This window comes from Rhopalosiphum padi, chromosome 2 (assembly GCF_020882245.1).
Source record: "Rhopalosiphum padi isolate XX-2018 chromosome 2, ASM2088224v1, whole genome shotgun sequence".
NCBI classification, from domain to species: Eukaryota; Metazoa; Arthropoda; class Insecta; order Hemiptera; family Aphididae; genus Rhopalosiphum; species Rhopalosiphum padi.
In genome coordinates this window covers 35,693,057-35,765,145 of record NC_083598.1, presented here as the reverse complement: position 1 = coordinate 35,765,145, position 72,089 = coordinate 35,693,057, and the positions used below count along the sequence as shown (strand labels likewise).

The following is a 72,089-nucleotide window of genomic DNA, read 5'->3' as shown; positions in this document are numbered from 1 at the left end:
CGCTCGAAGCACCCGAAATATCATTACGAGTTAAATTAGTTATACGACATGCGATGAAGCTCATACGAGTATATATATATATATATATAGTATAAGAATTCATAAAATTATTAACGCGGATAAAAGTATGTTGGAAAATTTTTAGAAAAATGTATGATTAAAGCGTCCATGATAAATATTTAATAATATTTTAATGCATTATGATCGTATATTGTTTAGTTATCTCAAATTCTCCCAATGTAGAGTTTATTTTTGATCCCTCTAGCAATATTATAATTTCTAGTAAATTTCGTGGATCTGCAATTATCTTGGTAACATGTTTAAGACTCGAAAGGCATGGCGACCGGCGTACGCATCAGGTTCGATGGATTTTTATAATAAAAAATATCTCATTGACACTGGTGACGATAATAATGAACAATGTGATTCTGCATATACGTAAAACAACTACATGACTACCACGATTATGCCATAACTTTATGGGTAGAAATCAACAAAGTAACATGCAGTTTTGGTCTTTAAATTCGGACACAAGGACGCATATTGATATTTGGTATATTCCATTACACTAATCTTTAAAGCTTTAAACCCTTCGAGCATAAGACAGTAAAATAGTTAAAATTAGAATTTTTGTGAAATGTAGACAATTTAGTATTTCTATTTATAAATAGGGATGTGCATTTAGTGCACTAGGTTATACAATTTTTAATAATGCGTTAAATACTTTAAAATTTAATAATAATAACAGCAAATGCACTGAAATATACACTTAATATTTTAAAAATATATTTAAAAAAATCATGCGTTCGTGCAATCGTGCATTTAGCAAATAAAATTATTTAATTTATTTAAGCAGGTGCTTTAGTGTTTAAATAATACAGTTATGTTTACAGTATTAAAGCTTGTGCAAAAAAAAAAACAATTCATAATTTGTGTGAAAAAAAGGTAATTGACGGAAATTATTAAAAAAATACCATAAAATGAGATGAAAAATGAATGACCCAAATATATAAATATGTAAAAAAAAATGCAAAACAAAAGTTTTAAAATTGAATTCGTTGTTACATAGTTCCAAACATTTTGCTTGGAAAGCTAAAAGCTAAAAAGTACAACATACATTTTTTGCAAATTCACAGTCCTCTGTTTAGTTATAAAAATACTTCAAACTATAATTAAAAACATATTTTTTTCGTAAATATACAAAAAATCATTTTTTTAAATTAGTGTAGTCATAGTGTAGCAACTAGCAAGTGAAAAATATTATTCCATATAAAGACAAGCATTTATTATGTACACGAACCCTTATATCTATGTGTGTGTGTGTGTGTGTGTATGTGTGTGTGTGTGCATGTCGACTATAATAACATAATTATCATAATTCAAGCCCCATCGCGTTGTTACTCTAATACATACACTCACACTGTTCGAATGATGGTCGACTTTACCGGTTAGAGCACACTGCACAGTATAGAACCCACCTAAACCACCGCCACCACACCACTTCACAGACCAGTCGAGTTGCTGAAATCGCCCTACAGAGATCCGATAATAATAAGATTTGCCCGTTTAATATTATAATAGTGCGTAAGCTGTATAGTGTCCTATTATAATAATGGGCAAACGGAAAAATATTAATACGTTAATATTTCGCCATGCTTGCACTGTTGTTTTTTTTAAGGAGCGGGAGACAAGGAGTTGGTTGTGAAACGACGAAGTGTTGCGTATATACTCTGGAAAAATACCCTCATCAATAACAACAATAATATCATATTGTCCACAAGTACGATAAAGTGTAGCTACTGTATGTATATTATACGCCTTTATATTAGTCGTAAAAAACGAGAAAATCGGTTGGCGAAACGACCGTTTGGCCGCAGTGCAAGATCCCCGATGCAGCAGCTATCAGCTGCTATGTTCGGGTTATAGTATAATAATATGATCCGGGTCCAGTGCCGGCCTGATTTTTAGACTTGTCTGTAAGTACAACACGTTGCGCAATTTTCAAAAATAGGCTTACTGTTTTAATCGATTTTAAGGATTTCGAAAGTGGTGATTTTCCAACTTTGTACGCGACATATACTATAATTTATATGACGTATTATACCATTGATAAAATATAAGTATTAAGTATATTTAATCAATGGTTATACTTAAATTTTGATTTAGCCGCCTCGAAACTTTCGCGTATTTTTTATTCGAAAAATGAAATATTCACATTTTTAATTTATCTTATAAATAATTTATTTTAGGATTGAAAGGAAAAAACAAAGGGGAATACATTGGTAATGTTAGAAATTCGATTTCGAATATAATTTAAATTGTTTTTAGAATGATTATCATCGCTCCATTAGATCCACTAGTACCTATGTTAGAAATAAAACACAGTATCTAAATTATTACTATGGATGATGTACGTGTGTTAGACAGAAAATCACTTCTCTTTCAATCATCTTGAGTGAATCGATTGTGGAACACCACGATATCTGCAAATGCTGATAAATCGTCAATAAAAAGTAACGATGACCTTATGCTATATGTTGTGCTATTTGTGATACTTTTTTGCTCTTATTATTTTCTATCGAATGAATTATACTCACAAATTTTTTGAAATGTTGTCTTCAAGCAAAGTCATCAGTTTCCAAACACTAAACACCGCTGACGTTTCGCCCGATATATCAGACACTAGCGTCGTACTAATTGGAGGGGGGTCGGTTTTTCTTCCCACTGAAATTATTCGTGCGTGGCATTTTATTGAAATATCTTTTATTCGCCTTTAATTTAAGATCACATCAAATTTTTAAATCCAAACCTCAATTGTATGTGCAAGTACGCAACTGGTGCCGGGACTCCATGTCCGACGACGATAGAGCGTTCGCTATTTAAGAACTATTGGGTATACGAATTTACTGTTGCCCACTTGCGAATAATACCTGTGTAGTACCTAAATATATATATATATTATATATTATGACTGATGACGTCTACAAGTTCTATCGAATGTACCGTCATATTATACCGCCGACCATATTATTATTATATTATATTTTTATATTATATAACTATCGAGTAATTTCAATCGATTTTATTTTCTCATTATATACACACTCGTCGTGTTTATTTACGTATACACATATATAAGATTCCGCACGACCAATCGAAATAATCTATCATAATATTTAGTATTATATTATAATATTATTCGTATATATAAATATCGGTATGTTAAACCGACGAGCCTCCGTTCATGCAGCAGTATTTATGTATATATATACATGCGTGCAGTTTATACCCGTCAATATTTATGATACGTATCATATTCGACGCGCGCAAGTGTGTGTGTGTATGTGTAAAGCCATTTCCAAGTTGCTATTTTTTTTTTCATTACACAAACGTGCGCGTGCTCACGCAGCTGACATGACGTGTACATGTGCGATTGGTATGACCTCCTATGGCCGTCGTCCGCCGATTTTCCGGTAATTTCGCATTTCAAAAACCGTTCAGCGTCTCCATAATATTAATATTATGTTACATTAGAAACGCAGTGGGCATCGTAAACGCGTATCGTCATTATTTCAATTTAACATAAAAAATACAGATGCACGTAAAAAAATAAATAAATTACTCGTGCGCTACCACAGCGGACGTTGGGTTATATAATAATATATAAGTGGTAGATTCGCAGTGTAATTATTGGCAGATCTTTTCCCAGCGCCGCACAGCAGTCTGTTCGTAAGCGATTTAAAGCCTGTTTAACCAGCCGAGGGTACAATGACTAACAACACTGAGATCGCTTCGCATCGCTGAAAGGGTGAGGGAATCTTTATATATTATTAATATTATTACTATTACTGTGTTACTATCGTCGTGTAAAGGGCGACGGATGTGAAATCATGTCGGAAAAATACAAATAGTTTTAAACCGTGAGTACCTACCTATTTATGATATAATGGACACCTATTTGGCATTCTTTTAGGGTAATACTCTGTTCCTCGAGCCTTAACGAAATTAAACTGCAAACAACAAAAGAATAAATTATTCTTATAACGATATAATTATACTTTTAACAACATATTAATGAATAAACATTAAACTGTCAAGTGAATAGTGATACAGTATAAAAGGAATGGGTAAATTGAAAAAAACAGGTTTATGATTACAATATTGTTTGAACGTAATTACTTTTAACTAGCATGATTTATTTCTAAAATCCAAATTGTATAGATAGTGTATACTATAATATTTCCTAAATAAACATCGAATACGGTTTAATCTAGCCAACTAATTTCAGAAATCTCGTATAAATATTATACCGCATAAACATTTATAATAATATACAATATGGTCTTATATCTATATCATCTATACATAATAAGCATTATAATATATAGTCCGATACACATAATATTATACATAATGCGTTTTTTGTAACGTTAAAGTTATGGAGATCCGCGAGGCCCGTCATTATATGCTATATAATAATTTGTTAACAGTTTTAAAACAAAATTATATTAATAGTAGGTATATGGTATATGGTCTGGAATGATATTGCCGATGTACAAATAAGCGTTGTATAATTTATAACGATTGTTGAATTCGTGAACTGGATTTAAAAAGATTAAAAAACATAAAATGTACGCCAGTCGGTATATACGTGCATATTTCTCCGGGCTATCGTTGTAGCGGTTATACCCATAATGTAGTGAAAAATCTTATTTAAAAAAAAATTTATTTGAATTTCCGAAGACAACGACGATTTATGTGCGACGTATAATATAAACATACATTTAATCTTGTCGTATTGAAAAATGTATGTATGTATATTTTTTCTTTTTACAACGTAAAGTCCAATGTCGAGGTCTCCAACCGAAAGCGTAGACAGCTAATAAATGTTATGCAAATTATCGCGATTTTAAATTCTAGCGACGTTAATAATTCGACCATCAGCAAACGACAACATTACGGGTTAACCACCGCGCGTACATATCATTATTATGGTTATTATGTTCACAACAAAAACCATAGCAATGAATAATATGAACCGATTATTGTAATATTATGTACTATGAGCGAACGAGACTCCCTCCGATGGAATAACACCGGTCTTGTGAGGGGTACGAGGGTGCAGTGCGAAAAAGTGTGCTCGTTCCGTCTCGTCCGGAAAAACGTCTCTCGCGTGAGAGCGCAACTCGAAGATGGATGTGCGGCGCGACACCAAACGTTCAAAGATAGGGTGTGATACACGTAAAATAATATATATTATTATATTGTTATATGAGGGGAACATAAGTATTGGTGTGACAAAAAAAAAAAAATAATAATAACAAGAAAAAAATGAAAAAAACGAGACGAAAGAAAACAACCACACAGACAACGGGCATATCATACCGCACTGTATCAAAGGCGTGCAGATGAAGTATGTAGGATATGCCAGTGTACCAGCGACTACAAGAAAGGGCCCATTTATATTATACACCGACTCCCGTGAAAGGTATTTGTTTTTCCTTAAAGAACTCACCAGTAATAATAAATTCAAGATTTCGTGTTTAAAATGTTTCGACAAAAATAAATAACTATAAAAGTTATAGATGCAAGCGTTTGAAAATCATCGTGACGGTAAAAATATGATATTTTAAAGTAATAAATAAAAAATGAGGCTTAAATACTGGGAAATTCTATGTTATATTTTAAAGAAAGGATGCCTGTTATTGAAGGGGTTTGATATAGGCAATGTTTATGACACGAATTAACATTTTAAATAAAATAACATAATAATATACAAATATAATTTAAAAGTATTTTGAAGTGATCCAATTATAAGTATCAAAAATGGTTGTTGTTGCATAATAACGAGATAAAATAACAATAATAATAAAAAATGTTTTAAGGTGGGACAAACTTGCGACATATATAGTTTAATAATCACAGTATAACTTTAGTCTTTACTAAGTGTTTATAATACGCATAATGAAGAACTTTATCTGTGTCATAGCGATTTTATTTTTTGATATCATTACTCACAACTTGTAATAAATAAATAAACAAAAATGGAACTTCACGAATGATTGATTTTGACTGTCTTAAAATCAAAACAAAACGATTCGACATAGATAAGTCAGCTATATTAACTGCGAGTGAAAATTCGGTAAAACTTCTGTAGTTACTGCCTCAGTAAGTTTGTTCCACGCAAAACTATTTTCATGGATAAACTACGGGTGTTATTGTGACTTCTTATGATGACAATATAAATTGTGATTTTAATTCTGAACTTTTTAGAAGAAAGTGCCCAACTTTTCGTACTGCATACCCTTGTCAATGACATCTACCCGTTATATTATATTTTATACACAATATTATTTTTATTATTATTATTAAAATCAAAAGTAGAACAAGTACAATGTAATAATATGTATAATATAATTTATAAATGTGTGATTTTATCTATCTTCTGAAGCATAGCTCGCGTCAGTTGTATCGAAAGTTATAGATACATTTATTAATAAACTAAGTGTAAAATAAACAAGTTGTAATAATAAGTATTCTATAAACAACAGCGAGATTGAATAATAATAATAATAACATAGCAATATCTAGATAAGAGTACAAGTACAGCCTATTGTACAGATAATGTACATATTATTGTCTTTAACTCATAAGAATCAAGTAACACATCTATATTTATGTCTTATAGTATTCATTTTGAAATGAAATTAAACTTTCCCTATATTAAAATATTACCATTACTTTTGATTCCGTATATTTACAATGGAATTGAAACTTGTAAAACCACTATACAATTCAGGAATCTTTGGTACAACATGAATGTTTGTGTATTATATTACTGTATACTGTATAGCATTGTATACCTATCTCATGTATTACTTTATAGACTCCAAGATAAATATTAAACCAATAATATTTTATTAATTAAACAACCGTACAAATAAGTACATTTTAAAATATATTATTTACCACGTTTATTGCGTTATTTGTTGTTATATGTGTCAGTACCACTATAGATTTGTACTTAGTCCAATAGTTGTATATTTCATAACATTAGTATACAGACGATCTGCGTGATTGTTGATTTGTACGAAAATGATATTTCTTTACTGTCCAAAAGCACCCGCAAAACCAATACTTTCGTTAAGTTTGCTCGATAACACTATTTTTTGTATGTTATTAAGCGTATCTATGTTATAATGCGCTAAATAATAATATATCATTTTTACCTACGTAATTCGTTCATGATCAAGTGACTTAGAAAATAACTCGATCGCTTGACCCGTAAAACTCACATTGAATCGATTATTTTTGCAAAAAAAAAAACTTAATCAGATCACATAGTTATTATTTCATGTACTTACATTGTACATAGTATATTGCGTTATTATAATATAGGGTTTATAGATAACTAGTATTTGTTGTATCGTATTATATGCACTTTATAATTAGTACATTATTATAACTTAATACCGTTCGTAGCCGTTCGTCGAGCACGACCGTAGTTATGGTAAGAAATACTATCTAATAACATTTCATACGGTGAATAGTATTATGTATTAATATACAACTCTACAGTGTGCAATATATTTATAGCTGTGCAGCGGCGGGGGGCACGCGATGATGCACTTTTGTCGTGTATTATACCTGCAGCCAGGCTGATCAACTAATTACACAAATGCGTATGCAACAACGCTACAACACTGCCGTTTAAATAATATGGTATACAAAATAACATGTCTACGGTTACGATATTACACTTGTACGCATATAACTAGGTATTGCATTCGCACAATATCTTTGCTGGATAATGTATAGTATATTATGAATCGTAATATGTATATTGTCGGCAAGGAGTTATTTCCGAAATCCGAATCGTTTTCATAATATATTTAAATTTATGAGTATATAGGTAGGTAGCTTGACTTATTATTTTACCACATACATAGTTGAAAACAGCAACAACAACAACAACGATAATTGTTTCAGTATTCAAATTATGGGCGGATATATACGTTTTCCTCCAAGTCATCTACAATGTTGTACAATGTATTAATAAGTAAATTATTTTGTTTCTTGCTATACTATTAAGTTGTAGAATTTGAGTTTAACCAATTTCATCTTGATGCTTTACTTTAGGAACTATATTTAGTGTGGATAATGAAATAATTTTAGTTTTCGATGATACCAATTTAAGTTGCCGTTAAAAAAAATTAATCTTACGAGTGGGTTTTGAAAATAGAAACTAATAATAATATTAACATTATTATTTATTTTATCAACATACATAATACTATGCATTGTTTATTCAGATGTTAAGTAAAACGTTAAATTATTCGGTACATTTCGAAGTTGAAATAAAAAATAAAGAGAAAATAAGAAAATAATAAATTTTGTAATTTTATTGTTTGACTAAGCTAAAATTGTATAAATACAACTGAAGTATATAAAAATACATTTTGTACACACACAAACTATCCGAAACAATAATATGAGTGGTGTAATGATAAAACCATTACATATAATATTATCTATTTATTTACAGAATCGTGTATAAGCAGATAAAATATAAAATACAAAATTACCTGTATATTATGAGTATCATATTATTATAATACTTTTTTTTTCAAACCCAATAATTAATATTGTGGAAACTATTTCGATAAACTTAATTCGTATAGGTTACCTAGTGAATTATAAAACTTTTTATTATTATTATTATGATAATATACCTACGCGTTATCTATTGTTCCGGTCACGACGTTCGCGTTTTATTGTTTTTATAATATTTATAAAACACAATGCAGCGAGCCATAAAAAAACATATACAATATACATATACATATAAACATTTTTTTTGTTTTCAGATCCGTCATCGATCTCACTGCGATAATGGAATCGGGTTCGCGGGTGCCCCCGTGACTAAATTTTTGAACCGAACCCGCGGTGCAATCGCGTGTCGCTCCGCCGTTGGTCTCGCGTTAAAAAGCCGTTACTAACCTAACCTAACCCACGACCGTGGAACATTTCAAAGAAGATTTCTTTAAATTCTGGATTTCTTTCCGTATGGCAGGACAGTAATACTGCGGGCGAGCAGGACACTGACAATTAATAATATTATGACCATTTTCGTGCTAAATCCGGTTTTCTCGGCACCGCGCTCGATGGACGCCGCCGATTGTAAACGGTCGGGGCCTCGAAATCGACACCGCCGCCGCCGCAAACAACACGACTGTACGACGGTGCGTATTAATTCTAATAGATTCATTAGCATATTCATGTGCCGCGTGTCCGCTACAGTGTACACTTTAATATTATTATGTATTTTGAACAGATTATTATAATATACAATATTATAATGCCTTTTATGTGCGCGGAGATAACGCGACGTCGATTAAGCTCGCGCGCGCGCTCACCAACACACACTCACACACGCTCTCGCGGGGTAGTGTACGCACGCACAGCATAATATATTTTATGAATTTATAAATTTCAACGTACAAATATAATACAGCACCACCGCCGACAACATCAACAACAACAATAATAATAATAATAATCTGTACGCACAAATCGTATGCATTATATACACGTAGTACCTACCTATATGCAGTTGAAAAAAAAAACCGATCGTGACTGCGCACACCCACGTAATATTATCATCGCCCGGGTCCACGGCGGCGGCGAATGGGGAGGGAGAGGGGTGGCAGGGCGGCAGAGGAGATATTTCATTAGCTCGTTATCGATAATTAACGTGTCTCGTGGCGTGCAACGGGCGGATTCCGCGGTGAAAGATTTTGTAATGCTCGCGAACGGAAAAAAAATACTACATATATATATATACCTAATATAATATAATAATAATATAAATATCACAATAATAATATTATATAATATTTTATTTTTATTGTTATGTGTGCGTGCGCGACGTGTGCGTTGTTGGGAACGCGTTTTTTGTTTGTTTAGAATGGTAGTATTATCATCGCAAGGGCTTGTTGGCGCTAGCGCGTCGCTGCGAGAGGGCGTTTTGCGCGTGGGACGACGTGCTCATCGTCCAGTTACTATATTATAATAATATACTCTATAGTTGCACATAATATTATATGCGATGTGCACTATTATGACGGCCGTGTTGACGTTTTAAACATTTTTTTTCGCATTCATACGAGTTGGTAAGACTATGTTTCTCATCATAATAAACGTTCCCATATATATATATATATACGTATGTAATACTACCTATACGGCTATACGTATAGTAGTCACTGTGCCTGATAGTATCATACAACTCGTATATTATGTTAACTATTTCGTTGTCGGCGACGGTACATTCCTCATATACTCCATTTTAGTAACAAATAACAATAACGCTACGGTATAATATTTTACATAGCCAATTTGGAATATCTTAATCCACTGTGACATGAAAAATAATTTTGGTAACGAGAATTAAAACATAATGTCATAAACAATAATTTAAGAAAGATTAAGTCTTCTATTATACCTCTCAGCAGGATCACGATTTTTCTTTCTCCAGAGCACTGAAATTATCATCAACAGATTCCGAAACGAACCCACTAACTTTATCAGTACCCAAGCACAATGTGATTGGAAAAAATACAGCCTCTCTGCGACGCATGCACCACTCTGTCGCGGTTGTACGATCGCTGAAAGTTGTATAAATACCAAGGAACCTGCAGAGTGAGCTCAATATCCTACTATCTGTGAATATCTTACGTCAAGTTCTGAAATCACCGTCATGTTCATAAAAATTCTCCATTTTTCGGAATATTGAATTAAAATATTTATGCTATCATTTAGATTCTACAGTTCTACGCTTGTATAACTGACGCTCTTTATTTTATACTCTTAACTTTAAGCTACCATTGATGGTATTAATTTAGCTTATTAATAACTATAATTTGACGAACAATTTAAATTAAATTATATAATTTGTGTTTATATTTTTTCAGTCGATGTATAAATATAACAAATATATAATTTCTATATAAATTTAGTATTATTAGCAAAAACAAAATTAAAATATAAATATTAAGTATTCATATCTATAAGTGTATGACTTTGACGAGGGTCAAGCCGATGAAACTCGACTGTATTACGATATTGAACAAAACATTCCAAAGAATTCTAGTTGACTTTTAAAATAACTTTGTAGTTACTATACCTAAGCTATTATTATTTAAATATTATATTGTTTGATATAGATAAGTATTGACATATTCGACCACATGGACATTATATATTTTGTTACAAAAATGATAGTTTTGAAAACTTATAAATTTTACGTCGGTAAGTTTTTTATTATTATTATTATTATTGTTATTATTAAAATGCACGTCATGTATAAAAATTGTTTAATATTTATGAGATAGTTTTTTGTCAGATACTTGAAATATAACAAACTGTTTTATATATAGGTATATTTTTGTTCGTTTTGGCGTTTTGATGTTTTTAGTATATTTTATCATGCATACATAATATTATTATTACCTATCGAGAGAAAAAACGTCAACTATTTTAAACTATTAGAAATACATAACAAAAAAAATAGAAACTAATAAACAATGATAATAATGATAATAAAAACGAAATAAAACTGCAGTTAATATTAGGAATACGATTTTAATTGGAAATAATTTTATTCATTTGAAATTTAGATTTGTCGATTACTATTAATTTTATTTAAAAATATGCGTAGGAACTGTTGCTGTCCATCACACGTAGTGTGTGACCGCTCTAAACGAATAATATTATGTTCTGACGCTATTATAAATTATAATAACACTAAATTCTTAACCAGTTCCTATTATAATATTATCCTACCAATTTTCGGTGGTTTTTGTAAAACAATTTTGTTGTTCTAACGAGACTTCTCATTCATTAACATTGGTAATTGAAAAATAACCTACCACTTAAATTGTTTGAAACAATCACAACGCCAAACAAATGTAGGTAAGTTTACATGTTAATTATTGTATTTTCCTTCCATTTCGTTTCGTTTTTTTCTTTTTACTATTGTTTCTGTTTTCCACGTCATATAATGACTATAATAACGCGACTTGCGAGTAATTTAAATAGTTACTACATTTAAATATTTTTACACACACATTTTTCTACACACACACACACACACACATAACGAGTCTGTAACCTTAGATTCCCATATTGTAATTATTATAATATTACTTAGACATGTTTTTTGACGTGTTAAATGCAATTTACAACATACATCTCAGCACTGTTTAAATAATTGAAAAATAGCATTCTGTACTAATTATAATTTAATCGTGAGTGTTGAAAACGATAGAAATAAAAGCGCGTGTATGTAAAACTCACATCCAAACTGTATTTCTGTACGGAAAACAAAATACCCCACACAAATAATTATCAGTTACGACTTCTGCATATTATTATATAATGAGTTTTATGACTATTTAGCTATATAGTGTTTACGTAGAGGTACTTTTTCGAATATTTTATTATTATAGTTGTACGAATAAGTGAAAGATTATTATCAGGTAATTAAATACAACACTTGTCAAATAAGACTGAGCACATGTTAAATCAGCTATCAAGGACTGTTCGTGTAGGTATATTAGTACTATAGTTGGCACATATTATTAGTAGCCTGCAATAGGTGACATCACGCAGGTCTTTGCATTCCGTTCGCTGGTCAACGAGATATTTTGTGTCGAGAAAAAATCCATTCTCGACGGAACACAAAAATATAATAATATAGGTAATATACAGGAAATAATACTAGTTTTGTGAAATGTAGAGATATTTTATGCTAGAAAATACCATGTTTTATAATAAAATAATTTTATAATACGAGCTCCGCGACTAAAACGCACCCAATCGTTTGTCGGCCGGTGTATAAGCAAATAACTCGTTTCGAATCAAGGATGAAAATATATTATTGCATGTAATTTAAAAAAATTAACGTCAACGTATGAATAGTATTGTTCTCAAAAAAAAAAAAAATAAATAAATAAAGAAACTGACTGTAAACTATAATATACATATTTGGTATTTTGTCGAAATTACGCCGTGAACGATGCACCTAATAACCAGTTTATTAATATTATTATTATTATTATTTTGTCTTTTGTGTTATACTATATAGGTACCTATACCTAACTGTATAATATTATGGAAATGCTCAGAAATCCTTCAAAGAATCTCTCAAGTGCGCCCTTAGAGCTTATACTCAATGGACCATCGCCGTACACATTATCATATGGACAATCTAAATAATGTTGAATCATAAAAGGAAGGGTTCACCATTCAGGTTTGTTCGAGTGTATGCGTATATGCATTATTCGTTGACTGTACAAAAAATATGTATCATTTCTTCGGACGTCTCATTAAAGTGCAAGTATACAGGTTATTATATGTTGATATAAAAAAGAACGTAAAACATATATTAAGTAATTTTCCAACTCATATGTTCACATTAGAGATAAACTGCATTATATCAATATCTAGTGTGTATCCTTTGATCCCGAAAGGTGGAAAACATATAATATAATTATAACATACTATTGTTATTAATAAATTAGTACTACTTGTTTTTAAATCATGGAAATGTAATGTATTTTTAATGTTTTGAAATAATAATGAATTTATTCTAAAAGTAGAACTTTTAAATTAAATGTTTTAATAGTTATGTAATTAAATATTATTTGTGAAAAAAAATAAACTATTAAAACATAAAAAAAATTTAAAGTAATTTATTTATGGTATAACTCTGACAATGTTAATATCTAGTATCTAATATTGTGTATATTTATATTTTTTACCGATTACTTTTAAAAAATATTTTCAATTAAACTATAATACTTTGACTTTGCACATTGTACGAATTTAATTAAATCAAAAAAATTAAGTATTTCTTACAGCTTATTATTATTTTATATATACTTCATACCATTATTTTAATTCAAATATTTTAAATATATTTTTTTCCAGTATTAAAATGCAAAATATATTTAAGGTGATTTAAAAGGGGAGTTTAGCATCATAAAGTGCACTTAAAGTTCAACCGTCATAAATCCAATTGCAATCTAAGCTTATTTTATAATGTCAAAGTACTTAAATATCAAAAAGAAAATTTAATCTATAATAACACCTAAAATAAAGGAATGGTTAAAAAATTATAATTTTTGATTTTGATAATTTTATACAATATTTTAAACTTTTACAACCTAATTAAACATCATGTTTTTCTTTACTTGTATGAAATTTTAAATATTTTAAAACATTGTTAAAAATACTTTTACATATTGTTTTGTTTGTATGATTTATTAAATTTCACGACTCAATATACTTGTATCTTTCGTACCATATAATTGTATTCATCATCAAACAAAATACAATGATTCACAGATATTTAAAATATTTTTAAATGCCAAAAGCAATAAAAATAAAGTATTTAATTGTTTGAATTCGATTCAATTAAATGCCTGAAGGGGTACTACATTATTTGGGATATACTATTTTGAGATTACGTCATTAAATGCAATATGACTTGACAACAATATGAACCACTAATAAAGTGATTGTATTGTATTGAATTAATCTAATATATTAGTATAGTCTATGAATGATAATATATTATTATATAATAATATTATGAAATAATATTATTTATACGTCACGTGAAATCGCTTGAACTGCAGTATCTACTAATAATTTGTATGTATTCCTGAAACCCCGCATACACAGTCACTCAGATATAAATGCCACAACTTGTTTTGAAAAAACATACAGATCTTTAGATGGAATTTAAGATTTAAGATTCATGGAAATTAATATACATGGGTACATGGGCACATGGCCTACTATATCTAATGGATGCTACTTGTTCGAGTTTTTAGATACATGTGTAGAGATCGTATTATTGACTATTGTATAAAAAATATCAAATACCGTTAGAATATTATATTGTATTTTCTATAGGCCTTAGGGGATCACGTGAAAAAATGCTCCGAATAGAATGCGTACACCACTGCACACTGTCAGACAGTCAAAGGTCCAGGTTAATCTCTATAATTTTTACTATACAATACGTGTAACAATACTAAAACAAGTTATAATAATACGCTTATATAGTATATTTTTATTACACCCAAAAATTGTATAATATAATAAAATATACGGATACGTCCCACAAACAAACGTTTCGGTATAATCAGAAATTCCTCGAACGTGCGGTTCCGACAGATTATAATACAGTTATCGTAAAGATTACTGCAATACCGAATTACGGGTCTTCGGCGCGTCGACAATTTATTCTCAATACATAAAAATAATAATAATTGTTCTTTGAAAAGGGAAGAGCATTTTCGTCGCCATACGACCATAGAGGTGGGTACCCGAAACAGCGTGATACGGCTGTTGCTCGACTTTCGTTTTTATTGTGTTAACGGAAGTATAATGATTTGTCAACGACACGTACCCTGACAAACGGCAATAACAATAGTGACAATAACAATAATCCAGTGCGGCCTGCAGTGTATGATTATAATTGGACCGATACGAGCCAGTGTTATTATTATAATCGGTCAATACGAATAAATAAGTTCCAGATGCGATTCAAAGAAATTTGGACGCCAGCCCGGTATGATGTACAATAATAATAATAATAACATAATAGAGGCACCCGATATTATTATTGTTATTATATTATATTACTTCGGAGAGAGAGAGAGAGACGTGTTCGACTAATCCGGAGAGATTCGGACGATGTCGCCACACCAGCGCCGCCGCCGTCGCCGCCGCCGCCGACAACAGTAATCCTGTGACCGGGCGAAGAATAAAAAAAAGCGCAGCGGGGGTGGTTGCGGAACGCGCGGGGCACTCGCAATGTATGAAATCGGGTAGGTCCACGCGCATTTGTTTCTTTGTTCGGTTGTTTCTGTTTCTGTATTTATTTTTTCCACCCGCAGTAATGCGATTTACCGCATGTGCCCTTAGATTTTTTTTTTTTCTCGAAAAACACGACCCGACCGAATCTACTTTCTACCCGTCGCGGCCGAGAGACACATTTTTGCACTTTCCACCCCGCGGGGAGGTGACGCGTTCATCCCGTTATTCGCACCGCCGGGTTTCCCGGACGTGTAAATCACGATATTTGTACCGAGACCGGGGACCCGTGGCGATCGCGGGCGGCGGGGAGGCGGAGGGCGGACGAGAGAAATGATAAAATGCATCTATACACGCGCGCACGGACGGCGGAAAGCGAAAAGAAGAAATCGTGTTTTTTTTCCCCATTGTCGCGCCTACGTGTCTATCTGAGCGTGTGTGTGCGTATAATATGTACTGCACGAGACCACCCGGTGGGACTATGATGTCTCAATATTATGTGTGTCCGTGTAACTGCGCGTGTGCGCGCAACTGCTGCTGCAGCCGGTTTCGATATAGGTATATATCGTGCCAAGAGGTCGTAACTCCTCGGCGAAAGTCTTCGCGCGCGGGGACAAGTACGAACGGTCGCGCGCGTATAAAACGTCGTTATTATTATTATTATTATTATTATTTGTATAGTGCACTGATAATAATATTGTGATAATAATACCTACCACATAAAATATTAATACGATATTATTATTATTATTATTTACAGCGTTCCGACGACGGGCGGACGGTTGTGCCACGGTCGCGGCGGGCTGCTGCGGCTACCGCGCGGCGCTGCCGATTTATTATGGCGAATACCGCGCTCGGTCCGCACAAGACTTATCGTCGTGTGATATTGTTTAATGCGACAACGGTAAAATAATTATCACAAGTCGTCGTTGACACGACCGCGAGTCGTCTGCGACGGGTTTTGGGTCGTCCGAAAACCAGTCGTGGCCGTGGCATGGCGTCTATACGCCCGGCGCACATTACGGTGTGACCGTATCAATAAAGAAAAATTAAAATTAATATAGTCATATTTTTAATGTAATAAAAAATAACGGCCGCGCCGCAACGGATAGATGATGATATGGACACGACGCAATTGCGTATCACACGATAATAATAATATTATGATTATAGTAATATTACGTTATCCCGCAGACTTACGACTTCCGTTCCCCGCGAGCTCGCGTGATTTGCGTTTTCGACGCGTGTTATTACATTCTAAAGATATTTTACCGTCTTCGACTACGCTGCGACAATATTATATTACCTACCTACTATGACCGCGGCGGGTAGCGGAATTACAATAATATTACCTGCCGTGGTTTGCATATCGGGCCCCGACAGAGATATTTAGTGGAAAAAAAAAAGGAAAATAATGATAATATCGATACGAGTCGATGAAAGTTCATATACAGTCTTATGTAGATAAATCCCGGGTCAGCGCGCATTGTTCGAATAACATTCTGAAATAACGCGAGTGCACATTGTTCACGAAATTCTTCGTTGCAACGTTGTGTGTTATACTGTTATTGCTCGGATATTAATTAAATATATATCGGCTGCGCTGCAATACTATTCCGACATAGGTTTCCAATCAACACGGTGCTGTGAGTGTTATGACAATATTGAATATAGTCTACTGCTGCTACGTAATGTAATTTGTTCGTTTATGCCCACGTGCAGTGACCACGTTCACTCGACAAACGACGAGTCACAACAAGTTTTAGGTGGATCTTATATTGTATGTAATATATACGATCTACAGTGTAACTACCGGTCAGTCTGCTTAATATCGATGCTGATAAATATTTATATTGGGTATCAAGTGGAACGTGGTTAAATAAAATTAAAGATTAACAGTCAAAACATATATTTTTAAAAGCTGGTTTATAACAATTGCTTGGACATTTTTTTTTTGCCGAATTCTCCTTATTGTTTTCAAAAATTAAAAATATACTAGTACTAATTATTTAGATTTAAAATGCCATTAAAAATCCATACCAATCACACTTAACAGATGGCCTTCTTTATCTGCACATGCTTATAGAGTTTAAGTACAATTAATTTTGATGAAAAATTTGAAAAATAATGAAAAATATCATTGTTAATAGTAATTTCAACACTTTTATATGATATAAATAAAATGTTGTTTATTTTGTTATAAACAATACTTTTAAATTTATCATTTATTACCAAACACTTTTAATTTTCGTAGATTTGAAAATGGTCGCTGACCCTGCAATGATCTCGACAAATTCGGTCAAAAATATTCTAAAAAATACTACGATTTCCAACCGTTTTTATTCATAGGGTTACTCCGAATATAGAACTACGCTTTTATACAGTCGATAAATTTTATGGAATTACCAAAGTTTTAAACACGCAACACGGTAGTTACATAAATTTAAATTTATAGACATTAGAGCTCCCTCACATTATTTAATCTAGAAATAATAGTGGTAAAGATTCCGAACGGTACATAATATTCAAACGTTAATATGTGAAAAGATAAATATATCGTCGGAACGCACTGTTATATAACACTATATATACAAATATATATATAAATATGCATCATCATTATATATAAAGCGACGGAACGCCAATGAAATTTTATTTATTGAAAGCCGTATTTTTACTTTATTATTCATGTTGTAGCTGTATGCTGTATAATAGATGTGTAGATACTTTTACAATAATATAGCGGGTATGGTAAAGATAAAATAACAACACACGAACTTAAGGTGTTCTCGGTGTATTTCTCAACGTTAGTCCAAACTAATAAACGATAACTTACACCTATATATATTACATACGTATTTGTATAGATATATAATACGTATATACGGCGTATATAGCGTATGCTGACAAAACACATAGTTAAAATATACTCAAAGCTATAAACTTAAATATGTATTAACATTAAACATATAATTATATTTAAGATTAAAATGTATAATTTATCGTTCATGTTCCTACTGTGTATATATAATAGTGCGAGTGCAACTTTTAGATTAAGAAAGTTGAAATTCTCGATTTAGACAGTCATCGTGTGTTGTAGGTGCGATTGTTTGTTTCTTTTTTTTATCGATACCGTGTGTTATATGTTATGTAGGTATAATAATATTGTTTTTAACAAAATTAATTTGTAATGTATTTTAAAATGAATACGTTACCGTAATCAGACTTTGAAAAGAAACGTTTTTAAAACAATCGTAATACATTGCACGATATTAATTATTGTAGACGAATAACGTATAACAGGGGTAACTGCGATCCACGAAGTTTTAATCTGTTTTCCGAGGTACGGCGAATGAACTAAAAAGTATGTATAATAATATCCTAAATTATTATCGCGTGCACTCGCCATCATGTGTCAAGTATTATCACTTAAATCATAATTTAATATAAATTCTGCAATTAAAATTATATGTGTTAATACAATTTTGATCCACTATACTACCATACATTTAGTTTTTTTATACTTAACTGTCGTATAAAAAGTTTAAAGGCTACTGTATATGATATCATGAACTATGTACTATGAGTATAAAGTATTTACGCGTAAGCATAAACCAACTAGGTAATGATGTACATTTACACCGCACTTCCATAAAGTTAAATCATACGATAATAATGTTAGTAGGTATATTTTTTAATAGATGAATACGTTTTGTTTTGTCTGTTAAGTAACCACCATAAATAAATAGTGTGTTAAAAACTAATTGGCCAACTACCTATATTATTATATGTGTATATTATAGTATTATGTATTTATATTATCAACAATTAAGTATAATTGAACGTATCACAAGCAGGTATCGCGTGATATTCGCAGTATTGACAATTGAACATATTAGTATTATTATATTGTAAGACGTATTTTTTGCTGCCGACGCCTGTTAGGCAATTCTGTGAATACACTTGACCTCTCGTCTGTACTGGAAGAAATACAAGCACAGCAATTTTGTTTATTCGTTTGAATAATAATAATAAAAAAAAAAAAAAAAATCGCAATAAATTAATGGCACAAGTATAAGTAAATATTTAAAACTTTAAGATAGTAAACATAAAAAAGACGATAAATCATAGTAGTCTATTCAATTGCTCATGTCGTTCCTGCTGAATGCTGAGACGTAATTTATTATTCATATTCACCATATAATAATAATAATAAGTCTCTTTTTTTGTGACGACATATGACAGCCAGCGGACCGCAAGCTTATAAATTGCATACATTATTTCTAAAGGATATACGTATTATTCAACGATTTATTTTTAATGATTAGGTAGTATAAATGTATACCAAAGTTACATCTCTGCGGTCGGATGAGTCTAAACGAAAACGGGTAATAGTGAAAAAAGCCCGTTATTTAGTTATCGATGCAAATATGCAATTATACTTATGTATAGTACTGCGTTAGTTGCAGGTTTATTTCAGGTTATATTCAATAGAAGTATACGTGCACAAATTATCGTCATTTAAATTGTATTATATCACTATAAAACAGAATACGTGTATCATATACATTATATTATATGTGTAATACTTGTATTTTTACAGTCAAGTGTCATTAATTATCCTTGTACAATACGACTCGCAGCTTTGAACTACAACTGGTCCGAGGAGCGGGACTTAAGTACAGTGTTCTATTTTCAGAAATTTTCAGAATATTATCTAATTATTCAGAATCACCTACATAAATGTCGGTACTCTTAAATAATGTAATTTTTTCCAATTCAAGCACTGTGAATATAATAATATACCTAGTATTAGATACCTACCTATTGCGAACACTGCTATATAATGACATGACTTCACGATTTCTTCTGAAATGGATAAATCGAGTTCTGTTATATTCAATTATATAATATAGGTATATACCGTACGGAAAGGATGTGATGTATATTATAAAGTCTGGAATCGGCGACGGAGGTCCTTAAATTCTCGTGCTCGACAACTACGCACACGCAGCGATAATATATTATGGTAGGTATGTACGTAGGTACGCTGTCCAACTGCTGAGAGACAATAGGACGTTCGGCACGCGCATATTTTGTTATGTCTAAAACGCGCTCGGAAACGTTAATTCGTGATGCCATTGATGCAAGTGCGCGGCGGCCGGTTGAGTAATGTTTCCTAGCCAAGGCGTGTATATTTTTAACGGCCCGTGACAAAAGTTAACCACCACCGCCGCCGCCACCACCACCGCACGCGTTAACGGTGTGGGCAGAGGTAATAATATATACGGTGGGTTCGCTATTAAAATATATGATATTATATGCACCTCTCTGCTATAATATCATGTGTGCACATAACGTACAAAAATCTGCCGTGTGTGTGTGCGTTTAATTTTTTTTTTTTTTTTAACTCGGTTTAATTGACAACGGTTGCGGTCCATAAAAATACGACGACAAGACGGAGATGATGGAGAAGAAAAAATGTCGGTTGCCTGTATGTATTTTCTTTTGTGCGAAACATCACCAGTCCCAGATTAATGGCTAATTAAAATAGCGTTGTGATCCTCCGCTGGTGTGTGCTTACCACATACATACATACACACACGTATACGTGTAAACACACACACATAAGCGTATATATTATATACGTATGAAAAAAGATGAAAGGAGGACGCACAATATAATTAGAAATCGCGTCAAAATAACACATCAAAAGGCTGGGGACCGATGCCTCTCGGTCGTATACACGCTCGCGCTTACGCACGTATGCACACACACACACACACACACACACACACACACACACACACACACACACACACACACACACACACACACACACACACATACACAAACAAACATACACACCCACACGCAAGCGCGCTCACTCGAATGCGCAGGCGCACACACACACTTAAATAATATATTATGTATTTATAAAAGGTCTGTTTTTTCTAAAAATAATCCCGGTGACGGGTCATGTGCAAATTTGGAACAATTCGTGCTCGGAGATTTCATTAAGAAGATTTGTTAATCCGTTGAAATACCTAAAAAATAAAATCCATCTCAGCCTGTCAAAAACTGTTTACACAGTGCTAACAAATGCCACAAAAACCGTTCGCCACAAGTTGATCGTTTATTTGTTTATGAGCGTGAAAAATTTCCTCCGATTTATAAAACTCAAATTAAAAGATATATGAACATAAAAAAGGGCCATGTACCTTAGTAATCTAATCATTATTTATTCTAAAAATTTAATATTAAAATAATTTTCTGAAATTTTATAAAACAGCTTTCTTTGGATAATTATAGTTTATAATTTATTCATAAATGTTTATTTTATCATTCTCTTATATACAGTTTACCTAGGTACTACGATAATTTATTTAAATATTCAATTTTTAATCCCTAATATAGTCTTATATTAGTCAAATATAATTGTTATTAATTAACTTAAAGGTAATTATAAGCATTTTTTTAACGTAGTGTTGTACCTTCAAACCATTGCGTATTAATATAATATTTGCATTTATAATACCTATATAGGCTATTGCATGGCGAGTAAAATCAATTGATTTAGATAAAACTACAATATTTAGGTAATTTTTAAATAACTAATACAAAATTATAAAGGATTTTCATCATTGTAAATTAAAAAAATATATAATTAACATACATTTCTAAAGAATTGGAACAAATAATATTTAAACATTTATATTAAACATTTTAAGTTAAAAAATTAATTGAAATATAGACTGGCTTTTAAGACAGTTTAAACATTATATTTGACACAAAATTAATTAACGATAATTATTACGAAAATAAATTCAAGGAGAATTCACTAATTTATTTATAAAATAAAAAAGATCCATTATTACTAACAGATAAATAGGTAACATTATCACGTGAGTGTAATGAAAAATATATACCTATAAGCCTGCTTAATTGTATTAGTTCGAAGGTGGACAAATTATTTACATTTATTTTTAATTACACTGTACTGCAGTAATCATTATTTGTTCATCGTATTTTGAGTGGGATTCTTGAACAGGTTAACTACATAATAATAAATCAACTTCATAAGTCATAGATTATTAAAATAATGAAATGATGAATATTTTATTTTGACAATGACAGCATACTGAGTAAGTATATATAGTTAATTATCAACATTTTAGACCCCAAAGAGAAGCGTGAAATATAGGCCTACAAATTTACAACCATCATGATTTATTTATTTGTATATTAAATTCTGTAAATATATTTTTGAACAAAAAGTGCTCAAAAAGTTTAAAGTAACTCCATCTATTGATTGGGAACCGAATCTAGTTGCTACTTTGAAGAAATAGTTTTTTTTCAATTGACTATTTAGTTTTCCAAATAGTTTCCGAGGACAACAACTTTTGAAGAAATGTAATCTAGAGATCTATGGAAGCATGGTATTAAATCGATTTCTGTTCTGTTTCTAGAACTAGGAATGTATAATTATAATACTAATAACAGTAATAACCTTTCGGCTGAAACCAATACCAAAAATTAATCGATAGTACAACTAATAATCGTTTAAATTATATTTTTTAATATTTATTATTTATTTTATCATACATTATTCATGAAGTAAAATCATTACTATTTTACATTATACCTAGGAAAAATATAATTAACTGTTACCTACCTATACGTTATTTAAATCCACAAAAATATAATATCTATTTAAAATGTAAATTTTTTTAATAATTGTTAAAATCATTTTCTTGGTCCCTATTTGGTTAATTAAAATTATTTTCTATTGAAAATGTTCTTTTACGTTGTAATATTTATTTCCACGAGAAAACAGATGGTAAGATAATATAATAATATGTAATATAATATACACGTGTATTATTCAAACATAAATTATTGTATTAACGATTTTTAATAATGGTTTATTCCCTTATTGGTACAACAATACTTTATTAGGTTTCATTATATAATGAATTACTATAGTAAAATCAACTTCCTGTTATTTTAGTGTTTTCTGGCCCATGATATTGTGCTATGCATATATTGCTCTCAATGTTTGAAAATAAAACGTTTTTAATATTATTAATTTAATATGAATTTTTGTAATGCAACACACATTTATTTTTTATGGGGTTGCATATTAATATTATTAATTAACCAAGTTAGGTTATACTTTATTTGTAATTAAAATTAGTTTGTAGCCGTTACTGATGACGTTGACAAATTCCATGAAGTGTTTTCAAATACCCATAGGTACCTACCATATATACCTACAACCTACCATTATATGATATGAATAAATTCTAGAAATGAAAAGCTCAACAATTATTACCAAGAATTCATTTTTATTTATGCAGATTAGTGATATTTAAAACTATATATAGTCAACCACGCAAATTGATTTTCAATTCATACCATGACATTATAATATCGATAGTAATTTATAACTTTTGCAATTCAGGTGTCAATTGACAGAGGGATAGCGTTCAAGTCAGATATACAGTTTAAATTATTTTAATGACGAAACTTTGGAATTTTAACTAAAATTCGAAACTTTTTTGAAAACCAAAGAAGAACGATCGAATATTATATGTACAGGATAAAAAATGATGACGACGACAACAACAACAACAACCACGACAAAAACAGTAATAATAATACATAATAGTACTGCATCGAAACGCGGACATTTGCGGAATTCGGGGAAAAAGCGGCCGCAATAATAATGTATACGGAGTACAGACGCGTTGGTATTCGACGCACAAAAATAACAATAATAATAACGAATACGGAATAATATGTTATATTCTTTACCACCCACGAACGAATGCATAAATTATTAATATATTATATTGCATTCTGCTGAAATACGTCCTACAAAACAATAATGCCTAATTTCGACAACCGTAATACGCTGTTGCATCCGGACGGTATGTCGGTATATATATATAATAATAATATAATGTAATATTTTATACAGAGCGTGTACGCACAGCTTCGCGTAGGCGCTAATTTCTGTTTATATTCGATATGTATAACACGGCCGTTATTATTGCATTTACTGTTATACGAATACTATATCGGCGTGATTACAACAATAATGATAATTATTATTTATTTATATTTTTATGCTATTAATGTTTTTACCTACGAAATACCATAATAATATATATAGGTAGATGACGAATAAAAGTTTTTTGTTGACTTAATATTATTATTGTTTCAACAGCAACCGTCGTGTGAGCTGCTAAACGACCGTGTGTGGGTGCCGAAGAAAGTCGGTCGCGTAAATAATAAATATTCAGTCGTGGATTTTACGGACGGACCTTTGGCGTGTGTAACTCGATCTTTACCGACCTCCCGTTGTATTACATATTATTATTTATATGCACATATGCGCGCACACATATAGGTATGCATACCCGACCTATTGCGCGTTTTGCGGGTCGACTACGGGATATCATTGCCACCGTGTGCATGTCTGCGTGCAATAAATTTTAAGAAGAGTGTGAAATTCATCGGGTACTTTTAATTTTCTTATTTGTCTTCGGGTCAGCCCCGAGGTGGAACTATAATATGGACGGATTACTATAAGACGAAGTTAGAGTATGCTGCACACGTGACTACGTGAGACACGTTTAAAAAAAAAAAAAAAAAAACAAGAATACGGTAATATAATATATTATTATGTCATTGCATACTAGACATATAATGATATTATCGTTACGGAGAAAAGGAGACGGCGTTTATTGACAATTAATAAATAATCAATGATATAATATTATTGGAATACAAACGACAAACGAATAGCTGAAAACTATGTTATTAATTGCTTACATTTTTTTTTTTTTTTTTTTTTTTTTTTTTAGTGGTCACGATCGGTTACTAAGATCTACGGCAGAATTGCTTGATTGTACGGACAACTGCACACATTCACAAATCGAGTTCATAACTCGTACAAAATTGCACTTGAAATTACAATATCATGCATATGAATTTCATAGTCTGCACGTCTTCAAAATAACGGTTACTATTACCAAACATCTACAGAGCGTTTCGTTTTGTTAATCCATCATCTATTTTGTAATAAAATACACGTTGTTCATAAATCGTCGCAGTTAAACGGTATACGATCCCTCGTGTCAAAATAATGCCATATTATTGTACAGGTATTGGATTTCAGGGCCACGTATTCGTCGAGTCGGCACGTTTGAATGTCGCGCGTTTTTTTCTTCAAAAATGATTATATAAGTATAACTATTAGAAAATTGCAAATGTGTCACAGCGGTAATGCAAGTTAACGTATCGTCTACTTCCTGTACCGGTGATGCAGTCGCAGACTGGCAGACGACTACGTGCTCGTGCCATTGAAATCTAATATGTCTTTACGAGAACCGCGAATACACGTGTTTTAAGTATTTAATCATCATAACGTTTCCGAGTAAAATATTTTACTCTCTTGGGTCGAAAACGACGAAAGTATGACTTCATTGAAAATGTTTCGCCGAGTGGTGGTAACACGAGAGAATGCTTTTATGAATTCAAACGAGACAGGAACACGTGGTGTGTAATGCATTACAAAGCCACACACACATATGCATGTCTAAGAGGAATACATCATCATAATATTCGAATTGCATGTTTATACATTTTGATGTTTAAGTATACCTATTGGTGTTTGAACGAGCAAGATTTTTGAAAATATATTATAATCTCTTCGCGTCTTATAAAAAATGAAAAAAGAAAAATGCAATATTCAAATATAATAACTATTGTGACTCAGCAGAGCGTTGGTGTATTTATTTGTTTATTTTATTATTTCGATTATAATACTCGTGAATATATTTTGTGCTTATAATATTAGTTTATTGTTCGAGTTGTGTTAAATTTAAGCTAGTATATTATGTATAAGAATAACAGAAAAAGAGTATTACAAATTAGAACCACGTGAATCGTTCGTGAATATTAATAAATTATTTATATAAAAAAAAGTTTAAAATATCCGTTTAAAACCTATCAAATTCGGTCTTTCATTAATATATTTTGTATAATAATAAAGACCAAAATAAATTTGTTTTATGTTTGGGTTGACACACGACATCACTATATTTATGTGTATACTTATAAAACTGATACAATGGAAACAATATTTTATCGGCTTACACGGTTTTTTCAACGTTTTTTTTATTTATTATCTGAATATATAATATATATTTTGTTGTCACATAATAATATTGTACACACATGTATAATAAAATATTCGTCTACATATTATTTTTGAGTACACTAAAATACAATGCATTTCAGTTTAAGAAAATATTATTTTTTCCTTCGGTTGTTCGCCGTTTAGCAATATATTATAATATTGTAATAGTATACTCGGAAATCGATATTGCTAAACGAATCATTTTGTGTGCACACAATTGAGTGTGTATATAGTCCAAAGAAACTATGGAACGAAATAATAAATCACAACGGATTTTGTTTATAATCGGTTTGAGTGTGTTGAATTATTGCTCACATTTCGTACTGTGAATTTAAGCAAAACAACAATTTCTTCGATGCGCCACTGCAACGATGCACCAGTACCCAAAAAATATATCCAGAAGCGATGATAATATCAATAATAACAATAATGAATATGACCGGTGTGTGATTGCAATGCGATGAAAATATTCACTTTTTTATTTTTCAATCACACAAATTGTTAAAAACACATTTCGATCGAATGATTTATAATATTGGTTCGTGTTTTGTCTGCGTTTCCGGATGTTTCGCAGCCGTCCAATATATGGGCGACATAAATTCTAACCCTCGCGGGGTCCAAAAAGTTCACACACGCACACACACGCGACGACATATTTTTCTCGCAGTGCTTTTATTAAATAAGTTTTTTTTCTTTCCAAAGTTTCATTCAGGAATTGTGGCGGGGGGAAGGAAGTGAGGTGTGTATGGTTCGAAAAAAGTTTTGACCTTCTCTGTCTTCGTCATTACCGTCGCGCCCGTATTCCGGTCGTGTATCATCTCATTTGTGATATATAAGTAAATATGAGTTCTAGAAGACGTTATTATTAATAAAACTTAACGGTGATCCGCGGATATATATCTTCACGCGCGCAAAACTTTTCTTCTTATTTTTGCTTGCTTTTACTTTTGATTAAAGACGGCTGCCGGATTTGGACAGCTTTCCCCGCTCCTCAGTTCCCCCGGTTTCGGGCAGTAATAATATTTCGTAATAAAAACCAACCGTAAAACACGAGTTCCCCAAAACCAATATTACTTATGGTTCCCGTGTTTGCAGGACCCTCGCCTCGCCGGCAAGTCATAAATGTGCAAAAAATAAGGGCGACAAAATGAAATGAATTAACTTTGCTTGTCGTTCTTAGCCTATAATGTGATTTTGCACCCCTCTCTATTACCTTATCCACGAGCAAATAATTCTTCTTTTTGTCTCTATTATTAATATCATATATCGTTATAGTCATGTTATACAGGCATGTACCTAGGTAATTGATTTATACTGGGACGTGCTCGTACTTATTTCTAACCAATTGATAATAATTTGGCATTTATGATATTTTTAGTATAGAACGTTATAAAATGTATCGGATTGTAATAACTATATATAATAAGTACACGATAAAAATTATTATAACTGACGTATATGTTATGACTTTAAATGTTTTACCAAAAATTACATCGTTTTGTATTATTAATTAACTACTATACTAGATGTAAGAACAATTTTATAAGTATATAATGGTTTTATATTTATAAGTAAGTCAGTTATTTTTATGTTATTTCGAAATTTTAACTAGATAATTAATAATGTTGTCCTGGTTGGACATTTATCAGATTCAACTATATTTCAAAAGTAACAGCAGCGATAAAATTCGCCTACAGGCAATTGACCTCAAATATTAATAAATCAAAACCGTTACAACATTATATACACGATTACAAATGTTTGTAGAATATTTATTGAATAATAATCTACAAACATTATTATATAATATAAATAACATATATTTTAAAATTACTGTATATATAATTATAATAATAAGAAATGTAAAAAAACTGTATTTTTGGTTATTAATTTTGTTTTATTTTTTTTTTTTAATATAATATATATGAAAGCCGTAATAATATTTATCATGATAATTATAGTATTATTATCCTTATTTCTATCATGTCTTAAATTAATTTATTTTGAAGATCTCAATGTTTTTGAACATATTATTTTATTAGTTAGTATAATATTATGTATAACAATAAGTGAATAGATTTTAATTTTGAGATTATAGTGTTTTTATCATGAAACTAATATCTTTTGTTGTTTGCATGAACCGTGTGCAATTGTATAGAAAATTAAATTACGAATAAATAAAATTGTGTTGCAGATCCAAGCGGGCGTAAGTAATTTCAAAGAATTTAAAATCATTTTAATTCAATTAATATTAATCTTTTTACCGATTTTTTTTTTGTGGTTCGTTAAAAGCGTTTATAGTATCAAGTTTCACTGAAAGTATCGTATTCTCGAAATATATATTATATAGGTACTTTGGATTATGTAAAAAGTTTATACATTAATTTGGAAATGTAATACAATACCAATTTATAAAAGCGAAACATTTCATAAATTGATCGATAACCAATCAATACATTCGGCGTATGAATTATAATTGGATTCGATTGCACTCAGTATATTATATCGTATACTACACCCGCCGCGCTCTGCAATAAATTATTATATTTATTAAAGGTGACGAGATAACGAAAAAATATAAGAAAAACTTCCTACAATACCGTCCGGGCATTTATTATTTTGTACCGCATATTATAAACTGTTGATCATATCAAAGTCGTTATTTGAAAAATAGAAGTGTGTAATATAATAAAACTTTACAACGTTGTCGGGTCATTAATTTGAATTTGCATGCACGTGAATAATACCTGTGGTACGCGAAGGTAATAAAAAATTATGTGTGTGACTAGCGGATAAATACACTGCTGAATTACTTAATGACTGTGCGTAAAGACACCAGGTCATTTGGATTCAAACACACATTAAAAGTGCATGATATATCGAATGACATCGATGTATTTAATGACTCGAATAGCGGAAAAATCACGATTTATTTTAAGACCGACTATGAATGTTAATATGCGACGCGAAGAACAAAAATGGTATGTGCCATTTATTTGCAAACGAACTTAGAAAAAGAAAATGTAACATACAGGAATTCTAGGTACGTATAACAGTATAAAAATCACATAGGTATTTGAACCATTAAGTATATAACAGATGCCGTTTGGTATATAATAATAATAATAGTGACATTGGGTGTAATATGTGTGAAACTCAATCCAGCAATCGAATTTAATGAAAACCTTTTGAATCCCAAAAATATTTCATATAGTAGCCATCGTGTATATTATTATTATGCATCTGGGTCTAGAATTCTATTACCTATAATTTCTTGGTTAACTTTGGTTCGGTGGTCAGAAGAATAACACAAATTCTTAAAAATTGTAAATGGTTGGTTCGGTTATCTTAACCAGGACTGATATAATTTATACACAAATCGATCTAAACAAATCAAATCGATCAAAGTTATGAATATGGAAAAATGCCTTTAGTACTTATACTATCAACATATTATATCGGTCTCGGTTTTAATATATTTAAATAATGGTTCCGGTTCCAATGTTTTAATATTATAAATACATACGTTATGTAGTATTCTAGGTGATCATAATTATACATTATACCCTCGACTGGATAAAACCAGTACGGCCGTGCGTACGAGTATATGTTCAACTCGTACACAGATATGTCTCGGGTACAGAACACAATAATTTCTTTATTCTATATACATGTACGTATTTCAACGAAAATCCTAACCGAAAGCGCCGGCGAACCGAGGGGGCCCGAGTATCGGTTGATCGGTATGTCGTCCGCCCCGAACGCGTATTCCCACGTCGTACACAACATTGTAATAATATTATTATATTATTGTGAATACCGAATAATGAACCGCAGTGGTTCAGTAGGTGTCATCCGCAGGGCACGCGGTGAACGCGCTACAGGACGGGCCGAACCACGCAAAATCGCGTACGCATTCAGACGGAGGAACGGACATAGAAATAGTGTGTTTGTGTTGGGCAGATACAGAGAGAGAGAGAGAGAGAGAAAGAGATGGAAATAAGTAAGGACGGACAGACAGACAGACAGACAGACAGACGTAAAGCCGCCCAGAGGCGTCGAAATCTTGTACATTGTATTATGTGCACTGGTATATAGGTATATATGCAAACACAGCTAGTCTTAACACTGCCATTGTAATAATAATAATAATTTGTATAAATAAAACCGCGAGGTATATATAGATATATAGGTGTGTGTACTATTATACAGCTGACCGGTGACTAATCCTTATACATGTACACACTGCATATTTGCATATGAACACACACACAATATATATATATATATATATATAATAAAATACGCGTATAATATGCATTGTGTGTGTGTGTGTGTGCGCGCGTGTTTGTTGTATATTAATATAATATGCGTTCCGACTTTGTCCCACAAGACGAGCGTCCAAAGTGTATCAGATCTCGATAAGTCCTCACCGCCTCCGCCACAACAGAAGAGTTTTTCTCTGCGTCCATATAATATACTCGACGACGGCCATGTATTATACCTCTATAAACACTGCAGGCGCGCAACAGCAATAACATAGGTTTTGAGACAAATGTCGCATAATTTCCCATGGACTATCGACGTGACCGGCAGTGTGCCAGCCGTATGTGTCGGTCGACTCGTCGCTATATTATCATATAATATCTCCTGTCCGATTCCGCCCGGTCATTCGACGTTTACATTCGACGACGTCGATGTGTAATATGGGAACCAGCAGACTGTCGGAGCGAAAACCGCAGAACGCCTCTCGCGTCGCGGACATTTTAATTTCTCGCGTTTGCCCAAATTCAAAACTTTTTCAATTATTATACGAGTGTAAAATGAATGTAGAAAGTACAACAATGCGTTTGTGATTTTTTTGTTGTTGCGTTGAGCAGAGTTGAAAACATGGACACGCTGTCTAAAAGTTGTATTGTTTATTTAATATCTCGAAAGGTGATGAGCGAAATGTTGTCTGTAGAGCATGTTGAGGATGCTGTGTTCTTGGCGTGCATTTCGGCTTTTTCGTCACTTTCAATTGACGAGAAATCTAGTACCCACATTAATTTTACCGCGTTTCCTTCGGTATATTGTTTGATGTGGTGATGACCGGAAATTATGAAGTGAATCTTTTCTCTGCTACGTCATTAGGCTTATGCGTGTTTGCAATATACTCGAATTGAATATACCTAAGTCTTATATATATATAGTATTATAGCATAGTTATAATTTGACTACGCACTCGTCGGAGATAAAAACGGAGACGCGAAATCACCGACCAACCGATAAACGACAAGGACGTGAAATGTACACATTATAACAATAATAAGAACAACGATATCACGAACTCGTCGCGCTGGAAATGACTGTACCGTTTCTGGGCGGAACGTCGTGTTTCGGAAACGCACGATTTTCACGCGTAAACCCGCAGCGGGTTTGGGCGTACGGCGGGCGGCCGATTACAAAACACGTCGTTTGAGCCCGCAATAGGTACACAATAATAATAATAATAATATATTATATACACCTATGCGGCTATGCGATAAACGTGTGCACACGTGTAATATATTATAATATTTGGATTGCTGTTGTTATATGATTATTATTATTATTATCATTCCGCACAGTTTCGGCCGCGGGCTAAAGCGCGCTCGTTCGTTTACGAAAAAACACACGGTCCTCGTATACCTACTGCAATATGCGTAATAATACTATAACACTGTATACGCGCAAACGTCGAATCCGCCGTTTGTTTGCGCAACTCGCGATCGTTTACAATATATAATATTATGTACAAGTACGAATCTTACACGCATAAACACACATTACACACACACACACACATATATATATATACATGCACATTATTTTATTATAATATCTGTGGGCAGGTGCAGAGGTATAAGTAAATACTGACGCGCGTTCGTGCGACCCGGTCAAACACTGCGTGGCGATTGTGTAACGGAGGCCGTCGGCGGTCTTGACTCGGCGTGCTGCGTCCGTCCGCGACCGATAAACTATGGCTAGTTGTGGGTATTCACATAGTAGTGTAGTAATAATATAATGACGTATATACGTATATTATATCATAGAAGTGCCACGCGTTTTACAATACTGCCAAGCGACACTTTTCGGACCATTCGTCGTCGTCGTCGTCGGAGACTTCATCGCAGTCGTATATATAGGACGGGGGCGGCACTCGTGCTTTAATCGACGTGACAAAAAAATGCGTTACGATCGAACCTAATGATCGATTGTTAGTAGTGGCCGTCGGGTCAGTAGCCCACCTATATATATAATATTATACCTTCATATATATATATATATATATAATATATGAGTGCCGCGACGAGGTAAAAGGGCCGAGGAGTGAATAAAAAATAATGACGTACACGACCGCGCGGCGGGTGTACGCGCATATTATCATTATACATAATATTTTATACGTGTCATTCGCGTGTACGTTAGAAAACGATTAACTAAATTTATTTATGTTCGCCCGAGAATATGGGCGAGTGTGTATATAATATGCGCTCGGATCGCAAAGGTTTCGCAACGGTCGGCACTCCGTCGCGATTAGGACGCACAGATTTTGTTTTTGTCCCGATCGTGATGTACTATAATCGCCTATCAAAATACATATACGAATTGCATACCATCCTTATCGTGAGTAAAAAGGCCAATAAAATATACTGGTTTCCTCCCGTTAACAGATATATCATAATTTATCATATGCGTACGAGTTGCCTCCCAAAAATATTCGCAATAGTTGCCACCCACATAGAATTAAGTAGGTAGTATTTTATAAACTTAGCTAACATATTATGTACCGCGTAAATATATATTTATGGATATAATAAATTGTGTTATAATTATAAAAAAATATCAAGATTACAGTTACGCCCAATAAATAATATATTATAGCATTGAATTCAACTAAAAGTCTTCAGTCATAATTCAAAGATATAAGTTCAGACAGTGGTTATACATATTACAATATTCATAGTTATTTTATTTTTATTTTTATTTTTATAGTAGCTGCTTTTATATTAGGATTAAAAAATTTTTATAAATTACTGATTCTTTGTTTATTACTGGAAATAGAATCGTATGGCTATACCAATTCAGTCTCTTATCTAGTGTCACTCCGAGATATTTGATAGTTGGTTTTCAAGGCAAAGAATAATTAAATATTTTTCCAAACGACGCATTGTTGAATTTCACTCGTAGTGTTGTGAAATTTATCTTCAATAGTTAATGTAGAAAAATCAGGTTTAAAATGTCACAAAATGACTAAGGGTATAAATAAATATATAAATAAATAACTATTTTTAACGGGGAAGAAATTATTTTGATTAATTTTGTTTTCAGCTTACAAGTATATTTACTATTACCATCAGAAGTACAAGTATTGAGTCCTCTTGTAATTAAATATCATGGTTTTATTTCATGCCTAGTATAATTTCTTACGTGTATGTGTGAGGGTGAATATCAGCTTATTTTTTTCGATTCTATACAGAGATGCGTCGTATTCACTGCAACACTATAACGCAATATAATATTGTATTATATTATATTTATATAAAATATAAATGCATGAATATGATATTGGCAACGTGTTTGTTTACGGCTCTCACTTTTACTCGGACCCACGGTATGTACACGATTCGAGAGGAAAAAATGCAATTAATGCACAGAAACGTTTATTATCGCGCCCAACGCGCTCACACGCCATATTATAATTCCTTCATTTCCTATACAAACACTTTCATTATTTCCATCGTTAACGTTACAATGTAAAACGATTTACAATAGAAAATGATATAATCGTCTATAAAAACGATTTCTTTAGATTTCGAACGATAGTACTGGATAAGTAGTGGTATCTATGGAACAGAGGATATTTTATAATAATACAATTTTTATTCTAAAGAATAACTTTTGGACAGTGAAAGTGTGTAACTCATTATTGTTCGAGCAATGCATCCATCAAAAACTATATCATTATACTTAATAATGCAGCCTCAAATTTATAAGAGTTTTCAAATTCGTAATGTTGTTTCGGACAAAACAAAACAATTTTAAAATAGTGCACTAGCGATGATTTAACTTTATACTTAGTATTTAATCATAAACCAATTATGTTTGAAAGCATTTTTATAATACAGTTAAATTTAACTTTGGTTACAACACACAGTATGTAGCAGATGGCTATGTATGGCAAGTGATTTAAACATACACATTACCTACTCGTTTTAAATTAAGTATGGTACCTATATTATTGTTAATCGATTGCTTGTAGCGATAACAGTTTTTAAATAATTTTAAAAAGCTCTATCTGGTTGGATAATAAAACTTGAGAAGTACATGTTTTGAATATAAATCTATAAAATATATGAAATTCTTGGAGATGAATAAACCTAACCTATACATGTGTTTAAATATAACTCTGAGACACTTAGAGAAATTCCCAGTAGTTAACTATTTACTTTTAGATAAGAGTAAGACGGATGTAATTATTATTATGTCTGAACTCCATTTGCTCACCCACTCGTGTCGTTAGGTTTTTCCAGTTACTATGATGCCTTTTTGTTAAAAATAAAATATTTTTCAGTTCATTTGTTGAACTGTTAGTGGTCGGTCTGTTTTTAAGCGTATAGTGTAGGTAGGAAAATAAAGTATATAAGTACATGATATCCCAATAAAAATGGTACAATTAAATCAGCTAATGTAAAATATAAAAATTTTACAGGAAAATAGTTTTGAACCAAAAGTTTTAAAAATTATGACAATTAAAAACTAGATACAGATTTTGCTCTACACAAAAAAAAGCTTTTTGACTGTATGGAGTACTATACTTAATACTTAAGCTTTCACAACGCTATCCAGATAGTTGATAAGGGTTTTAATAATTATCAATGTATATATTTGAGAATTATATTTTATACTCTTTCGATTCGGCTTATATACTTTGAAAGTTTAAATTAATTCATATTTATTTGTTGAATGGGTTTTATTTGCTATAAACTGTAGAGATAATTGAATTGAATTTAAATAATTTATATTAATAACTTTTTTGTTTATAAAAATTTGTTTTCATATTATTATAGTTATTATATTAGTACAGTAATTAGTATTTACTTATATATATTATTTTCACAGTAATATTGTTATATGTAATACAAATTAATTGTAATATTGAAAGTATAAACTATAAAGAGAAATACTGAAATATAGTAAAACATTATTCATATCTGTAAATTAAAAAAATATACTTCGTATCGATTTAACTTATTTTTAGTTATTATTTTATAAAATAAAAAAACCTCTAATTGAGTATAACCTATATTCTTTAAGAAAAAAATATTGTTTAATCAACATTTTATTTTATTTTTCGACTTAAGGCACTTAAAATCACGTAACACACTAACTGTTAGAATTAAATCTCTAGCATAACATTTGTTATTTCAATAATTTAAAATTTCAATAGTAAACACAAAATTTAAGGAAAACTTTATAAAAACTCGTATTTTATTACAAACACGTGGTATATAAAATATAATTAAAGAAATACATTTAAAATAATCACAATTTTAAACAATATAATGAGAAAAGTAAAACGTAGGGCTTAAAATATTAATGCATTTATAGTTTAATATAAATATGTTTTAATGCTTGTATAATATTTTTTTAACATTTTAAAAATACTTATGATCTGTAATATGAGTTATATTATTTAATTAGCAAAACCCAGTATATATAATACAATTTTCATAACCGTATTATTTAATTAACAAAAACGAAAAATTATATAATCAAACCTAAATTCAATTTTAATATAATTTGGAGTATTTATTGTATATTTTCAAAAAGTATAGTATATTATAATATATATTAGAATAATATTTGCAGATCGCGTGACTTGAATTTGTATGACTGTTTAAACACGTAGTTGCTGAAATAAAACATTACTCACGTGTTGGTTGCAGTATCATCGTAATCTATTAGATTATAAAATACGTGAACCATAATTCATTAATGCATGGCAATAAAAAAAAAAGGTAATTGAATTAATGTATATTTGCTTATGAAAAATTTACATATTATTATGAATATAATAATTGGTATAAATAATGTTACAATAACTATAATAATGTTTTCGTATGTAAAATATAAATAAATAAATGTTGATTTAAATTAATCTGAAACTAATTTGACAGTTAGTAATGTCTAAATAAAAAAAATTAATGTTTATTATTTCCTATTTAACGGCAAAATGGCACACTAATTAATATTCATACTATACTTGTACATATTATTGTGTATATGTGTATACACACGTTACTGTGCAGGTAGATAATAAATGAAAGTACATTGCGCATTTTTTATCTTGCACAATAAACTCAGTAAGATTATTATAATGCGCTTTAAGAATAGCACGTGCATTTTTACAGGATTCAGGAGAAGCTCCATCAGTGGCCCCATTTAAACACTTTCAATGTGAAAAAAAAAATGAAAAAAACGAGAAGATCCTGCACAAAAGGAACACTATTCTCGAGTGACCGATATATACAGAAATGTATAGCATATATTTACCGCCTTAAGTAAATACGGATTTCATTCTTATAATATAATAATATACAGTACGCGTATTTGAAACGGTATTGAAAACTTCGCTGTCTCGAAAACCAAAAGTCACACTCAAACCGCACAGTGTACGTCTTTGAACAATATACAAATGGAGCGAGAAAAAGGTATGACGGTATATATATATATGACGGAAAGGTATGATGTGAATAACGGCGAAGCGAGCATCTTATTTACTCGCGATATTCCGATGCGTAACGGGTGGAAATCGATTCATCCGTTCACGCGGGCACTATTTTTGACGACTGTAGTTGTATAATATCTATAGATGATATATATATACAGTATACACCCACCGATTTATATGATTGTGTCCTTTGTATCGCGAAAACGAATTCTTTTATTTTTATTTTTTAGTATTCGCGGTGAGTCCTCTTTTTTTTCTTCATATACATAATACCTATACGTACATATTGCATTTTTTTTTTTTATAGTTTTATATTATTACATGATATACGAAAATACGATTCGTTCAAAACGTATATAATATAATATCGATGGATTCTATTCGGTTTACGTGCACCTAATACAATTATATCGTTCATCGCGATCATCGGAATCATTAGTCGTTTTTTTTTTTATTCAATTAAATACATATTACTACTACTACTACTACTAGACGCATACAACATCAGACTACATATTTTAATATGTTCGGCGTACCTACAGTATAATATGTACGTCGCGAGTTCGCGTTCGATGCGTATTGCGGCGACGCAACAAAGTTTTTATTATCGACACTAACAATCGTCGATGGTTTTGCGACCTATACGGCGCATAAAAAACGCATATTATATTATGTAGTACACGTTATTAAAAGTGTATAATTATATAACAATCGTTCTTTTCGATACGTATTATCCTCGTACACATATATGTATATTATCGTATATTTGGGTATATTATTACAACGCATTATAATTTGTCATCGGTCGTTAATATACATTCAGGTATATATGTATTAGGTACTCACTGCAGTTGTAGGTACAGTATATTACTATTATTATTATTATCATCATCATTATCATTATTATCGTGTGACACCGTATGTATTATAACAAACGATTCGAATCTACATAATGTATCGTCGTCCATTAATTTCCTTCGACAGCGCGCGTTGCGTAATGTCTGTCGGTCTCTTATGTATTCGCCCGAAGAACACGATAATATTACAAAGGTAATAGGTACAAGTCGCGATTATTATTATAGTCGTCGTCGCGTTTAATAATAAATATTATAGTAACGTTATTGCCTCCACAGCGGATTTGACGCTTAACCCACGCGGGGCGTCTCGCGAGTTTTATTATTATATATTATATATTATATTATACAAAATGTATATATATATACATAAATAAAATAATAATAATAATAATGTATCCGCGGCCGTCGAACGGAGCGCGAAAAACATTACAACGTCGGTCGGACTTGTGCGGTCGTTAAAAGTTTCGCGCCACGCGATCTAAAAGGATTAAACCGCTGCGGCGGCGGCGTCCGGGTTTTGTGCAGTGTTCGAGGCGTTCGGGCGCAGCGCAAAGGTCACAGACTAATATAATAGGTACAATACATTATGTTACACTCGGAAAATCACGAGAGCATTTAGACGTAACTTTCGTACATACACTGCGCGCCCGTTAAACAGCGGCAGCCGACACGGAGCTCGCGAAACAACGCGTATTATTATATTATTACGACGACCTATTATATGTATAGGTACACTACAATATATAGTACAACGCGCACACGACGGTAACAAAATAATAACGTACATACATAATAATATTCTATTGTACAATAATACGTTTCGTGAATCAATATCGCCGCATTAGAGGACCTTTTAACGAAATCGACTTGAGATTTGCTGCGGGTCACGGGGTCACGCGTATTCGTGAAATCCTTTGGCCGCCGCGCCCGCGATATCATTAACATGATTGATGCGTTTCTACGCGCGCTAATGACGTGTGAAAACGGCCCGCGACTGCGACGACGACGACGACGACGACATATTATTTCATTCATTATTGTTGTTGTCGATATCGTTGTTGCCGAATATATAATATTTGACCAATTTTGATATTACAAACGTACCCAAATCAAAATCACATCTGTTTTTGGGACCAGTTGTTGCTTCTGCCAGTTTTTTTTTGTATAAAGTATACTTTCGTTTTACCGATTTTTATATATCATACATATTTTATGTTCTGATAACACATAGTGTACCTATGTATAGTTTTTGCCGTAGAGTATGTTTTCTCGCGGAGATAAAAATCGGAAAATCCTAGAAAATAATCATCAACTCAGTTGTCGTGCAGTGTAAAACGTTTTGTCTTTATGTATTATAATATAATAGGAACGCCATCCGGCCGTGGCACGAGATTATAACGTATCATTATTTATGATGACGGTAAAAACTTTTCCCCTCCGAGTTTACCTTTATTTTTGTATGAAAGAAAGCTTTTATTAAAAAATAAAAAAAAAAACACGCGATACCTCTGGCCATAATTCCTTCCCCTCGTAGAAATCCACCCCTTTCGTTAACGACCGACAGCGTTAATAGGCCGATTTCAAACGAGTTGTCCTTAAAAGTTAAGAACCCACTGCCCCGCTTTAATATTCATAGGACTGGCGAACACTTCCTAAACGGTCTGCTGTAAATTTACACAGCCCTGAGGTACGATATATCACTGTTAGTCGTATATAATGCTAAGACCTACTACACCACCGCCGCCACCACAACTATAATACTCTATATACAGTTCGCTTTGTGAAATTTCCAAGTTCACGTATACTGTCAACGTTTCGAGAATATATTGCAAGTCTATACAATTACGACAACAACTAGCAATTCATCAGCATTAATTATGTGCATATTATCTTGATTAATATAATATGTTATGCGTATCGTATCAACATTATTATGCACAAATCAATTATTTATCACAATTTGTAACTAACTTAGTACCTCCTAAATTATATACTGATGCGTTGGTGATATATTAGTATATTAATATTAATTTATTAATTATAAACATTCGTCATTGAAATTAGATTAATAACATCAAAATAATAAAAAAAAAAAAATAATAATTTTTGAACAGAGTATCACAATATTGTGTGTTTTACCTAATTACGCAGAATAGTTGCTGATGTTGAATAATTTTGAGAAATTAAAAAATGTTATGTTAGTAAATAAAAAAATAATCAAAGAAAAATCGTTAAAGGTCATATTATAAAAAACAAATTTTTAGCGTTTAGTCACAAGATGTAAAATGCTAAATGCTTCAAAAAAAGGTTAGCTGTTGTATGCAATACACGACGAAGGCGTCTTTCTTAATAGCTATGTCGTCTATATTACACTCTTGGGTCCGATTCTCATAAGATAATACAAACATCATTTTTAAACTGACGTAATTTATATTTTTATAGGATTTGTTGGTATATACGAAACGATGTTGTAGCCCTCTCAGTGTGTTGATTATAAAGGGATATCGCTGTTAAAATGAGTTTTTTAAAGCCGCTGTAGCCTGCACAAACTCAATGAATAATATTCTTCCATAAACCAAATTTAAAGAAAAATATAAATAAAACTAATGAATATTTCATTACGTGACAGAGTATTACTTTCGTCACGTATTGAATTTTTAGGCGTTTACAAAAAATATATAATATGCAAATTCCAAGTAAGAAAACTTCACATTTACGCCACCTAAAACCACATTTAGAAAGGATCAACGGGATTTTGTCAAAATGCTCACGATTTCTGTTTTCTAAAAGCGCCTGTTATCCACCAACGCCAGAGTATATTACGTGATGAGGATTTATGATCGTCAGAACGGAGTGTGACTATACTCAACCACTAATATTTCACACTTACCATAATAATAATTATTCCGGAGACGTTTGCACTTGTTATATTTCGCCGTCCTCCGGACACCCTATGGTATACGTTGTTGGCTGGTCGCGGTAAACGACAACGATAATAACAATATGGCCAGAAATCCGACGGTGGTTCCCTGGGGTCGGAGGCAATTAAAAAATTAGGGAAACCATTAATAGAAGTGCTTTGCGGACCGGCGCAGATGGCTAAAATAATCATAATAAAAACCAGACCGACAGACCCCGTGGTACCTACGTTTTTATTCTCGAATCCGTTTTAAACGTCCACGATGCGCATTCGTGTTATCGTTATTTTACTACGGCTATTCACCATAATATTATTATTTTTATAATAAGCCGCTGGGTGCTGACTAACGAAAAATATAATATTTGAACGACGGTAGAGTTGAATGGAATGATATAAATTAGTACTTATTAATATTAAACGAATGACAAAGTGCATAGTATAATAATGAACCAACCAATGAAATAAAAGAATAGAATGGTATACATAAATGTCATTATATTGTCTTATTAAAATTGTATTAACCAAACGGCAAAATATATTTTCACTCAATTGCACTCAATAACTACTCAAGGTTAGGTTTAAAATATAAAATTAACTTCCACGAAGTTGGTCATCCGGGCTTTCACGCAGATACTTTGACCAAACGACTGTCAATATTTAATAATCTTTTATAGCAATTATCATTAAATAATTTACAACCTCTCGACTTTGTCCTATGGACTTCAGACTTGTTCCACATTTAGCAACTGATAAATGTAACATATTTAAAAACATTTAAAACTTTGTTTTTTACGAGTTTTATATAGCAAAATAAATTCGAGTAACTTTTTAAAATTTTGATTTTGAACACGAAGCGTACATAATACAAATTGTGTAATGCTGGTCGTTATTCGTTAAGAGTTGATAAATTCTAACTGTATACTTTGAAGTATTTTATGTCAAAGTCTATGAGCCAACTTGATTTTTTACGAGCGATATATTATTATGTGATCATTGTTTTACATTAAAAAAACGACAAGAACGATTAAACTCTGTGGAAACCGGCGATGACAGACACGTATTTTCTTTTTTATACACATTATTATACTGCAATACATATTATTATACTCTTGCAAACCGGAAACAAAATTACGATTATTGCTGGTTATTATTATTTTGTGTACTGCAGATATCCTCTTCGGAAATCAGTGTTTATTGTGTGTTCATGTAAATATATATATATATATATATATATATATATTTGTTGAATATAAAATCAACGGTTCTGTGGAATTTACATAAACAATAAAATAACAAGCCGTTCAAACTCGAACACTGTTTGCGAAATAATAATGATAAAATATCCGGTCCGTCCCGCGATGACTTGCCACCCGTTCGTCATTAGCCGTATATTGTTGTTTTTTCTCCGCTGGCGCGTTCCTGCGGCGCAGCGGTATATAATATTATAAAGCATCATATTTTGTTACCGGAAAAATACACGGAGACCCGGCTTGATGGAAATCGATCTAATCGGCGGACGATCGCCCGCATATTTAATGGTTCGCAAACTGAATTTATCGCGGACGTTTAGTATAGGTGAGCGTCCCTGCCCGACGCCGCCGCCGGCCTGTGTCGCGTGGTCGGTGGGAATATACTTTTCAGCACATTTTTAACTCCGCTAAAACCGTGTACAACTGTCTCCCGCGACGCATATAAAAAAGGACGAGTCATTAAATTCGTTTATCGTGTAGACAATAATTTCTGCACGTTTGTCGGGATTATAAACCTGCGCGAGGTCTCTGTTCGGTGTGTGTGGCCGGTGTAAAACAATACTCTCGTACTGCAAGTGATGGTTTTATTTGTCCATAAAATCAATCTGTTTCGAAAGCGCACTCGCGCAATACTCCTACGCATGCACACACACACACACACACACACACACACACACATACACACATATACTCACTCATTCGTACACCATACATGCGCATACACACATTCACACGTCCGTGCGCCAGTAATATTATATTATATTTTATATACACTGCACAGTGCTCGTGTGTTTACTAATGGTATTTGTGAGGCTTCGGATGGCCGGACTGACGAAATAACGTGTATACAAGCGACTGCGATCAATTCCGATGTCGCCAATGATAATAATATTATAATAATGAAATTCAATTAGACATCGGTTCTCAAACACGTTCGTAATATTAAACGCATTCGTCAGTGCTCGTATTTTGACAGTGATAAATAAATAGACATAAAATATGTGCGATCCTGATACGCGTTTTCAGAGTAAAAATTGTACGTTTAAATATTTTATTTTTATATACATATTTTATTTGCTCGTATTATACACGATCCTTATGCGGTATTCGGATTACCTGTTCTTTTAATAATTTTTAATTACAATATTATTATTGTAGACGATTTTCGATTCAGTTTTTATAAAAATCATAGAAATTTTACTTATTTTATTAATACATCTTCAATCCGAATGCATTTTATTATTTTATTCATGATTTTTTATTTTCTATCAGCTTAGCTTTTAAATATATTTATTTATAGAGATTAAATGAGTTGTCGGAATGTTGAATGTTGAATAATGTTGGTAATTTTAAGTGTACTAGTTTACCAGCCAAATCAACTACAAGCATACATTATAAATTTAATATAATTTAGGTACCTACTTATTAATAGTTGTAACTATATTGCTGGAGAGCGAGAAATTGTCAGAAAAACATTTTGCAAGAAATTAATAACGACTGGGGTTATTTTTATTGTATTGCGTTTTTATGTATATTTTTCCAGTACATCATTTTATGGTCTGGTTCAATAGTTATTACGCTTCCGAATGGATAAATCGTTAATATTATAACAACGAAACAAATTCACTGCAGCGAGAATAATAACAATGGCAAATAAATATGTTTGAACACTGTCATTTAGTACAGTCCTGGTCGAACAAGGATCTTCCCATATACTGCAGGGTCGACCGCCAATCGCCATATATTTATATTACCAAGTCAGGGGGAGAAATTATTATTGGAGTAGATTTTCTAGTATGGTGCCTTTATGGGAAAACGGACGGTGTACTGATCATGTCTTACGCTGGCTTGGCAATAAATCAGTACGAAAGGATGACACGGCGCAGGTCCTGTGGTGGACGAGACGCGGAAAACCGTAAAGGTTTTCATTCTCCTTACATGTACGTGTACGTTATTACGCTGTCCTTCTTATTCCCCGCTCTGGCGAGACCCCGCGTGTCACCTGCTCTACAGACGAAAACATTCTCGTTATTTCGTCTCAAACGCTTTTGTTCCGAATGAAAAAGTGCGAGGGCCGAAAAGAAATACTTCTACTGCAACAACTGTGACTATATATGCGCTGTCAAACGCCCGAAACAAATTTTTCACACATATCGTGTTTAAATAATTGTACTGGGACTGGTGGTGACATGGTGTCGACTGCAAGACAACCAGCAAGCTCGACATCGAATCGTATTATCACGTCCGTGTTCATGGTCATAAACCGTAAGTCCGATATGAACGTCTCGTATGAGTATATGCAGATAATATGAAGATTGCGTTTTTGATTTCGAACGATAACAAATTATAGACAAAACGATTTGTACACATAAAATGCATATAAATAATATCAGTATGGTTTAGAATTTTAGGTATGTATTTATTATCCATTAATTACTATAATAACAATTTTATTAATATAAAATGTTACTTTTTATATATCTAAGTTTCTGAGCAAAGTGACGAATTTATTGATTTAACAAATAAGTGTTTTTGTTTTTTAAATTTTTATAATTTTGGTTATGTATACCGTATACGTTTTAATGCTTCATTTAAAACGTCGAGAGTGGATTTTAATAAATAATTGGATTTATTTATTATTTACGGGAGTTTAAAAATATTCTTAGTTCGTTTTAAAATAATTAGGAAAACAAAAAATAAAAATAGAAAAAACCAGGAATTTTTCATAATACCAGTTCACAATAATCAATTTTATTTTTTTGTTGTAATTCAAAAATAAATCACTATTAACATAAAATATTAATATAGGTAAGCATTTGGTATGGTATATTTTTCAAAAATTGTTTGATTTTTTTATTATGTTTTTATTGAATTTAAGTTAATGGTAATAGTAATAAATTATATCAGTATTATATACGTATTTTAGAACCGATGATATAATAAATGCTATATTTTCGTCCAATATTAAATCAATCTCAAGTATTGTTTATAATAAAATAAATCATTACGATAGTTATACAATTATAATATAAATAAACATTAAAATATGCTTAGTAATATAGGCTGACAGATTATATAATCAGGATTGTTTTTCGTATGCAATAATTTATATTTATATTTTTATTTATACTTACCTACAATTATTTATTTATTTCATATTCAACACAACCATTACAGCGACATTACACTCGACAGTCGACACTTGTTGTTCAACAGAAAGGTACCTACTTGCCTATTTTTAAAAATTAACACTTGATATTTATTAATTATATATTTCAGAAAACGGTAAACGGATTCGTAATAATGGGATATGTGGCTTAAAATATAGTAAATAAAAAAATGCCTAATTTCAGAAACATTAAACCTAAAAAAAAAAAAAACTATAAAAGTGTTTCATTTTTAAACGGTTAATATTTTGATGATTTTAATCTTACACATTTATGTGTTTTCTGTAGGACATAAAAACGGTTTTCCATTTATTTTAGTTAAATATAAGTCACAATATGACATTAAGTATTATAACATAAGATGCCATTAAAATTTTTATTCCTACAATATCGTAGTTCATAAAAATAAATATGATTTTAGAGTAAGAAAACAATATTTTATTATGATTGTATTTTGCCATAAACATTTTTCTTGGATCGATTAAACAAAGAAATGCAAAAGTGTTGGTGTACGTATTTAGTATTTTATTTCAATCGACTCATAAAATACAAAAATTTCTCAAAATAATGATTTTATTTAAAGGTATTAACGTAGGTAAGGTATATTATAACAACCACAATCGAATAAAATACAATTTGTATGTCCCCAAATTCGAAGAATAATACTTTGAAGTCTGCTTTCATTTAATAATTCTTATTATCGACCGTACAGTATAATAAACGGTATACTAGAGCCACTTCAACGTCTGTCGTCGGATCATTATTTCTTCAGCTGTTGAGGTTTTGAACAAATTTATTTTCGCCTGACATACGAACAATGAATCAAACACAAACCCATCTCGGTGATTCAAATGGGATTTTTGGGGTGGAAAGAGTATCCGAGGACCACGATGTTTTGATAAATTATTACTCAAACGTAGAGTAGTCTCGTCGGAGTAGTATTATATGCATGGAGAATATGTATACATTTTGTTAATTTTATGAGTCACACTGTGAGTCTGTTGTTCAGTTGTATCACAATAAAATATATAGGATTTCAGGATTTATCTCTTTCGAGTATTGGGCTGTAAATGGTGTACAATAAAAAAAAAATACCAATAATAATTGTGATGATTTACAAATATTCAAAATATTGACATATACAACAGACTATAAAATAAATAAAAATTGATTGTAATTTCCATAATTGGTAATCTGATATATTATTATTATTGTGCGATTTACTCGTACACACCATATATGAATACAGTATAAATTTCTACATTTTGCATACAATATTTTGTATTGAAATTATATTTCAGCGAGGTATTCTGGCGTGGCTCATTATTTTTTAAATGCATTGTCATCAATTTATGTATATTAATTAATATCTTCGTCGTCACAGTAGTTTCGATATTTATTATATTTTTCAGTTTTTAGATATATATAAATGACTCATCTGCCTTAAACATTGTATAGTTATTAGAGGTCTACATGGGTTGATAATTTCAAATCTAGCTCAACAATTATTAATTTACAGTTCAATCTAACATTGTATAAAATTATTTTTCCAGACTCGCCCGTACAGTTTCAATATATTTTTCAAGGCTGGGGTTTTTTGTCATGAAATATTTTCCAACATGAATTTATTCTTCAAATTAAAAATATATTAGGTAATCATAATATTATACAAGTAACTTAAAAGTAGTGTTTTAAAAATAAACTTGGAGAATTTACCATAAGCCTTACAATATAGATATATTATTAGAAAAATTCACTATTCGGTAATAATAATGTTTTGAATAACAAATATTATATTGAATATACTGTATACACAATAAATTAATAAACTTATAACAGAAAATAAATGGGTACCTAATATATGTATAATATATATACTGTACATAACCAAATACTTGATTTTACTTTTATTTATATGATAATACTAATAGATATTGTATGATTAAAACCTTGTGATTTAGATTTTAAAAAGCACTGCATGTACCTATAGATAGGTTCATGGCCCTTTAATGTCATTGTTATTGGGTTAGTAAGTTAGTCTGTTTTGCTATAATTCAGGTTAAGTACTTAAATTATTGTTGGACTCTGTGATGTTGTATAATATTATAATCTGAATAATGCAGGTCAATTATTGAAGCAATAAATTCAACAAGAAGTAAATTTAGTACCAAACTAATAATAATCATTTCAGACATTTCAGAACTGTATTGGTATAAATTATTGTTTGACGCTAAAATTATATGCACTGTTTCAATGTCGAACAATAACTAAATTAATATATATTGCGTTACAGAACACATGCGTGCTAATATTTTTTATTTTTTTGGTGAAAAGCACTCACCCATGTTATGTATATCTTTGATTTTCTTAAATTTTAGTATTTTTTCACTGTAATATGAACGATAGACGGTCACGTCAATTTTGCTTTAGGTCGGCGTTAAGGTACAAAAAATGTCTAAATTTTTTTAATTTTATTTGTTGTTTAAATCTAAACGACCAATGAAACAATTGCTGTTTGGTTTACAAAACTATTTAAAATAATATTCGAAGATCTAAAATTTCTGGCAACGCTGGACGATTCTAGACGTATACCGATCGATTGGCGGGCGATATATAATTGTATTGCCTGACAACGTTTTTCTTGTGTTCGTCAAAACAACGAGTCGTCGATTTTGACACGCACTCGCCAAGTTAAACGAACGGAAACGCTATACATGACCGAACGGTATTTTCTTTTCATTGTACGCCATCGATATATACGATTTAAAGTGTGTATGTGTGTGCAAGAGTGAGAGAGTGTAAGACTCAAGTCTGGAAAATCAACGCACAAATTTGAAATTAGTACGAAACGTCGAACGGCCTGGGGGCTGTTGTACGGCGATGTCCGTCGGGCGGAAACATTCTTTTGCTCTGTTATTCCGAGCCAATACACCTGTCTACGATGAAATCAAATCTGCAGCCCGCCTACGTTCAGCACCCGCTGCCGTGTATTCGGGAGTCGAGACCTTTGAAAAATGCCAACGAACCGAAAACGACGACGCGCGACAGTGATCGCATCGAAAGCTTGTGCGAACATATACCTACGTAGGGTATACTAATACATTATAGTGGAGTATCCCGAGGCGACATCTCACGTACCTCTCTCAAAATCACGAATATTGAAATCGATATTGGGATTTGTCGGATGATCAATTTATTCCCGGAACACAATGCGTATCTAAATAGGCATAACAGGTATATTATATTATATAACATCATATATTTTTTAGGTAGGTATGACACAATAAAAAATAAAAAAGGCTATTATATGCGGCACAATAATATAATGTTATTTGTGATATCGTATGATGGTAAGCGCACAGCATTATCCTGTAAGTACACGATGTGTATAATAATGAGATTTTTCTTATAAAAAACTATTTCAAATATATTCCGTATTTGAAATTTGCGCTTTTTTTGCACTATCCTGTTTTCCATATTTTACCTGACAGTGTATGTTATAGCGATGATTTTTTCAGACAAAAACAGTTTCATCGTTACTTAGCCTCCCAGAATTTCCGCGGATTTTCACAACCCACCCCTAACGAATGCCCACGCGCGTTATTCCCACCGCACACTAAACTCCTTGCGTCTACATGCAATCTATTTCACACACCCTTATCCTGTTGTTATTTGTACTGTCAAACGCGCGCGTCTCCAGAGACTTTCACTGCAACACTTTGCACATCAAAATATTCACGAGTGTCATTTACAGGTCATATTTCCATCGGGCTTGTTAATATTTCACAGGATTAAAAGACTAATCGGTTCTCTCAAAAATCTGATTCACCACCCTACTTCTGGAATAATTTATTCATAATCGCGGTATGACTCATCGACTGGGCCTTTTTCTGACGTAATAACTAAAAACTATATGCATAATACACTTATACCGTATATGCAAATTTAATGTAATTGTATACATTGTAGTTATTAGGTTAAAATTATAACAAAAGGTTCAAATTAATTCATTTAAAAAAGTGCTTAAAAAATATTTTTTGAAAAATAAAATCTTGTCGATTTAATTTCAGAAAAGAATACTATATGATTTAAATGCAAAACATCGATTTCTACTAATCTTTAATAAAACGTGTACGTTTTTTAGGTTTATAAAAAAATCTTATAGTTTTACGATAAATATAGGTTTTATTGCTTGAAACTTTATCATATTTTTAAATAAATACATTTGAGTTTCTGTAACTATGTGTATAAAATTAACATTTGTATTATAATATTTTGAACGTACTTAAACCTGTATCAATTTGTGTAAATAAAAAGGTAGGCAAGTGGGCAATTGATTTGCTGTACATTAGTTGTCTAGTGTGACACTATATCATGGGTATCGGGTATGTTAAATTTGAATTCAATGATATATCATTTCTACACTAATAAAATTCTGAACGGAGCCGGTCTGTCAGCTTATATGTAACTTTAAAACTAAATATATTTCGTAATATATTTTTTGATATAGCTATTAAAGTTATTAATTTTACTTATAGTATTTCGGTAGGTTGATAACCTTTTTTCTGAAAATATTGCATTTATTATACTATTATTATTTAATTATTATAATAATGTATATTTATACCATTTTGGGCGTATTGTATCAACTTCTATAACTTAAAATGTAATAACATCTTTCTGTAAGTACCGTATAACAATAAAAATATATGATAATAATAATAATAGACTACCTATTTCCTAAGATGAATCAAAAAATGTCATTGCGTATAGTGAAATTCATAATAATTCGTATTATGATATAGCTGGAAAATTTCATGTTTCATGTATCACAAATAGCTAGTGTTTTAAATTATTAAAAAATAACCAACATCGTTATTTATCTTTAAATAAGCGAATTCGTCTAAAGTTTAACTTTAAATGTATGTAAAAATAATTTCCTATATTTTTTATATTTTATAATATGGTATGAATTAGGTATTTATGCAATTTTTTGCAATTTTTAAGTATTTCATTACAATTCTAACTCCAAGTGCATGTAAAATAATATTGTAACTTATGATTTTTGATATTTTTTTATTGCAAAATTAACAATGGCTTATTTATATTACAATTTCAAGAATTTTTACCAAGTAAATAATTTTTAATAGATATTCGTTATAGAAAAAAAAAAATTGAAAGTTTGTCATGGATATAAATAACTCAGAGATGGTAAACTATTTTAAAAATGTTATTGTCAGTAGAAAATTATGATATAAAAATGTAGTGAAAATTTAAAATATCTACGGTTATCTGTTTTTAAATTACTTGTTTTGTCAAAAAATCGATTTGCCTAAAAATTTCCGTTTTTCTTTAATTCTTTTTTTGTTCCCCCCCCCCCACCAAACTATAAACAAATAACTAAGAAATTTTTACTTTTGATCCTCAAAATAGTACTTATTAGATCCAAATTTTTACCAGAATTCACTCTTATTTACTGTCCCAAAAATTAAGATAGACCTGAAAAAATACACATCAATGTAAAATCAATACAGCTTCATGGCTCTGCTCAGAATTTAAAACAAAACTACAAACGTGATAATACATTATTACGGAAGACTTATTTATACTTTGCAAACATCGTAAGTTTACCGATATTTCCCATAACATTTATTATTCTTGTATGAAAAATAAAAATAAAACGGTGGTTATCGATACCTCAAAAGTTATAACCGCGATTATCAATTAAAAGTAAGTGACTTTTAAAGTGATATGTTCCATCCGCGTTCCGTGTAATTTACTTTCGTAGAAAGTTATTCATGGCTTGCAACGATTTCAGCTACACAGAACTTTAGAATTTTGACCGGCTAACTTGCCATAAAGCCTTGTCAAAAAGTTGGAGAACCATTTTCCCCGCTGTCCGTCGCCCGGCGCCTTTATATTTACGACAGGAATTTCACGGCTAGACGGTTATACGGTCTCGAGATTTATACACATTATTATATATAATACGGACGTTGGAAGTTTTCGGCCGCAAGAAGTAAAGCTGTAAATGCGACGCGGTCTTAAAACTACCATGTTTATTGGTATCTATTTTTTGCTTGAACATTTCCAACAAGTTCTCTCTCTTTGCTCTTGGTCGCGCTCGCTATACAACATTACTCACAGATTATTATAACAAAATAATATTATCTTTACAACGCCCCGAAAATATATCATACTTACAATATTATCTGCGGTCGTTTTGTCGTTGTTATCGTATCGAATATTGACAAGAATTAACGTGATACGCTCTGTGTTTTCTTTGGTGTTGTTTGGCTAGAACGCTATATGATAACATGCGACGTTCGACCAACCCGAGCGCGAAAACCGGAAAACTACAGCATTTAATGTGTTGGACGGAGATTTGGGTCAATCGTTTCTATTCGATTTGAACATCTAAACATTTTTAATTCATTTCAACGAGTGCGGAGCAGTATACCTACGGTTTTAAAGGCTCCGTAAATGTTTGAGCAGTTCCGAAACCCGAAAAAGTGTCGTGTTAGCAGAGAGAATGACCAGCATTTATGCGTTTAATGTTATTCGCTTACGATCAATATCGACGAAAAAAAAAAATCACGACACGCCGGAAACACTGTTGTAGAGTGAAATAACGTTAGAAGCGTTTTGAGAATGTTAAAAGTCATCGGTCATGTCGGTCGACGACGACTATAGCCATTTACCACCTCTGGTCACTATATATATATATATATTACACGTGTATTTGTGCGTCAACTACAGACAATCGTATATTATACGAAATAATGTGTAATTGGAGTAATTTAATTTGGAACGGTCGACCTTAACAATAAAATATATATATCGCGTTATATGCAGACAACAGTGATATTATAATGGTCATATTCTTGTTGGCCACTGGTCCGTGTCCCCGGGATTCCTCAGGCGGACATCGGTTCCACCGCGTTGCCGTCCGTCCCGGAGGGATATAACAACAACAATATTATTATTATTAATAATAATAATAATATGATATCGCACGGTTAATGGATTTCCGAGTGTACGAAATCGTCGTCGACGGCCTGCCTGTAATACCTACCACCTGTAATGCACTCGACAGACATTATTCCGACATTCCGCGGCGGAACGGGTCGGGGTCGTCGGAATTTAACAGCAGACATAATATAATAATAATATGGTGGTATTATAATATTATTGTCGGTGGTTCGGCCGGTCGCCCGCGTGCGTCTCGTCATAGCCCGTCGTCTTCGCGTCCTGTTCACGCGGAGTCGCGCGATCGTTTTGTGTGCTCGCGCGCGCGTAAACCCCTCGGCGCGAGGTCACGGGCCCGTGAACGTATAGGTAGGTACCAGGACCGTGGTACCCGCGCGTAAACGCTGTACGCGCACCGGTGTTACCCAACCCAACAGCGCGACGCCCCGAAACGGAACGCAATTGACAGATAATATAATACGATTAATAATTTCGAAAATAATATACCCAACGCTGTGTGGCCAGGAAGAATGTCGTCTCTTGTAGTAAATAGTATAATAATCATAACGTGTAGAACATGACGCATCGCCACGTACGATATAGGTACCGCTCTGCATGTGTCCTGGTGTCGGTTATATTGTCCATAACAATGGCACATTGGCTACCGGCCCGACACCTTTTCGAGAAACGCGGTTCGAGATGTCATTGTTTTTTTGATAAACGGCCGCCACTTGACTACAACATAATATTATGTGATTATAGGTTGGCACCGTTATTTTATTTTCACCGTTATATTTTATACGAGTTTACTGCAGTTGTATTATTTCGTGGCGTACCTATCATCATAATCCGTCGACTTTTTACGGTCAATGTATTTTTGAAAACCATCGTGAAAAACGCGGTTCCTACATTAAATTCATGTCGTTGTTGATTTTCCAGTCAGCGAAGAATATCTAGATTTTCGCCATTTAATTTTTACGGCTTTCGAAATAAATCGTCCGTTAAGCGATAAATAAATTGTGCTCCCAACTGTTCGGACGCCGGCTTAAATCGTTGTACAGATACCGAAAAGCTCGTACCTAGAAACCGTTCATCATAACCATACACTGTTGTGACCCGTGCAATCGCCATGTTTAATGCCGAGTGCAGTGCTATTCGATCGTAAAATTCAAAATCGTTTCTCATTTGGATCAATACAAATAATATAGTCTTGTGTGTATAATATTATGCTACGTGTTCAGGCTGTCCAATGTCCGAATAGTATAGGCATTACACGGAAAAACTCTACATTACTCGTGTACGGAATCATATTGTCGGTGGTCAAGGTTTAACTTTGGATAATGTGACAATACCTGACCGTAATCCTTGGAGGCTTTTAAAAATTATGATTAAAAAAAATATAATAATAAAATATAATAAAAATTGAAATTATAGTATTATACATTAATTGTAACTGTATGCCTATTATTAATTATTTAATTGTACATGATCATAATAACCAATATTAATTTATTAATTATAAATATAAAAAATAATATACTAAAAAAATCTAATTATTCAACAGAATAAAACTGATATTGATTGATTTGATGGCCAAACTATGTTATTTGATAAATTACAAAATTATTACTATACATATAATATAGCAAGGTACTTGTTATTACAGGTTTAGTAAACTATTATGACATCTAGAACTTAATATAATACATCACTACTCACTGCGCCAGTGCTTAAGACATAATTATTATAGTAGATTTGTTGTTTATGTACATTTGTGCTAATGTTCCGTTTTTATTTCTTAAATCATAATATTTATTATTTTGAATAAAAATTATAACAACCATAATATTTTTCCTGTCAGTTTTGACTTGGTCAATTACATCAGGTGGATATCAATACTCGAAAAATGTCACCTCTATAAACAATTTTTCAGGAAGATATTAATCATCAACTTAATTTATCTCGTCTGTCGAATTGCGTATATACTTTTATTTGACCACTCCATTGGTACCTATTATTTTAACGACGACATTTCTTTAAATTAGTTTTTGTTGTTATTGATATGTTTACCAACGTATATAATATAGGGGTAACATGAGTATTTTTGATTAAAATGTTTAATTATTTTTGAAAATTGACCGAGTGCATATTAATAATGTAAAATAATTATTCAAAATATACTCGTAGGTAGTTTCGCGAAATCGTATATTTTTAACATTGACCAATTCCCTTTGGGTTAGTTTAACGTAACATTATTCAGTCATAAACCAAAATTCGATATAATACTCGTTATGCATGTACATCCGTTGCAGGATCGATTAAAAAGTTTGGTTTACGTACAACTAACTCCCACACGAAATAGATGACAATACACGCGTTAGGGTAGCAGTGACGAAAACCACAGAGTTATTATACGGCATCCGCGATGGGGCACAATTACGAGGACGCGAATAAATGTCACGACGGCGGGCCCATGTCGATTTGTGAGGCGGAAACCTTTGCCGGTCGGGCGCGTATTACAATACAAACATATATGTGTGCGTATAAATTATACTAAGTGTGGTGGCGTAACTGCGAGGGTTGTACAAGACGTTTCCGTCAAGAACAACACGCCTGTTGGATGTCGCTTGCGGTGGTGGCGGATGTTTGTCACGTTTTTAAGTCACATAATCTATAACAACACCTTGAGGGCTGGTGTCGCGGTGTCCGCGGCCCCTGGGGCGTACTAAATCACGGCCTAATGCGAAGAGAACGGGCACCTGGGTTACTTCTTAGTCATATTTTCGAGCCATTACGCCGACTGCACCCTTATGATTTTACGAGTGCGCGTACGCGTGTGTATAGATGCAATTCGGTCGTAAAAATAAAAGAGGAAAAAAATATAATATCGGATATTATACGTATACGTGGTGTACACGTAAACACGTTCGTCGAGTTTCGTGGGGGTGAAAAGAACAGAAAAAAATCAGTGAGCTAAACATTCTCCCCAAACGATCGGGAAAACGCGGAAACATCGGCGGCCAAAAAGTTTGCGGAACAGTATGCGTCTGACAGCGCGCAAGAGAAAGCGAAAAGAATGCAAACTTTGGTCAGCTGCAGAATATCATATTTTGTCGAATAAATATCTGTCGATTATGATACAAAGCCAACGACACCAAAGTTCGGTCGTATCTGTTATTTCATACAACTTTTTATGTACGCTTGTATGAAGAGCCAAGAGGGGACCACATCATTGCTTTCTTTTGTGTTTCAATAAATTTTTTTTTCATTTTATTACTGTCAGAAACTTTGGAAAAATAAGAATGTTAAGGGTATAGTTTCAGTGTGTCTTCGCTGCACAAGCCCCTCTGACAAAATTTAGTGTGCGCGTTTATATCTCTCCGTTTGGAATAAATGGCGTTTTTCTTAAAAGTATATCTATTTCAAACACCACTAAATCTTGAATTTGTTTTTGTAAAAAAATCCTTATAACTACCTGTTAAATTAGTTTTAAAATACTCCACCGTCATTTTTAACCACTGAATAAAACTTTATCTTCACAAATTCATTAAGTTAAATATTATAAAACATTTTACATAAAAATAATATTATTTGTTGTAAATTTACAATTTGATTTTAGATACAAAATAATACATTACAATTATTTATGCTGTTTAATAATAATAAAATATAGATAATCATAAATTAAAACTCTAGTGGTATAATTAATACGGAAAGTTAAATGTTAAATCATATAATTTATTGTGTATAGTGTGTCTGGTGTCATCATCAATTTGAACATTTTTAAGTTTTCCCTACTACTTTTATAAAATAGGTATAATTCACAAAAATATAAAACTAAAAACTAACTGTGTATCGTTGTAGTTAATTAAATATATATTAATTTTCATTAAAATAGCTTCAAACTTTAAGAAAAATATTGAATTAGAAATTCATAAAAACAAAATTATTGACAGAACCAATTTTCGTTACTATATAGTGGACTGGTGTGTATCTTTACTGGACTTAAATCGAATAAAGTTGTTCTTAGAAGAGACAACTTGAGTGCTTTTTCAGATTGTTTTTTGTTGGTTTACACGGTTGGTGCTTTCAAAGGTCAATTGTCACTTCATTCGGAAAAGGGTGCAGTTTTTTTTTCCCCACCAGAATGATTTTTCATTACGACCGTCCTTTGTTATGAAAACGAAACGAATGGAATATGCAAACCTCTTTTTTCCATATTGTTTAGATTAATTACGAAATTAATACGAACTTATCAAATAGAAATAAATGACTCGACATATTTAAAAGGGACACAGTCATCTGAGAATTTAATTTCAAAATTAATTTCCTTTTCGTTATAATCATCTTCGTAATTTATTACTCTTTGATCGTATAATTAATTACAGTTAGTTTTCTGTAAATTAGCTCAATTTAATATTCTTTTTTAAATTAAAACTGGTGCACTACCTATTTTGTATTCATTATCAAAATACGATTTTAATTTATTACCAATCGTATATTTGACGTTTTTTTTTTATTATTGTGTAAGATCTAAAATATAACGTATTAATCATAAAAATGTAAATGCATATATTTTCGTATTTATTTTAGTCAAAGGGTTTTCGTTAGGGCTTAACTAAAAGAAAATACCCTAACGCTTTAGCAGGGTTATGATGATATATAAGTGTGTTTTAAAAAAAATAAAACATTATTTTTTCAAAGTTTACTCTTGGATGTGTGCCTTTAACGATTAGATGATGTTAAAACAAATAAATCACATAGATTTTATCAAAACTATAAAGTAGTGTTATGATAATGTTTTAAATATCATGCTTTGTTGGTGCAGTACTTTTTTGTAGATATATTATGTTAAACACACAATTTTTTTTATAATTGTATTCGATTACCACATAAAAGGAAATAAAACTTTATAAAATTTTTCAGAAATGTAAACATTTTCTATATAATTATTATATTATTAAAAACAAAATTAAGAAACCAAAGGAATTATAAACTGATCTTAGGACGGAGATATTACGTATCGTGTATGGTAGAATCAAGCGTGAACAGTTATTACAAATGTTTTATTATAAAAAAAATCGTTATTTTTATTGAAGTAAGTTTACAGTATTTAATTTGAGTAATTCCTTTACGACTTATGAAAATTTAAGTATTTGTACAACTTTCTGCTACTGAATATTTAATCAAAATCAAAATTAAAACCAGTAGTCAAAACTAAATTTTATCTAGAGTTACCGATAACCATATCCGAATATTGATAATAATATATACTATTTAGATAAAGTCGTGGTGGTGATAGGACAGAAAGGTCAAGATAATAAATAATATAGTTATTGTATACTTTTTATTTACTTGTTTTTACTTTTGGTTTTAATTAAATATCTAGTAACAGAAAGTTAAACGAATATTTAAACTTCATAAGTCGCAAATTAGTTACTCAAATTAAATACTATAGAGTATAGACGTTAAAACTATTTTTATCAATATGGTTATTGATAATATTGTTTATATGTTAGTTATTTTGAATTTTTTTTTTATTTTCTGTGCAAAAAAAATAAAAATATAAGTTTATACTACGCGTGTTCTACAAGGGTCTATTAATTTTATGAAAAAAAAAAAAAATTAAAAAAATATTGATTAGTTCACACGTTATTTAATTTGTCAAAACTTCGTAATACACTGTATAAAAATCACAAAAGTAGTAGACAAGATAAAATAATAATTACACGAAGATAAAACAAGATAGGTATAATTCACGCTGTATAAATGGTAACGATGAAAAGACTCTATATCGCCACATTACTTCCTCTTGGAAAAAGAAAAAAAATGACCTGTTTTTTGGACGTTCTCAGCTTGAGTTGCGTAGTTGCTGTGTTTAAACTCAAGTCTTAGGAGAGCGATGAAAGTCGGTTTGTCATCATTGGAATGTAGGCGTTGAATGTAAGTAAGTTTGGTAGACGTGGCTTGATTGCAGTTGAGATGTCGAGTTGAACAGGTGATTTTAACGAAGTTGGATTGGATCGAAATGAAGACGGCTGGAAAGAGAATTTTGTTGAATTAAATTATTAATAATATTAATTTTTAGTTTTTAAATGATGTAATTTGGATTTGGCAATTACGGTTAGGATGCAACACTATAGGTACTCGTAATTTGATTGTAAAAATAATTTTGCGCGGGACAGTTTTCCTACTGTGGAAAATGTTATCTGTACAACAACGTGATTTATATTTTAATAGTACTATCCATTCATTTTTTTTATAAGTAAATTATAAATTATAATACAAAAATTATATTATTGTGCAGTTCTGTTTGGAGGACAAATATTGATTTCTGTTGGTTGGCGGTAAGTAGGTACTCTTATATTTATTTATACATATATATTAAACATTATACTATAATATAGAGGAAAAACGCCATATTTCACGTTTAAAAGTTAATCCCTTAGATTGCCGTCAAAACACTGGTAATTGAGGGCTATTGAAATTTCGGATAGGGCGAGCAGCGGGTAAAGAATCGCTCGGCTCTAATCCGGCCGACGCTTGTCGCGGGTGAGTAGTCGGCCGCCGGGGTTGAGGTCCGACGTAGCCGAGCCGTCCATTAAGCTAATCAATGCTTCCCCAATGTGCCGTAATAATAATATATATACCGAACGTGGTTCGTCTTTTATGTGTATAATAATAAAATATCACATTCAATATCATATACATAATATCATATAAATACGCACAAAACGACGACTCTTGGGGATGTTCGCGGTCAATGCGCGTGTGTTCCGGGGCGATGCGCACATGTTGTCTACACGGCCGATAAATAGCACCGGGCTCACCCCCTCCGCCTATAACGCTCACGGCTTTTTCTCTTCGTTTATCGACGACGGGACACGGGTATCGTACAGGACGCGTACACAGTCTATATACGTATATATACGGTATTTTTGGCCGATTTCAAAACAGCCGCCAACGGTCCGTTACTAATGTTCGTGCCCTCCGCCGGTTTATATATCTTGTCAACGTAATTTATTTAACAGAGGGTTGCGCGACGTGCGGTGTTTCCAATCACATATTCCTCTCTATTCAACGTATGTACGATCTGCAGTGCGTCTGTGTGCGTCATATAAAAACCACCAGCGCGGTCGCACAACAGCCGTGAGAATGGTGTTTTGCGTGCGTATGTGTGTGTGTGTGTGTCGTCACCACTGCTGCAGTGGCGACTGCCGGCTCCCTACAACACGCGTGCATCCCGAGCTCCGCGCAATCGGTTCCGCCGCGAAAAACCGCAAACGCCCAATTCATATATTATGCGTATCGATGGCAATCGATGTCCGGAACGACTGCAGCGGCGTCGACGACGACGTTTGAAGTTTCCTTCCCACACCGTCACACCCGCCCGTTCGTTTCACGAGTTTCCGCCTGAGAGTTTCTCTCGAATAATACTATATTATATTTTGTATAGAGACACACGGTCGACGAGCACAATTAATTTCATCAAAAAAAAAAATTATGAATTATATATTATTTTCATATTGCTTATAAATAATAATTTACTCTCGGCTTACCCATTCCAAGTAAAAGCATTATTTGTTAGCTTAATGTACATTTAATTGCATACCTTTTCTCATCATTAAACACATTAATTCGTCATGTACATAAATTAACGCTGTAATTAGGAATCTCGATTTTGAACGCTTTTTGACAAAATTTATTTTCGCAGATGCTATATTAAATTACAATCATTATCTTTTACCCATTAAAACGTATTCTAAATACGAACAAAAAATAAGGACTTGGAAATTGTGCTCACGCGTGAAAAAAAGTTATCGGGATGACGGGATCCCCCTATATATGTTAGCTAAGAATATTATTAAATTAATGTTTATACCTAACCTGTATATTAAATATCTATTACGATTACGTATTACTTAATATGTGTTATAATTGATAATTTTAAATTTTGGTTTATTTGAACGTAAAACACACACGAGGTTTTTGCTATTTATTATCATGAAAAATAGAATATAGAATATGTGTATGGAATAGTTTTACAATTTATTGAGGATGTCTTGAGTTTTTTTTCAATAAAATAATAACATATATTTAGCTATTATGTGTTTATATATGAATATCATTCAATGCAGGATAACATCCGCTTAATTTCAATTTTATTATAAATTATAATTGTTGCTCAGGAAATCTGTATACTATCAACTATCAATCGGCTATTAAACATCAAACTACATAGCAAATGAAAGAATAGTTTACTATATAATATAGTCAATACACAACATCGTTCTATTATATTGAACGCTGACCATCGTCCATCCCATGGGTTTATATCATATTATGAATTTAATAACGTGTGTTGTGAACAATCATGCTTGTATCATTTATATTCAACGACTCAACTTCAAGATCAATACGGACACTGCAGTACATCGGACGAGAAATGTGACATTTTACGAATCCATGTCAAACTATGTGCTATACAATATCTCAATAAAAATAATATACACAGTCCGAAAATACGGAAATCGGAAGTAACTAAGTGGAACGAAAACAAGCGTCAGTATTGCCTATTGATCGTCCGCATGGTTTGAAATCGGCGTTCAATACCTCGATGAATCGCGTTGGCCCGAAATTTTACCGTGAAGATTTTACCACGTTATGCGGAAAATACCAGCCGCGGCGTGCATAGCGTCAAATTATGTACCAACGCGATACTGAATATTTGAACATGCGTTTTCGTTGGTATTCAAAACATACGAACTTGTTAGGCGCGATCGGTAGCCCTGTACAATAATCCGCAGAGCTAGCCCGTCGTGCCGTTTGCCGAACAGATCTTGGTCGGGCAAAGTAAAATCTTTATTTAACTTAAAACTCACGACGGCTTGCAAAATCTGAATGTGTGAAAACGTCAGTTCCCCTAACAGCGAGTCGCACGTATACATCATCGGCTTCTGCAGTTTGTCGCCGCTGCCGTTAGTCGCACAATGGTAAATAATATATAATGTACAGTCTACTTCCGGCGACATCGACGCGCGCGCGTTGTATAGTATTGTTCAAAAGTTTGGAAGCATCTTCATCTACTGGTCCGTGGAAAGGGTGCTTGAATGAAAAGGGTTCTCTATATATGCACTCAGACTTTTACGCTAGCGCGTGTGTGTGTGTGTGTGTGTGCGTGGAGGGTGCACAAAGGCGCCTGTTCAGCCGAAAACGAGTAATCGTAGTCGACAACCCGACCGATAAACGGCACGAGTACCGCCTATTTAATAATATAATAATATAAAGTAGTACCTATACCGACCACGTCCCCGACCGTAGAAAATTTAATTAAACACGTCCGGGAGAAAATGAGACAAAGACGGGGAGTAAAATACACGGTGAAAGAAAACCCGAGGCGTTTCGTTTTTCGTTTCCCGTCGTCGCTGTCCTTATCCAAAATTTCGATATCTCTCGTATCTAATATTAGTTGTATTAGTTGTGGTTTTTTTTTCCAGATTTTGCGCGCACTATGTACACATAATAAAATATATATTGAATTAGTAGATGTTTGTGACGAGTAACCATCTCCCCCCCCCCGACGTCCAAAACGCGTCTTGTACAAAAAGGAAAAAAACTCAACGCCGTTTTCGTATTCGAAACCGTCGAAAACACTCTACGCATTATTTTATAATATCATGTATATAGCAGTGAAAAGGGAAATGAGAAAAAATTTCTCCGCGAACATCTGCTCGGAGGGTGTTGGCTACAGTGTGTGTATTGTGTCGCTGATATAGTATAATGTATAATATTTTATTATACGTATTTGGTGTGTTATTATTATTATTATTATATTATCATGTGTATAGGTATACGCGAACGGTGGGTGGGCGACATTGTTTAGTTTGGCGGAAAAATTATATTTATCGTTGTTGTTGTGCAACTTTCATCTAAACAGTAATCAAAAGCGCTCATTGCAGCATCGCATATCGTGATCGCGTTGACGACGGTATATGAAAAAAATATTAAAGTAATATTGTACAAACAAAAAAAAAGGTAATAGAGTTTAATTATCGGACCTCTGTAATCTTTTGCTCGAATGATCAAAAAACCGTGATAATTTCATTACATTATTTGATAAGCTATATACACGTCATTTTCAATAATATTACTATAGCTGTTATTGTTGTGAATTGCCCTATTGCAGTATCAATTATAAAAATAGTTGTAAAAATGATTTTTTGTCCGATGGTCGTGATGTAACAAATTTCTGTATTATTTCAATTCGAGAGAAATATACACATTTAAATACTTTTTCTGGTAAAAGGTATCGATAATAATTAATAACTTTAAAACAGTTCTACGAGTATATAACTACTAGTATAACATTTTACTGATGTCCAATCTTTTTTATACACTTAATATAGCGAATCAATTCTGATGTACGCAATAAATAATCAATTGCGAACAAATAATGCATTTTTGATTACCTCGCAAAACCAAATTTTGGCCGGTTATATTAACAACATATAGATTAAATATAATAATGAATTAATTTATGATATATTTTAGTCTTACTAACATGTATTTAATATTTGTCATCATATTGTAGACGTCTTTGATTACGTATAACGTATATGGCACAAAGAAATACATAATATGATTGGTTAATGATATTAACATCGAATACAAAATAGGTGCACCGATAGTAGACTGTATATAAAAAGGCTGCCTATTGACGAGTTAAAATGTTAATTTTACTATACGTTTTATTTTAACTACACACTTTATGATATAGTTTGTATACTACGGCAACGATATGTTCGGCAAACGGCACGACGCGCCAGCCCTGGTTATTATAGGGCCGGCGATCGCGCCTTACAAGTTCGTATGTATTGTATGCGAGCAAAAATATGCCGTAAAATAATTACGCAAAAAATATCCAAATATCCGGTATTTCGGTATTGCAACGGTGCATTATGACGTTATGCGCACCGTGACCGGTATTTGCACATAGGTAAAGTGGTAAAATCTTCACCGTAAAAATCCGTGTCGACGCGATTCATTGCGGTATTGAATGAACGCCGATTTCAAACGATGCAAACGATTATCGATAGGCAATAACAACGTTTATCGTTGTTCTTTCTCTTCGTAGCTGCTTCCGGTTTCCATACTGTGCATATTATGTTTATTGCGATATCGTATGGCCTATCGTTTGAAATGTATTCATAAAATGTTCACATATCTCGTCCAGCGGCACAGTGCTCCGAATCGATCTTAAAGTTGAGTCGTTGAATATAGAATAATGCAAGCTATTATATTGTTCATGAGTCACATAATATTAAATTTATTTGATAAAAATATATAAACGTGTATGAGACCCAATGGTCAACGTTCAATATAATAGAATTTATTGTATTTTGGCGTTGTCTATAAACGTGACACAACTACCTACTCTCACATTAGGTAGCTATAGTTTGATGTATTATAGCCGATATTTGTATAGATTTTTAATATATCTTTCTCAAAATACAATATAAAAGGTATGAAAATATAAAAAAAAATACCCATACCTTCAACTAGGTATGTAAATATATTTTATAAATAGAATATTTTATACGTGTGAGTGCAAAAAGTATTAACAATATATTTTTTTTTTTGATGAAACAAAAAAACATTTACTTATTTTTAAAAATAATTTGAACAACGCCGTATGTTTGAGTTAATTCGCTGTTTTCGGAGTGAGAGCAGATGAAGATTAAAATAAGTATTTATTAGATTATATCATATTATATGCTAAGAAACTATCATACATTTTTGTATAAATCATATTATAAGCAAATACAGAATTTTATTGATTTTTTGATATTTTACAACACATTTTTTAATATCGCAATAGCAGAGATTATATATAATAAAATTGAAATGAATCGGTAGTGATTCATTGAACTATATAGCTTTTTTATATTACACATCATTATTATACGTATAATAGCTAATAGTTCATTATTAGACTGAAAAAAAAATAAAAATTAAGTCTTAAGTTAAAAAGTTAATTACATTAAAAAATTTTATTTTTACTTGTTACTTTTATGTTCCGTTAAATAACTACAAAATTAACTTAATCGATTTTAATTAACCTTAAAAAAGTGAAATCAATTTTCATTTAAGAACTCAAGTTAATTTATTTTGGTCTTCATTTAATTTTATTAAATTTTAATTTTTTTCATGTAAAAATATATTTCGGGTAATGTTTTTTGGGGAACTAGTGACAATTTTTTTTTTATAATGATAAATTTTAGTGTGTACTATTCAATAATACTGTATAAACACTATATAGTTTCGACTTTGTAATAAAATATAATATAAGATAGAGTTTTAAACATTAAAAAAAAATTCAACTCACCGCTTAAAAATAATTATTAACTTACACATTTTTGCTTTATAACGTATTTATTTATTGTATCGAATATTATATTACACTAATTTTCTTCTAAATAGAGAACATTTGTCTGTAGTGTAATACAAACTCACAGGGACAGCTGGTCAAGGAATGTTTTGGACGTGAAAAAAAATATAATATAAACTGAACGATTTTTGGCCATCGATAATAACACACGTTCCGTCTTATTAGATCCTAGTAAATCCGTATACGTAGTTTTTCGTGTGGTATGTGCGTGGGGCAGCGCCGCAGGTGTGTTCGTCACAAAGGCGGCGGCGGCGGTGGCGGTGAAATACCCTCAGCAAATACCGTGAGCGTGAAAAAGGCTAAACGATTAGTCATACATATTAGCCAATGTGAATAATAATTGTGATTTCCTTTAGACGTCTCGACACGGTAAGAATTTCACGTACGCCATACACATTAGCATCATTCGTCGGTGGGCTCGGCACCGTAAAATTTGTCCAGAGAACTATAGTATAGGCGCGCATTGTTAAAGTTTATCATCGGTGAAAAACGGAAATAATAACGCAAACGAGCGGCTCCGAAATTCGCTAACTACATTGTCAGAAATCGTGTAGGTCTGTCGGCCGAAACCAGGTGCACGACTTTGCCTGCTGCTTTATCATACAAAACGTTTTTAAACAGATATATCGATTCGAAAATATGACGTGTCGACGTCTTGTTAATTCGTTCATATCGGTGGTCCGTGTCATATCGGAGCCCAACCCCGGCATTTAACGCTTTAATTGCAGATCGGCCCACACGCGCGTGCTTGTGATTGTATGCGTGTGAGTTGTATTGAATTTTCTCCTGGTGGTTGGCGGGTAACTACGAGTAAATACGAGATGCGACACCACAAAAAAAAAAGAAGAAAAAAGAAAGAAAATAATATGTCAATCTTATATACACGCGGCGTTTGACGCAAATTCCGTGAGAACTCCATCTATCGAAATTGTGTTTCGAGCGGATACACATGTCTATTATACGTACGTGTTGTGATCGGTTGAAATGAAAAGATAATGAAAAAGAAAACAACATTTACCCAAAGAAATCAAATGATGAAATGAAATCCAAAAATAAAAATCGTTATTATAAAAAATTTTCCTTTAATCAGCTGAGGAAATAAAATTGGAAACAAAAAACTCGTTATTGGTTTGCTGTGTAACTAAAACTGAGTTTTTTAAAATAATATAACTTCTCATCATACACGTAACGTATAAGGTCATCATTTTGGTCTTAACATTAGAAACTATCTACGTCATAAACCTATTTTTATCATAATAATATATTCATTATAGCCAACCTACGATCTACGTAGATATTTATGTTGTAATAAAAATTTTAATCCTTTTGGTGTCGACTCTAATGATCTTAAGTGTTTTAAAATAGACAAGTATTGACGACCTAAAACATCCAAGAATAATATGAATGTATAATATAATTACTTATTTTGATTTTAGTTTCCTAAAAATTTAATAAAATTTACATAATATTATTCCCACTATGGTAGGTATCAATATGATTTAATTATGCACTGTCGATTTTTCAATTAACAATATTTTCTTTAAGACTGATATTTCAACGTAATGCGTTAAAAACTTGTTCAACGTATACCTACATAATATGATATATACCAAGAAAAGACTGCTCAAAAGTTTAAATAACGTTTCTTAACTTTTGTTTTAATCAATTTTATTGAAATTAATGTTGTGCAATAGTTATACTAGCAAGACTGAAAACAATCATTGTTATCGTTAAAAAATATTTAATCTATAATTTCATATTGAATTTGTTTTGTTTTAAAATAAATTGTGCAATATAGTATAATTAGATTATATACTCTTATAAAACCCATCATGTGGGGCCTTAATATTTAGTTAATCATAATGCAATAATTAAAAAAAATCTACTAATTTATTTAAAATAAAAATAAAAACTTCGCTTTACTCAAAATCTTTATTGAATTTGTAAGTAATTAAAACTCATTTATTATAAATTATAATGAATGCTTCTAAATAATTTTTGAGGACTGTTATTGTTATTTAATGATTGAAAAATTTACGGAATTATTACAATATTGCACGAGTATTTTTCACTATATATTATATGTATTATAATTTAAATGCACTAATAAAAGATCCTTGGATGGCAAAAACAATATCATTTTTTCATTTTATAATCGTATAAGTACTATATTATATATAATATTACTCTGCTATATCTATAATATGTACATATTGCATAACGAAAAAATTATAATCATTACGTTATAATCACAATACAATAAGCTGTAGTACCTGTATAATAGCGCTCATTCAGGTTACCTACAATGTAAAATAATGTAAATAATAACGGTCAAACTGATTATAAAGAAAAAATAAATAAACTACATAACATTTTTTTACTTTCATTTTGTTTAAACAAATATTATTAAGATACATAATAACATCATTATACGTAAACATTATATTGTACACCGATACACAATTATTCGCGCGCAGTGTGCTCACGCGCCGACAATAATTAGTTCGTGCGTGTAAAGTAATCTAAAAATTAAAAATCTTCGGAATAATAATATTGTACAATATAATATAATATTATATTGTACATTATACGCACTCGATATTTTCATAATGTTAATATTTCCCTTTCACCGGTTTATACGGCATGTCGATGGTTGTTTTTTCTTTTAAACATCAACACTCACATCATAACATTAATATTTTAATAATATAACGACCGGGTGACCTAACGGCTAACAAGATGTAATTATAAACGTACTGGTGTTTCAAATAGGTAGCCACCGCAAAGTAAACACACAAACACCGTTTATCCCATATGACCATAATATAAATAATTATTACCCAGCGAGTATAATAATAATAATAACGTTTTTAAAATATATATATACACGGGATTGCGCGACGAAAGTCGTACCAGCCACTAGTCGTGCACATAATATTATATCATTATAATACAGGTATTTAAATGGGTATTAACAGGTAAACTAGGTGCATAATGATGATTATCGTCGTTGAGATGTCCGCGCGTCCGTCAAACCGCTTGCAATCATCCACGGATACCGGCCGACGAGAGCAGCCGCTGACGAAATATTATGTAGAACCACGGTATACTGCAGAACCAGTGGTCGGATTTCGTCAATGTCGTGTTAAAATTATATAACATGCCCTTATTCTCTTACTCTACGGTTAACACTGATCGTCTATATTACGATATCGTGTACTCCATACGTCATATTATTACAGTGTATACGTAATACGTATAACATTAAAACTCAACGGACTATGTGTAATTCAATTTATGATTTTAATTTTTTTCTTCATTTATACAATACTTCCGATTAAAAAGGTGGTGTTTTTAATTACGCGCATTCTGTACTCTTCCAAATTACAATGATTTTTGTTCTACGTCCCTGCAGGTGATTCATCAAACCCCCGCTCCCCCCATTTATCATTTTATAAAATTCTGATTTTTGGAATTTTATGTATATACGAGTATTATATATATAATACAGGTATATACTAAAGACCACATTTCTGATATTTGGATTTTTTTTTTTATACCATTTAGTTTAAGGAACGCTCGCAGCTATATATTATACATTTTTCATATAATAATCATTATTATTTTTTGAAAATATTGAAATATTTGCCTTTGAATTTGAATGCATTATTTTTAAGCCATTAGCTTATTATACTTATAGGAATATGTTTAATAATCTTTAATAATGGTTTCACATACAATATAATATAATATATTAGGTATAATAAGTACTCACTTATTATTGTATAAATTATAAAATGTCAAGTAATTATAATAATATTTTAAAATCATAGCCCTATACCATAAAATGTATTAACTTTAGTACATAAACATTAATAGCAAGAGAAACTAGTTATAAAACTATTTGCTTAAATATCTATTCATCTTAATCGAAATTTGAAAATTAGTATAATCTGTTTTTATAAACAAAAGTGAATTTATATTCACAGCTAAAAGAATGGTTCTCGTTTGTAAAAAAAGAAGTTAAAATCTAATGTGATTAGAAATTAAAATATTATAACATTTTATCTTTATATTTAGGATATTTAGAATTTGAATAATTTCATTATTTAAGGGAAAAAATTAATGTGATAACTGCTATTGCTGGGCGAATCACTTGGTATATTTGTTATATAGTGGACGGTGTTAAGACAAAAATCAGTCATGACAAGGTATGATGTATAGTTGTAACGCTGTCGTCGCGGTAGATCTACCACCCAATAACATAAAAAATAACCGACCGAGTAAAATAAAACAAATTATGCGCAATCGCTATACGGGATGTGAACCGGTAGAAAATATCCGAGGATTAAAATATATCCAGAGGCAAAGATATCTATAGAAAAATAATATTTGGAAAAATATTCAACGATTTCAAAAAAGAAAGTCGGTTTATTATAATGAACTTAATATAATAGGTATGTGTTATTATTATTATTTATATACCTATAATTTACATACCGTGGTCCGTGGCTACCACACACCTTATTTTAAAACGTCTTAAAATCAATTAATTAATTTGATTTTGATTTAATATCTATATTTGTTTTTCAATGTGTGTTTAACACGAATATTCACGAAAAACAAAAGTCACCTTTTTTTATCAAGCACATTAGTTAACCGTTTAACCGGCAGATACGTGTGACAAGTATCGGATAATATTATGATTAATGGAACTCAGATCAACAATATTGGTAACAACAACAACAATAATAATAATATAATAACAGAGTTTAAAAAACGTTTCTTCAAAACGGAACCCTGTAAAACCCGACTTGTCAAATCGGCAGTTAGCTTATTTCTGTCTTTGTCGAGTACAAGCCGTACGCCACTCGTGCGGTATAATATAGTGTCCCCGAGTTCATGAAGACGTCGTGAACATCATCTTCCGTTTTGCGTCGGAGTATATATATTATCGTCATATATAACGATTGTGGTTTTTTCTTACGTTTTTCCCCAATCCTCCGACCGAGGCATCTTTGGCCGGACTTGTAGCTCAACATAATAACAATAATATTATATTATTATAAATAATACGACCAGCCCCGAGCGAGCTGCGTCTGCTACAACAGTGGCAACGACAGACGCGACCCGATCACCACGGTTTGCGCCCCGCGGGCTACCCGATCTCAGTCCGTGTTTGTTTTGCGGATCCATATTAATATAGTATACCTACTATTATTATACCGTTTATCGTATATACGTATGCGTCTAGCCGGCGGGCCCCACCTGTACGGAAAACATACGCTCGCGCGCGACGCATTAATATAATATATAAATATATATATAATGTGTATATATATATTATATTTATATTATACATATATAGTTTGGCGCTGGTTTCTTTTTGCCTTTTCCCCGTTCCTCGTGTGCAGTCCCATCACTGTATAAGGCTCACTTATATATATATATAACTCTCTCTCTCTCTCTCTCCGTCTATCTGTTTTCCACCGCCGCCCCGTACGTTAAATAACCGCATTGGGCCCCGGGTTGTTTGCACAGATGCGGTTATGGCCTCGGGGTAAAGGGTGAACCATGCAGGCGAAGACGCGAAACGCGCACCGCCGAGGCAGCAGCTGCTATTTTTTTTCCGTCATAAAATTATTGTTATTTATTATTACTGTTATCCAATATAATATAATATACGGTTTCCCCGTGTACGGCACCATACCGTACACATTCCAAAGGATTCTCGTACGGCGTCCCGCGCCACGTATATGTATAGCGTTTAATAATGTCGAATGATATAGTCGATAGACCTACAACACTCGTACACATGCGGGCGCGCGCACTAATTGGGGTGTTTAAAATCGCGTTTTTTTTTGAAAAAAATAAATAAAAAAACGACCCCATCGAATTCTCATCGTTATATTGTTATAACGTGCAAGCGCGCAATAGACGCCGCCGCCGCGAGAACGGTAACGACCCGAAACGGATCTGGAAATCTAAAGCGATTGGTGCCCAGCAGGGATTTTCCCGTTCCCCTATCGTTTTGACAATGTCACGTCGTTAGTTACGCTCTTCATGCGACAGATTAGCGTTTTTCACGTTCGGTCAAAACCAGTTTCAAAAACTTATTTTATTTTTCATTTTTTTGTTTCGCCCCGACCGCTCATATACTATACGTACATAAATAATGTATACATTTCGTTCTTATTATTTGTCAGACTTCAGTCACACGAGGGATTACAAATAAGGACATTGAAAAAGACGTATACCCTACATCTGTCACATTACGTATACTCTCAAATCACTGCATAAGAGAACAAAACCAAATAAATTACTTACCGTTCTAACTCACGAAAGAACTGTCAATGTTTTAGTCGGTATAAAAACATCAGTGTATATTATACTCTCATAAATATTTATCGTCAAAACCAACTAACAGCGACAGACGTTAATTATATATTTATTTTTTTCAATTGTAACTTTTTACACGAACAAAATGAAAAAAATACATCGTGTTTCTTGTAAACATTTACTTTGATTTTTATAATTTTCAGAGTTAAATGCAAGTAAAGTTCATAATATTGTATAATTTTCAAAACTTTTAGGATTGCATTTATACAAAACCTATTAGTCAATT

At 32.0% G+C, this 72,089-nt stretch overlaps 2 long non-coding RNA genes across 2 annotated transcripts; one reads left to right on the top strand and one right to left on the bottom strand.

The window, feature by feature from the left end:
* Positions 1-3,420: 3,420 nt before the first annotated feature.
* On the top strand, positions 3,421-10,921 carry LOC132921979 (uncharacterized). Its single transcript, XR_009660978.1, has 3 exons — positions 3,421-3,808; positions 8,868-9,242; positions 10,538-10,921. It is a non-coding gene; the product is annotated as an uncharacterized LOC132921979 (long non-coding RNA).
* Positions 10,922-58,656: 47,735 nt separating this feature from the next.
* LOC132923358 (uncharacterized) lies at positions 58,657-62,041 on the bottom strand. The gene is made up of 2 exons (XR_009661162.1): positions 61,899-62,041; positions 58,657-59,054 (listed from the first exon to the last, which is right to left on the bottom strand). It is a non-coding gene; the product is annotated as an uncharacterized LOC132923358 (long non-coding RNA).
* Positions 62,042-72,089: the final 10,048 nt, after the last annotated feature.